General features: G+C 35.8%; 4 protein-coding genes and 1 non-coding gene across 8 annotated transcripts; 3 read left to right on the forward strand and 2 right to left on the reverse strand.

The window, feature by feature from the left end:
- Nucleotides 1-5,717: 5,717 nt before the first annotated feature.
- On the reverse strand, nt 5,718-6,960 carry LOC145017642 (calmodulin-like). The gene is made up of 4 exons (XM_078975632.1): nt 6,820-6,960; nt 6,552-6,712; nt 6,334-6,411; nt 5,718-6,221 (listed from the first exon to the last, which is right to left on the reverse strand). The coding sequence occupies exons 1-4, from the start codon at nt 6,893-6,895 to the stop codon at nt 6,084-6,086; spliced, it is 453 nt and encodes a 150-aa protein (XP_078831758.1). The 5' UTR covers nt 6,896-6,960; the 3' UTR covers nt 5,718-6,083.
- Nucleotides 6,961-32,973: 26,013 nt separating this feature from the next.
- LOC145014635 (peptidyl-prolyl cis-trans isomerase CYP63-like) lies at nt 32,974-36,957 on the forward strand. 3 transcript variants are annotated; one of them, XM_078973051.1, is made up of 14 exons: nt 32,974-33,099; nt 33,611-33,706; nt 33,801-33,855; nt 33,953-34,041; nt 34,117-34,141; nt 34,247-34,285; nt 34,378-34,495; nt 34,583-34,743; nt 34,823-35,156; nt 35,247-35,353; nt 35,629-35,809; nt 35,883-36,152; nt 36,260-36,340; nt 36,429-36,957. In XM_078973051.1, the coding sequence occupies exons 2-14, from the start codon at nt 33,629-33,631 to the stop codon at nt 36,697-36,699; spliced, it is 1,809 nt and encodes a 602-aa protein (XP_078829177.1). In that variant the 5' UTR covers nt 32,974-33,099; nt 33,611-33,628; the 3' UTR covers nt 36,700-36,957. The 3 variants fall into 3 exon arrangements, with proteins under 3 accessions (XP_078829177.1, XP_078829178.1, XP_078829179.1); XM_078973052.1 differs by lacking the exon at nt 32,974-33,099 and adding an exon at nt 33,129-33,290; XM_078973053.1 differs by lacking the exons at nt 32,974-33,099; nt 33,611-33,706; nt 33,801-33,855 and having other exon boundaries at nt 33,951-34,041; nt 34,214-34,285.
- Nucleotides 36,958-38,236: 1,279 nt separating this feature from the next.
- Nucleotides 38,237-42,385, forward strand: CARB (carbamoyl phosphate synthetase B). Its single transcript, XM_078976291.1, has 4 exons — nt 38,237-39,715; nt 39,814-40,506; nt 40,598-42,113; nt 42,189-42,385. Exons 1-4 carry the CDS (start codon nt 38,384-38,386, stop codon nt 42,221-42,223), a joined length of 3,576 nt encoding a protein of 1,191 aa, XP_078832417.1. The 5' UTR covers nt 38,237-38,383; the 3' UTR covers nt 42,224-42,385.
- Nucleotides 42,386-60,410: 18,025 nt separating this feature from the next.
- LOC145014951 (uncharacterized) lies at nt 60,411-63,828 on the forward strand. Of its 2 annotated transcripts, none has more exons than XM_078973401.1 (4): nt 60,411-60,776; nt 60,878-62,239; nt 62,319-62,529; nt 63,036-63,828. In XM_078973401.1, the coding sequence occupies exons 1-4, from the start codon at nt 60,630-60,632 to the stop codon at nt 63,611-63,613; spliced, it is 2,298 nt and encodes a 765-aa protein (XP_078829527.1). In that variant the 5' UTR covers nt 60,411-60,629; the 3' UTR covers nt 63,614-63,828. The 2 variants fall into 2 exon arrangements, with proteins under 2 accessions (XP_078829527.1, XP_078829526.1); XM_078973400.1 differs by having other exon boundaries at nt 60,414-60,776; nt 63,027-63,828.
- A 4,168-nt stretch (nt 63,829-67,996) lies between these two features.
- On the reverse strand, nt 67,997-68,103 carry LOC145019009 (small nucleolar RNA R71). Its single transcript, XR_013667329.1, has one exon. It is a non-coding gene; the product is annotated as a small nucleolar RNA R71 (small nucleolar RNA).
- Nucleotides 68,104-72,089: the final 3,986 nt, after the last annotated feature.

The following is a 72,089-nucleotide window of genomic DNA, read 5'->3' on the forward strand; positions in this document are numbered from 1 at the left end:
GATTTAAACTGTATATGTATTTTATATCTACAAATATGTTAGGTATGACATGGGTAGATTAAGAATGATAGATAAAAGATGATATGAGTGATTATTGGCAGCTATAGACTTAGTGTCTAATAAATAACATCGGCAGCTATGGACTTAGTGCCCATTGGATAAATATTGGTAGTTATGGACTTAGTACCTATTAGGTAAACACGGGTGGCTATCGACTTAGTACCTGTTAGAAATTGGTAGCTATGGACTTAATACCTATTAGATAAACACTGGTAGCTATGGATTTAGTAACCGATGAATAAACTATAGCAGCTATGGAATTAGTGTTTTACGAATGAGCATTGTCAATTATGGATTTAGTGTCAGTCATATAACCCTGGAAGCAAGGGACTTCGAAATGAACGAATGCAGGATAGACAACTCTTAGGTAATTAGGTTAATCATAATAATTAACTGTGTGATGGGTAATTGGGTTAATCATAATAATTAACTGTTTGATGGGTAAGAGTAAAGAAGAGAATGGGGATGGGTAATTGGGTTAACTGTTTGATGATTAATCATAATAATTATATTGTTGTGGGTTGAAAACCCTATGTACTCACCATGTTTCCCAACCTGACCTACTCAGTTTATTTATATCACAGGTGTTAATATGAAGTCACATTACACTGAGAGATTAAGGAGATATAAATCACTATTGATAATGAATGTAAGTTATGTTTATGCTTATGTTTCTGTATTGACAATGACATCCCAAATGTTTTAAAATGAGTAAAAAATACTTTTCTCTGAAAATGCTTTGATAACGTATTTATCATGTTTTACTGGGAACAAATTTCCGCACCTTTTTTATTAAAAGAGATACTTTGATTTTTAAAAAAGCATAAACAAAATCAGTCTTTTCTGGCCATGAAAATGGGGATGTTACAGGTCTCCGGGATTTGTGGTCGATGGGAACAACAGAGAAGGAAGAAAACGAGGGGAAAAGGGAGGACCTATATAGTTTGGCTAGACCGAATGAATAAGCAACAAATTTGCGGTGGCCTTCAGTGGGTGCAGATGGGAGTTGTAGGGCGGCAGTGGGTCGTCTAGGGTGGTGGCAGCCGACATTTCTGTCTGCTTTTTTGCGGTTTGTTTCTGTTTTTTTTTTTTTTTTTTTTTTTTTTTTTTTTGCATGTTTTAGACAGAAATCAATAGAGGGAAAAGATGGGTGTTTGAGTTTGTTGTTTTAACAAGGAAGAGAACATGAAAATGGGGTTGTTGACCATTGAAGCAGAAAGGGGAAGGGGGAGTTGCAGTGAAACAGGTGAGTAGGGGGCTATTTTTGCAACCCCTTCGTTCTTCATCTTTTTTTGTTTAATTTTTAATGGTAATGGAAGCAAGAAATCAGTGGCTTTTGCTTGTGGAATCGGTGATGAGCAAGGATGACCAAGAGAGGGTTGTTGCTCTTTTGATTACTGGGAATTTACCCATCTCTAGTGGTGTTCTTTGGTAGGAAAATAAAGGAGAAGAACAGGGAAGGCTTTGGTTGCTTCATATGACAGAAAAGATAAGGAAGAACAATGGTGATGATCTCTTCTTTGATTGGGTTTTATGATAGCTTCATTTTATTTACTTCTTTTTATAGTTTATTTTAGCATATTTCATTCATAATTTAGATAATTTCCATGCATATTTTCCTTTTTGTTATTTTATGACTCTTTCGGGTACTTTCGAATCTTGTGAGCATAATTGCAGGTTTTCGGGTCTAACGGAGCGGGAGTGTTCGGGACGTATAGGAGGCGATGAGATTTGGTAGACAAAAATGATGTTGGGCTTGATGGGTAGTGGAGATGATGTATGGAGTAATCTTGATGATTATTTGAAGGCTTGGAGAGAAATAAACTTTAAATTTGCAAGATGCGGGGGAATATCCAAGCGTACGTAAATTATTAATCGGGCGAGTTCACGAGCTTTGGAGGATTTGGAGAGGTCAAATTGGGCTTAAAATGAAGAAAAACTTGAAGAAAATGGGCTAGGAGGTGATTGGATTCGATCTGGGCCAAGTGGGCTAAGCTATGGAGGCCCAAAACCTCAAAGATGCTACATCCAGGGACCACCCGCGCAACCCACCCGCGCAAGAGCACGCGGGTCGCGCAACCTCCTGCAGGGGCAATTTCGGAAATTCTTCTTTTGAGCTATTTGAGGAAGGTTGGTGCCCATCTTTTGCATACTCTTGGACATCCGATTTTTGAAGATTCTCTCTGGAGTTTTGGAGACTTTTGAAGGCCAAGAACCCTTGAAGAACATCATATTTTTACCTCTTGATTCTTGCTTAATGTTTGGTACAAATTTCTCTAACTTTGTTTCTTTGGGTTTAGCCATGCTTGGCTAAGCTAATCTTGGTTGACTTTTGGTTAATCCTTTGAACTTTTGTTGAATGTTGAAGAATCCATGAACATGTTCTTGAATCTTTATGGAAATGTTTTATGTTTTACCATCTTATCATTACTTGTATGTTTTAGTTCATGAGTTTAAATGTGTTTGTGGTGATTAGTTGGCTAATTTCTTGATTAAGTAAAGGATCCTCAAATTAGCAAGCAACAAATGATTTTTGTGTTGTTTTTGCTTCACACAATCATAAAAACATTTCCTCCAACATGGTGGTGAAAGCATTTGACCCCTCTTGGATTTGGTGACTTTTTGGTTCTTAATGCTAGTTGACTTTCACTAATTACATGCTATTTGGAATTAGTGACTTTGACTAAGGAAATTGTTATGAGCTTCTCTAGCCATTTCAACAATTAAGAAAAGTCTAGGTAATCTCAAGCTCCTTGGATTACTATAGCCAAATTGAGGATTAAAAACAAGTATTGCACCATTGAATTCTAATGATATGTTCATCAAAAGTCAAAGTGAGAAAACTTTAAGTCAACCATCTTTCCCTTATTGATTTTACATCAAATTCCTATTTTTGTTGCAATTGTCTATTTAAATCATAGTTAATTCTAGTTTGTTTCAAGTATTTCAAAACATCAAAACCCCCATTTTTAATTTATTGTCATATTCCAAGTATTTTACAAAGAGATTTTTCATAGAGTTATCAAATTGAACCAGTCTCCGTGGATTCGATCCCTTTACCACTATACACTATTTTAGTGTGTAATATTTAGGGTTATTATTTGTGTTGGCCTCGACAACCACCAAATTTTTGGCGCCGTTGCCGGGGATTGGTTTATTTTTAATCAATTTGTTTCTCTATGCCCAGATCTCAGCGTATAGGTGACTTGATTTACAATCCAGAAATCGAAAAAGAAGCAAGGCGTTTGGCGAAGGAAAAGCGAATTGAACGTGGTCAAACTTCTAATCCTCATGGGGATCCGGAGGTCGAAACCGCTTCATTAAGCGACATAGAGCCCGATTCTAGTCCCGACCTTCGCCAAGAAATTCCCGAAACACCACCCCTACAACAAAATCCACCCATTATTGAACCAATTGAAATGGCGGACGGAGGAGAAGTTCCCGAAAGAACTTTGAGGCAAATGATGGAGACCGATGTTACACAAACTCCAACCGGTATCAATTACCCAGTTTTGGAAGGAGGCTCGGAGTTGAAGTCAAGTTTAGTCCATCACCTACCGACTTTCCATGGATTGGAGAATGAAGACCCTCATAAGCATTTGAAGATGTTCCACATTATTTGCACTAGCATGAAGCCACAAGGGTCAACCGATGACCAAATTAAGCTAAGGGCATTCCCCTTTTCATTGGCCGATAGAGCAAAAGATTGGTTATTCTATCTTCCACCGGGGTCGATCAACTCATGGACCGACATGGCAAGAGCTTTCCTTGACAAGTTTTATCCCGCCTCAAGAGTCTCAAGTCTTCGAAATGAGATTTGTGGAATCCGCCAAGGTCAAAATGAGACTTTCCATAATTATTGGGAGAGGTTCAACAACTTGTGCTATAGTTGCCCACAACATTTTACTAGTTAAATAGATAAAAAAAAAATCAATTCTTTCGATGATCTTATTGTATAGTTGTGAATTTTGATAGATATGGAGTACATTGTGATCTAAGGAAAAGAAAACATAAACGTGTGGTACAATTCTTGAGATTGACATGAAGAACATAAAAGAAATCAAAAATTCCATTTCTGTTGGAATGAAATCATGAATTCCAATTCTGTTGGAATGGAATCACGAATTCCAATTCTGTTGGAATCTAACCTACAATTTGGTTTTGATTTTACATAATTTGATGCTTGAAGAACGGTCCACAAAATTGAAAGTGATTCTAGACAACATTATTCTTTTAAAATGTATTAGTGTCGTTAGATTTTGATGTTTTCTTTCCCATTTTGAAAGTTTTTTTAGTTTTATTCTTTAACAATAAATGTAATTCTTAACTATTGTTACCCGTATTCTATATGAAATAATGTATTTTTTGTTTTTATTATTCAATTAATTGTTCAATAATTTGTTATTCTACAAGAAGTTTTTAAAGTCATGATCAAGAAAAAGGTTCCATGTGGTCGTGAAATGGTCCATGTGGTTGTGAAATGACGAAAGTGTCATTCAATTAACATACAAAACTTAACGAAGTTAGCAATAAAGATCAATCGTCATAAGTTTTGAGAGCACAAGGACCATCTATGATCTTTTTAAACCATGGGACTAAACTTTAGATATTGAGAAACCACACGGACCATTTATTATTATTATTATTATTATTATTATTATATATAAAGAAATAACTTTTTAAAAGAACGTAAATGCAATATTTAATAAAACATTTTTTTGTATATAAGTACGATTTTTCTGCATTAATACGTATAATATGAAGAAAAAAAATACTTACGGCAAAAAAATATAAACTTAAGGATAAAAAAGTAAAAATTTGTAAACTTAAGGGTTTTTTTTTTTTTTTGCAAAGTTAATATAATGGTAACTGCATGGAAAACTTGTTATAATCGGTAAAATGATAAAATCGAACATTTTTTTGGAAAGTATGAGGGTAAAAACAGACATAAAATCCAACTTCGGGCAAAAAAAAAAAAAAAAAAAAAAAAAAAAAAAAAAAACCTGAAGGGTTTTTATGGTAACCCAAAAGAAAATCGATGAATGTGGTTTTTTAGGACAAATATTTGAAATAAAGTTTTTTAAAAGTTTGTCATGGATTATTTATGTTGCATAATGACTAAAAGGTTTGTATTTGACATTATGCTTTAACAAAATGTCACCTTAAATCATATATGCATATAAAAATAAATAAAATTAGAAAAAAATATATAAAATTATCTATTATATATAAGAAGTCATCTTAAGTCATTACACATGATATGATTCGTCACGACTTGTAAAAACTTAAGATTTAATGTTGTCATCAAGTTACTATTTGGTCCCTACTATTTGTTCGTGTTACGTGTTTGGTTACATTAGATTATTATTTAAATAGAGAAAAATAGTAGGGTAGATTAGGTAAGGTGAATGGGTAGGGTTGAGAGTGGGTTTATTTAAATAAATTAAAAAATCAAAGGCAAAATAATTTTTTTAGGTAAGAAATTGACTAAACGCGTAACAAAAACAAATGCTAGAGACCTTCCAAGTTAAAAAATAAATTATGGTTGAAACACGTAAATTACCCTAAACCATAGAGACCATTTGTGTAATTTACTCTTCATCAAATAATATGCTTAAATAGTTAAATTTTCACGAAAACCATATATTTGACATGGGTATAAAATAGAGTTCTTTTTTTATTCATAAATACTTTATTCAAATACGTAATGAATAAAATACAAAAAGTACAAAATAACGTATTCCGTTTTTCCTTGTCATATTCAATCCGTACGAAACTAACGAGAAAAGATTAGATCCCACAAAAACCTTCTTCGTTCCCTTGTTTTTCTTTTCACAACATGTGAAAGTAAAAATTAAAACTTAAAAAAAAAAAACAAAAAAAAGGTAACTTAATATCGGAAAGTGAGAATATAAAATAAGAAAGAAAATAAAAAAATCCTCTCGTTTGAATGGTTTACGAGATTAAGTTAATTTAGTCTTATTATGAAAAGCACCAAGTAAAATTGTTTTTGTTTATCTTCTTCATGAAGAATTCATCATAACCCTAACGAATTCCTCGTAGCTAATAACACCATCACCATCAAGATCAGCTTCTCGTATCATTTGTTCCAACTCTTCATCTTTTAATCGCTCCCCCAAATTTATCATCACGTTTCTTAGCTGCATACCGTAATAGATTAATTATTTGTATCCTATATTATATATATAGTTTTGGGATAAATAAGCTTTCATTATATTTGTTATATAGTACAATATATATAGTAATAGTTACCTCATCTGGTGAAATATAGCCATCTTGGTCTCGATCAAATACTTTAAAAGCTTCTTTTAGCTCGTCGCTCACGCTATCCTGTTAATTCCCGTAAATCATTAGTATAGCAAATAGGCATTATAAACTTATAACAACATAATGGGACACTTACTTCGTGTTTAATTTATTTATTTACCTCGTTATTTGTGAGAAAGGAAAAAAAAAAAACAAGTACTTACTTTCATTCTTTTGGACATGATACTGAGAAACTCATCAAAATCAATAGTGCCTTGTTCATTTCCATTATCAACTTCGTTCATCATCTCTTGGACATCTTCGTTAGTAGCATTTTCATTCAACGTCTGAATCACACCAATCAAATCATCCGTACTTATCAACCCTATTAACATAACGACACAACAAGATTCGAAGACATTAAGCAACTTAATTAAACCAGTAACACATTTTCTTAAATAAATAAATAAAAGAAAGAGAACATAAACATACCATCGGAATCCTTATCGATCATGGAAAATGCTTGACGAAACTCGTTAATCTGATCATATGTGAGTCTTTCAGCCATCTCAGCCTACTTGTTATTAAAAAACGTTGATTAGACAAAGATATATAAACTGAGAGAGGAGAAGAGGTTTTTTGCTTTCAATTATGAAAAGAATGGTTGAATAAATAACAACCAATGGCGTAGAAAATGGGTAAAAAGTCATAAATGTCCAAAAGAGAATTCTTCATTCAATAAATTATAAAGCAAAAGAAGTCGCTTCTTTGAAATTTAAATCGCTGACTCACATATCCTTGTTCCCAAGAGTCAACCAAAGCCTTAAACTTTCAGCTTGGACGATCTTGACTTTGGAAGATTTGTAAATTTTCATATATACTTTAATAAAAATATTTTATTATAAATTATAAATAGTAAAGGTAACCAAGTCAACAATATCTATAAACGCGCATGCAACGATCTTTGTATTTTGTTTTCTTCTTTTCTGGCTTCTTATTGGTTTGTTAATGCATTTGCCCGTTCAAAAAAAAAACATTACCTATAATTATAAATGAGTTGATTGGCTTGGTGTTAATCGATCTGCCAATTGAAAATTTTTAATTAAAGAGATGGTTTGAATTATTTGAAAATTGTCCAGAATGAATTAAATGCACACGCTTTATAAATTGATTTATTAAAAAAAATATGGCCATATTAATAGATAGTTATAGTATTAAAATATATATAGATAAACGGTGTTGATGGGTCGACCAACTCGACTCAAAGCGTTTTAACATGTATCAGCATATTAACTAGTTATAAAATCATATAATATAGACCGAATAATAGATTTATATTGTGTAAATTAAACTGTAAAAGTCATTGATGCAAGCAATACTATAATATGAATAAATATATCTACACTAACAGAGTAACAGAAATATTATTATGCTTGCCAACAAATATTATTGTGTGATGGTTATAAATGTAACTTATAATATTTTATACATTTAAAACAAAATCAAAAAGAATATTCAACAAAATATATATTATAAAGTCATAGCTAAAGTACATTACCAGTCCAGTTAAACAATGTTACAGTCTTGCATGATTCATAGACTGATAAGTTCGTTTTACCAAACCCCAAATCAAAAGCATTGAACGAGTCATGGTCTAGTAGATCCAAGATGAAGTTACAATCTCTGCTGCTTATGGTACAACTTGTTACAGAATCAACGACAAGGTTTAAACTTTAAAGTACAATTGAAGACTTCATCTTGGTCAAAGGTTTGAAAATATGAAGTCAATGAAAAATACCATTATATGTGGAAACTCTTCGATGGTCTTTTAAGTTGAGTATAAATCGGAGCATGTGTGATACAAAAATTTACTAAGAATATTTACGCATTTGGGTTCTGTTTGTGGCTTCTATTAAGCCATGAGGTAGCTTAGAAGTTAGAAGTGTAGTATATAGGTTTGGATTTTTCATGAGCTATTTTAGGCGATGGTTGTGGGTTACAACAACGTCATATTATTCTTTGCTTCCTATTATTCTGCATTGTTATTTAGACCAATTAATTCAACCACAAAACATTATTAACACAAATAATGACTTTTTAACATCAAAATTTTACGTTTTAACCATATGCTAAAATTTTATAAAAAACATATTTTAATAATATTATAATAATTAATATTTTCCTTATCATTATATATTTATATTATGATTCTATTTAACTTAATTATTACTAATATTTAAAATTAAGGAGTCTAACACAATAACCTAATTTTTAAGGATTTTATCTAAATACTTAAACTTAGCTTATTGTTATGGGAATAAACAATAAGCATCATCTTTTTTTCCTATCCAAACACCCCCGTACAATAACTACAAGGTGTCCAGCACGTTACATGGATTGAATGTAATTCTGCATGACTCTTCATGTGAATGTTTGCTACCCTCTTCAGAGTAAGTTGATTTACTTTTACAACAGAAAGTGACTCTAATACTTTAGTTAAGGTAAACAAGAAGTTATTACTATATAAACTTGCAGGTTTGTTTTATTGAAGAAATATAACTTAAAAACTTCAATTGATCATAATTACAGGAACCTAAAAACTATCTTCTTATACTAAACGTATCTTCTTAACATTAAACTAGGATTCCTAAAAACTTTCCATATAAGCATTCCTTATAGCTCAAGGAAGACTTGCAAACCTTGGACAACACTCCAAGTCTTGGACGATCTGGGACAGAACACGTAAGCATACCATATATGTCTCAATAAATTCACCAACAATCACCCCCTGAATTTCTGAGTCGATGGTAATTCTTGCACACCAAGCAACACTCTCATCTCAGCGAACCTTGTTTGAGTTAAGGCCTTCGTAAGTGGATCTGCTCGTTGCTTGTCTCCTGAAACACGTTCAACAATCACTTGCTCGTTTTCCACACGCTCTCGAATAAAGTGGAATCGAGTGTGAATGTGTTTGATTCTTCCATGAAAGACATGATTCTTTAACAATGTTATTGTTGATTTGTTGTCTATGCGAATCAACACCATCTGTTTCTTTATTCCTATCAGCTCAGCCAATAACTCCCTTAACCATACTGCCTAACACGCAGCTGCAATAACTGCCTTGAACTGCGCTTCACATGATGACAAAGCTACGGTATCTTGTTTCCGGGAGCACTAACTGATAGGTGAATCACCAAGGTAGAAGACATGCCCTGTTATACTCCTGCCATCATCAATATCCACATTGTGACTGTTATCATTGTGACATATCAAGCTCATATTTTTACTTGGTTTATATACTATCCCAAAAGATAGAGTACCACGCAAGTAACAAAGAATTTGCTTAATACCGTGCGTATGAGATTCTCTTGGACTTTACATATAACAGCTAACTACTCCAACTGAATATGCTGAATTCGGACGAGTGTGTAAGACATATTGTAAACAACCTACTGTTTTTCGATAATAGGTAGCTTTAACTTTTGGTTCATCTTCAGCTTTTGACAACTTTAGTCCTGGCTCCATCGGACATTGAGTTGCATTACACTCTTGCATGCCTGCCTCTTTTAGAATCTTCATAGCATAACTCTCTTGCTTCACCTTTACACAACCATTTTCTTGCAATACTTCAATGCCTAAGTAACAAGTTAGTTCACCAAGGTCCGACATTTCAAATTGTAACGTCATTAGTCTCTTGAATTGGTTTATAAACTCTAAACTTGTTCCAGTCACGAACAAATCATCTACATAAACCACAACTATTATGTATTATCCATTTGCAACCTTTCTATAAACCGCATTTTCTTGCATGCATCGTTTAAAACCAATATTTCTCAATGTGTTATTAAGCTTTAAATTCCATGCACGTGGAGATTATCGAAGACCGTATAATGCTTTTGCTAATTTGTAGATTTTTGTTTCTTCACCTTACTTCATGAAACCTTCCGATTAGCACACGTACACTTCTTCTTTTAAATATCCATATAAAAATGTCGTTTTTACATCTAAATGATGAATCTTCCATCTATTTCCGGCTGCAAGAGCAATCAATATTCTTATTCTCTCGAGTCGAGTTACTGGCATGAATACTTCATCAAAGTCAATGCCTTGCTCTTGTACATAGCCTTTTGCTACTAGACGAGCTTTGTACCTTGTAATTGATCCATTCGTCTTTTAATTTTATGCAACCATCTTAACCCAATAGGTTTAGCATCTTTAGGTGGAGGAACTAATTTCCAAGTATTGTTCTTCTCAATGGAGTCAATTTCAGCCTTCATTACATCGAGCCAATTTTTGTTCGCTTTGGCTTCCTTAAAATTCTTTGGTTCTTCATTGAATGACAACATTAAATGATCAACATCGAACTCGTAGTCATTTAATCTTCTTGGCAACACTAAAGTTCGAGTGGACCGCCGAAGTGGGAAAAAACTTGCATCGTTATTTTGATCATCAACAGGTTACAATAGGTTGCTATCATCGTTATAAGTGTCATTAGTTTGGTCAGTTTGGGTCAGATCAGTGAATCGTTCAGTTTATGTTGTAGTTGGGATCTAACCACCATTATCTTGGGTTGCTTGACCATTACTCCATGTAACATCCTAAGTTCAAGGGTGCAAAGTTCAAGGTTTAAAGTGAAAATGTGAATGATCAACTCGACGAGTCCATGGGTAGACTTGGCGAGTAGGGTCGCGATTCTGGTCGCGTGTCTAGTGGCCAACTCAGCGAGTCGGTGGCTGGACTCGGCGAGTTGGTGTTGTGTGGAGAAAACCCTAATCCCGGGGATTTGGCCCTATATAAAGAACATAATACCCTCTCCCTAGCCTCTTTGCTCTTCCTTGAAGTCCAGAAACCCTAATATTCGTTGTGAGAGAATTAGAGAACATTTGGATCTTGAAGGAGTGTTTGTTAAAGAGATCTTTGAAGATTAAGAGGCTTGGAGCAAGGGGCTTTTCAAGGTTTTGACTTATTCTTTTGTTGAAGCCTTCTTTTGAGGTAATGATTCGTTGCTTGAGCTATTATCCATCTAGATCTATCATTTGTGGGATTTTTGGGTGTATATCTAGTGTTATCTTGAGTTTGGAGGTTAGATCTGAGGTTGCTACCTCAGATCTAGAATAGTGATGATCCAAAAGAGCATAAAGTCCCTGTTCAAGAGCTGTTGATGAAGTCTTTTAGCCCCCAAACCTTAGACCAAGAGTGTATTATGCTTAGATCTCCTTGGATTCACGTAAAGTTTGCCACTTTACGTGATGGATGGCTTGTATAAGAGTAGATCTATGGATCGGAGACCCTACATGGCTTGGAAAGCCTCTGTATGGTTTAAGAGCTAGTGGTACTCGGCGAGTCACATGGGTGTACTCGGCGAGTTGCATGAAGATAGGAAGAAACTTGGCGAGTTGGTTGAAGATAGCCTTGAACTCGGCGAGTCTGTTCTTGGACTCGACGAGTCTGGTCTTGAGGTCCTAATCTTTTCTGGTTAAGCTGAGAATCGGTGAGTCAAGGGATGACTCAGTGAGTTGAGTACGGTTTGACTCAGAGTTGTGGGACTCGGCGAGTCTTGGAGTGACTCGGTGAGTTTATTCGTGTTATGGGAGTTTCAGAGCATGGGGACTCGACGAGTCAGCGAGTTGACTCGGCGAGTAGTGTCAGTCAGGAGGGTTGGCTTTGACTGAGGACTTTGAATTTGACCAAGAGTTTACCAGTTGACTTCCAGGGGTATTTTGGGTTGTTATTGGTATTTATTGGTTTCGGTGATTCAGTGGTGGAGTTCGTGACGGTGGTCGGAGCAACGTGATCTTGTTCTTCATTCGGCAGTAGCAGGTGAGTCTTCTAACTATACTTTACCTAGAGTGGTAATAGAGTTATGTGATAGAGTTATTGTATGTTATCTATGCTATGTGTGGCACTGCATTATTTCTATGTGATTTATGCTATGTGTATATCAGAGTTAGGACCGGAAGGTCCACAGAGCTAGGACCAGAGGATCTACAGAGTTAGGTTTAGAGTTATGTGCCAGTGTAATTGTATGCTAATTATTTTCTAAGATTTATTGTGATATGTTATATGCATGATTCTGAGTTATCAGAGTTAGGACCTTTGGGTCCATAGAGTTAGGACCAGAGGGTCTACAGAGAGTTGGGACTGGAGGGTCCCACTGAGACACACAGACCAGAGGGTCAACAGAGTTATAGCCTTGAGTGGCTAATATGTGTTAGAGTGGTATTTTGGGGAACTCACTAAGCTTCGTGCTTACAGTGTTTGTGTTATGTGTTTCAGGTTTCTCAGGTTCACGGGACGGCACCGGCTCGATTGTACACATCGGGGGAAGCGTTTGTTTGAGGATCCTGATTTATTAATTGATTGAACAAAAGAGTTATGTATTGTAAATTAAACAAATGGGATTTTTATAAAAAGCGTTAAAGAGATAAACTATTTTAATTTTCAAAAATTTGTTTGAAAAATTACGGTGTTACAAGTTGGTATCAGAGCCGTGGTTTGAGGGATTCGGATGCACCTTCGGGTAAATATGGACTCAAGCTGAGGAAGTACGACAAGTTTTCAAAAGAAATGATTTTCTAAAAGTGAATAAGAGTTCAAAGAGGAAGCGATAAAAAGCAATGTGTACAATCACCCTGAGCCCGAACGGTGATTTCCCAAAATACCATTACTTTTGTGTTATGAGATATTTATGATATATTTATAAGATATTATGCATGCTAGAGATAGACTAGGTATTCCATATCTTAGGACTAGAGTGGCCTGATTTGTGATGCCTTAGTCTAGGAGTTGTTGTTATATGTGATGTGCTTTTGAGTATGAGTAAGAGTATTCAGTTGGAATCCTTTTAGGGGATTTGAGTAGAAGAGTAATCTAGAAGAGACGCCTAGATGAGTATTGTGGTGTTTATCGAAGAATAGTTAGAACCCGCGAGGGGCAGAGTTGCAGAGTTTGGTGGTACCTTGAGAATGATCAGAGCAAGTGGAGTAATTATCCAGAGTGAGCTCTATGTATTCTTCGATGTCCAAATGTTGTTTGCTTCGTGCTTCGTGGAACTCTCGATGATGGGAGTCAGCTACCAAGTAAATATGACGATATTCAGGAGGTAGATGACTGGCATCATTAGGAGCTCTTCAGCAGCTGATGGCGGAGAAGTGGGAGTGACCTTAGCCAAATGAGTACACTGGTAGAGTAGAGCATTTCACCGAGGAGCGAGCACACGTGGTAGAATTGGTGAACAAGAAGGTTGAGCAGCTACTTAGGAGCTATGGGATGGTCCGTGTGGAAAGTATGGGTAGATGTGGCAGGTTGTATGGGCCCGTACTACCAAAAGCATAGGATCCATACTCGATACAGGGAGTATTCTGAAGGTTCTAAGTAGCATATTGAGGAGTGATGTCATGGTTCGAGTACCATACATCGTAACAGATTGAGGAGTGATGTCATGGTTCGAGTAGAAACCCAAAAGTCAAATACTATTGAACAAGGGCCCAAATCAAATAAAAAACACATTTGTATTTTTTTCATTAAGGCAAAAGACGTCTTTTTCACCAATTTGTCGTAGGGTACGGTTAGTCTTCCTCACTTCGCGCGTAAATAACCTACAATCTCAAGATTATTCACGAGTTAAAAACGGCCGACGATTCTAAACAAGAGTGTTTTAATCGTTGATGTCTCTTCCTGTTATCACAATCTCAGAACATGTAACGATCTTCACAGAGATCACTTTCAGTCGTTGAGTTCTATTCTTGCACAGATTCTCCTCACGAGAATATTGAGTAGTTTTACTGCTTGATTTCTCCAAACAGATTATGGAATCGCACAGGAGGGAATACTTGTTGTCGCCAAAGGATGCTGAGCAGGTATCGATTTTCAGGAACAAATTTTATCTGTGAACTTGCCTTCTTCCTTTGCTATGATACTAATTAAGGTAAACAGGAAGCTATTACTTCATAAACTCGCATGTTTGTTTTATTGAAGAAATATAACTCAAAAACTTCAATCGATCATAATTACAGGATCATAATATCTGTTTTATACTAAACTTATCTTCTTTGTATTAAACTAAGATTCCTAAAAACTTTCCATATAAGCATTCCTTATGGCTCAAGGAAGACCTGTAAACCTTGGACAACACTCTAAGTCTTTGACGATCTGGGATAGAACATGTAAGCATACCATATCTGTCTCAGTAAATTTATCAACATTAGTGCTCTCCAAACCTTCTTCTTTTGCTATTATTACATCACCATGGAGGATATTAATATGAATGACTAATGACATGATGAATCAAAATGTTGTACTGAACTTACATGATAAGGTTCCACATCCCCTTTAACATCTAAATCTTTATAAATATCTTCTTCCAAAGTGTATGCCAGTGTCCTTTTATCTTCCACTACAAACTCATCAAAGCTATATATATCATCATTTGATCTTTGTGAATACTGATAATCTTCCACGTTAGTAGTTACTAACTAATTCATCTAGACAAATACAACACAGAAACATATATATATTGTTTCTGACCATAAGCTGTGATGAAAATGGTGGGCTACCCTCATGATGAATTCCTTGAAAAGAAATAGATGAAATATGGATATAAGGAATTAAGGGAACTTCAATACCAGCTGTGAGCCAATCTTTATACTGCAATGCCATATTCTGTGGGTCGTTAGATAAATATTCAACTTATTGGTTGTACCACTCTTCTAAATGTGAAAAATGAGGGTGAAATACGGTTTCCCATAACTTATGTACCAAACTAGTTCGAGCTGTAAATGGTGAATCAGAAGAAATATGCAAAAGATGTGTGGTTGTTATACGTTTTTTTTTTCTTTTTGTAATTGATATACCACACTTAAGTAGAAGTGACCACAACCTAATAGAATGGAATTAGGAATTTCGGAGATAAACTCGTCCTTTAGATCGTTTGCATTTAGACATATAACTACACGAAGTTGGAAAGAAATTTTTTTGACCGCTTTTTGTAATGACCGAAAAATACAACCAATTTAAATTTTTCAAAAACAACCTGATTTCATTAAATTGTTTACAAAAAGGTTTTCAATACAAATCATTTAGAGTATTCCCAGAATCACATTGCTACAAAATCATGAGGAGCGGTACGATCACGCCTTCGCCTTGCCACAGTCTTCTGAAGAACCTGAAAAACATTAAACCACAACTGTAAGCCCAAAAGCTTAGTGAGATACCCCTGCGTGGGGCCTACAACATATCCGGACCGCTCGCTGGGCCTTCGGAACAACCGGTCCGCCCTAAGTATCTTGGCCTACAACACAAAGCAGGACCGCCTCAACCCATCTCCAGTCCAAGCAACCATGTACACATAAACATATAATCATATAACAGTTCACATTCAAACAAGCCGATCTAGCAGATCACATAGCATAACATACTCTAAGCAGGATACCGACCTAACAGGTCATTAGCATAGCATCTCCCTATCTCTCAGCATATTGATCTCAATCAGGTCTCTAACATATACCGTCCTAACTCTCAGGATGCAAGCATATCACAACAACAAAATAATAACAACTACCCGGATCTCAATCCGATAAGGGTCGGCCTTGGTGCCTTAGACCCTGTTGATATAGTGAGGATAACTCACCTCGAAACTACCGGCTGAAAGGATAAGATCCCGCTGCTCCAACCCTGACACGAACTCCTCCACTGAACACCGAAACATTCAATTCAATAAATACCCTTAATTACCAAAATACCCCTGGAAGACAACTGGTCAACCTTGGACAAAGTCAAAGTCAACCCCTGACTGACCCTACTCGTCGAGTCAACCCGATGACTCGCCGAGTCCCTATGCTCAGAACTTCCCTCCATCAGCGACCCAACTCGCCGAGTCACCCCAAGACTCGCCGAGTCCAACAACTCTGAGTCCACTCGCACCCAACTCACCGAGTCATCCCTTGACTCACCGATTCTTGACTCAACCAGGAAATATTGGGACTCTTCGACAAGACTCGCCGAGTCCAAGAACAGACTCGCTGATTCCAAGGCTATCTTCAACCTACTCGCCGAGTTCCAGGCCATCTTCAAGCAACTCGTCGAGTCCACCCATGTGACTCGCCGAGTCAACCCGATCTGAATCAATTAAAAAGCACTCCAGGCCATGCAATTGATCCAAACACATAGATCCAACCTCCTACAATCCATCCATCACGTAAAGTGGCAAACTTTACGTGAATCTAAAGAGATCTAGGCCTTATTCACCTTAGAACTAGGGTTTGGGACATGATAGCTCCATTAACAACACAAGAACAGGGGCTTTAATGCTCTTAAGGTCTTCTCCACTCCAGATCTGAGGTAGCAACCTCATATCCATCCTTCAAACTCAAGATGTCACACAACTAAGCTTCCCACACAACCCCAAAATCAGAATCTAGGAAAACACAGCCCAAGAACGAAAGTATTACCTCCAAAGAATGCCTCAACAGCAATGAAACTCGAATCCAAGCAAAGCCCTTTGATCCAAGCCTCTTCTCCTTCAAGATTTCTTTAACCCACACCTCTCCAAGCTCCAATTTGCTCAACAATGGGGTTCCTCCATGGAATTAGGGTTTCTGGGACTCAAGGGGGGGGGGGTCAAGGAGGCTGTGGAGGAACATAATGATCTTTATATAGGGCTCATTCCCCGGATTTAGGGTTTTCTTCACCCAGCACCTACTCGCCGAGTCCATATTTGGACTCGCCGAGTAGGTCACTTGACACGCGACCAAAGTCGCGACTCTACTCGCTGAGTCCTTCCATGGACTCGCCGAGTCGCCCTTCAAGATTTACACTCTTAGCCCTTCAACACTACTCTTGCTATTCCGGGATGTTACACTTTTGTAGTGGCAGGATTATATGCAACTGTTTCAAATGTTACTATAGCTTGGTTGATTCGATATAACTTTGCTTTCAACAACTATTTCTTCTTGTAACTTAGAAATATTAATGGTTGCAAAACAATTGTGGTACATTGATGTCCTGAAATCTTGATCTTTGACAAAAAAATAAAAATAAAAAAATAATAATTTAACCACTCAAAATAGATATCATCGCTTTGATGGAAATGTCATCAAGAGCTACTTCAGGCACATATTCAATATTAACTAGACAGTGAACCTTAATGTATGATTAACGATCTCCCGATATTAAAATTTTAAAAAATTAAATTTCAAAATTTATATTTCTCGCAAAATATGAATAGATGATGTCATCTAAATTTAATTATCCATGAACTAAAACCCAAAAATTGCACCTTATGAAAAAAGAGATGCGAGGTGATTAAAGATCCAACATGCCCTTTCCGGTGTTACCATCATACATCTTCTCCACCACCAACTCCGTAGTAGTATCCTTCGGACCAACTCTCATTAAAATCACAATTTCAAATTCTAATATGCTAAACAAACACAAAGAAATGAGAGATTACTGTTTTTTATGCGTGGAGTAGCACAAATTTTTAAAATTTCTGGGCGAGGTATGATGTACCCACATGCTCCTATGCCTCTTGAAACTCTTACTTTACTTCCATCTTCTTCACACCTTATCCCAACCTTACATGGTTGCGTAAAAATTTAAAATACATATACATCATTTTCTTATATGTAACGTGTGCAATTTCGGGTTACACATTTAAGATATAGTAAATAATCTTAGCTAAATATGTAGTAGTCACGATGATAATTTTGTTGATAATAGTAACACTCAAATTTGACTTCGTATAGAGAAGTTATAATTGTTTGAAGTTTTGCGTTGAGTCCTATACAACAAAATACGTCATAAAATACAAAATCGGAGACAGGTGGCTTATTAGCGTAAAGAATCTAAATAAAAGTCATAGAAATCATAAAAGTGAGAGTATGCATATAAAGAACACCCAAATATAACTTCATATGAAGAAGTTATGATTTTTCAAAATTTCGGCATAGTAGTATGGACACAAAAATCGAAATTCAAATCGGTTGAGTGTTAGCTGAAACAATCTAAATGAGATTTGAAGATCTCATAAATAGGATTATGTTGATATAAAGACAGTCGAGAACGAATATCGTATAAAAGAGTTATAATTTTTATACGGACTTTAACAGTCTAAGCCCTTTAAAAATATAACTTTAAAAATAAATTTACAATTAGCTAACGAAGTCTAAATGAAAGTTGTAGTACTCATCGATTACGCATGGATATAAAAAATGTCGAAAACGAATTTCGTATCAGAAATATACAATTTTTAGAAATTAATTAATAATTTGCATGCATAGGAAAGTCGCAGTCATACACCTTCTAAAAGGACAACGAGGACCGCCACCTTTGCGGCACGTGGCAACAACCTGAAGGAGCAGCGTAGCACGAGTGTGCGGTGTGTACTTGTATAGGCACGGTGTACATGGTCAAAAATCGGCAGTAAATAGAAGCTCAACCCTCATTCATTCCTTAACACCTTCATAACTCTTTCTTTGGAATTTCTACCCCTTGAGTCCAAAAATTCTTAGTAATTAGGATATTTTTGCGAAGCTCTGAGGTATATGAGAACCCGACAAATAAAAGTATTCTAGTCAAAGTTTTGTCAGTGCAATTTTCGGAATTTTTGTTAGAAATCTTTGTAATTTAAGCTACATTTATTATGCTTTAGGTGTAACTTATATTTATATTCATAATCGTTGTTATGAATTTATAAATAAGATTTATCAGTGAATCTGAGTCATAATATTGATTGTTCTACTTACGAGATTGATGACAATGCTAGATTTAGTAAGGTAGTTAAAGCGAGATTTCCAAACAATATACTATGTATACCAAACAGAGCCTACCTTTGATATGATATTACCCGGTTATTCCTTATTTGATAGATATTGATGTATACATTGGGCTTATTGAGGAATCGAGACTATCACTAGTCACGAGGAATATAAAACTAAGACTTAGTGATAATCATACCTAGGTCACATCAAAGGAAAAACTAAGGTGTTAGGCGAAGCTCTGCCCAAATTACCAGTCATCCACTCTATCAAATGAGTGCATAGTTACTTTCATCTCACACAAAGATATAAAGTATCTAGATGATTAAATGTTATATGTGTTTATTACATGTGATTAAGATATTATGTGTTAGATGAAACAATATGAGATGATTTTTATTCAACCGTATATGTATTTTTCATACTTATAATATATTGGGTAGCGATGGGTGATGAGTGATGAAAAATAATGATGAGGGGATATGAATTTATTGGCAATGTTGTGATGTAGTAATCTAACAGAGTATAGATGATGACCACAAACTATTCTAGACAGTCCAGTGGAACATTGGCGGGTTTGCAACCTGAAGGTGATGAATTACATGTTTATGTGATGTACTCTATTTCCCCATGGTTGTCTTATTGCTATGGACTCCGATGATCCTTAGGATAGGACCCTTGAGATAAATATTGTAGATGATAGGGATGGGTAACCATTTTAGTTTTTTTAATGCGAAGTATACAACTAAAACAAAAGAATTATATTATTGTGGGTTGAAAACCATATGTACTCACCAGACCTCCCAGTCCGACCCACACAGTTTATTGTATCACTTATGGTACAAAGGTACATGGATAATGATGTTTTGAGAGATACAAGGATATTTAGGCTATTAGTATAATAAGATGTTGTAAGGCCTGTTAAGACAAGTTTATGCTTATGTTTTGTATCGGTTATGACATCCCAAGTTTATATATATTAATGAAAACCATTTCTTCAGAAATGATTTATTATATCACATTACAAATGTTTTGGGAAAAATTCTGCAATAAAAGGATACTATAAATTTAAGTAGGAACAAAGAAAAAGTTTTTTTTTTTTTTTTTTTGGGGGGGGGGGGGGGGGGTGAAAATAGGGATGTCACATTTGGTATCAAAGCATTAGTTTAAGCAAACTATGAATTTCGAGTATTTCTAGACTTAAACTTAGAATTAAGCGATAATCGTGAGATGTGTGTCTATTTTTATTTAGGGTGTATGCCTAAATTGACACAAGCACTAGAATACTTTAGGGTATGTACCTAAATTGTTATTATATGCTAAATGATTTGTATGATAACATGCTTTAGGTTGCCTACCCAGATTCATATTACTTGAATAGATTTAAGGTCTATTGGCGGCCTCTATCACCTACAAACCCTAATCTCGAAACCCTAATCATTCTTAAGTGATATTGAGTTATTTCTTGCCATTTTTGTGATTTAAAGTTAGAAGAAGGAAGAAAGGACTTGGAGTTGCGGGGGGAGGCTGAAGATATAGAGCTAAGGACTCATTTCTGTTTTGATAGAGGTATAAAGCCTATACCTTGGCTTCTAATCACTTAGATCTTATTTTGAGCTTGTATATTGTCACTTTTAGGCCATTTCCAAGGCTATTTCCGAGATTTGAACTCTTGGGGATGTAAGGACTTCAGATCTGGGCACTCTTGAGCTTTAGGAGCTCAAAGCTGCCACCTTTATTCAGCCATGGCCCTATTCTATGACTTAGACCTCCATTGTAGCTTATGGTGGTGTTTTAACTTCATAACACCATGCATACACGTAAAGGTAGCAACTTTACGTGTAATTCTAGTCTAAGGAGTCCAGATCTATGAGTTGGAAGCATTGGAATTGATTAGAATCGATTGTATGGTTTTGGCTTTGGGGGACTCGACGAGTTGTTCTTGCGAATCGGCGAGTCAGGTCGTGGACCCCTAACCCTTTCTGGTTTTGAGTGAAACCATTGAGTATAGGATATGACTCAGTGAGTTGGGTAATATTAGGACTCAGAAACTGAATAACTCGACGAGTCCAAGGAGGGAGTCGACGAGTTAAAGTCGTTGTGTCTTGATTTTATGACAGGACGAACTCAACAATTCTAGGAAGGAACTCGATGATTTGACTCGGTTGACCACGAGTCTGAGTAGTACATGAACTTGCTAAGTTGGGAGATAACTCGACGAGTTGGGGTTGACTGAGGGGTTGACCTTGACTTTGACTTTGACCAGGATGTCGACTTTGACCAAGGGTAAAATGGTCGTTTTACCTTGAGAAGGATTATCAGATTTTTGACTAAGTATTATTGTGATATTGATAGTCGGGGAGTCGTTGGAGCAACTATCAGATATTCCTCACCGCAAGATTTTGCAGACAGCCTTGCAAGGTGAGTTTTCTCCTGTAGGAATGGGTCTATGGCACCAAGGTTGGCCCGTTTAGACAGTAGTAGTTCCGGACCACGGTCCGATGCTAGGCGGGGCCCGAAGTAGGTTTATATGTTTTTCGGATTTCGATCCGATGTCGGGCGGTCCCGGGGAATGTCTAGTTAATATGTTATGATAGTATTTTCCGGAGTCCGGTCCGATGTCGGGGCGGGTCCTGACGAATGTTAGTATATTTCCGGATCACGGTCTGATGTCGGCAGGGGCCCGAGGAATGTTTACATGTTAGTATTATGTGTTCATGTTATATATTGATATGTTTACATGTATCCCGAGATCTGCTCGATGTCGGGCGGGGCCCGATGCCTGGCAGGGACCGATGACTAGTAGGGTTCGATGCCGGGCGGGGCCTGATGCCGGAAAATCTGATGTCGAGCTTGACTCGATGTAGCAAGGGCGGGGCCAAATATATGTTATGTGATATTTGTATATGGTATGTGGTAGTTGGGGAGACTCACTAAGCTTTGTGCTTACAATTTTTAGTTTTGGTTTCAGGTATTTCCACTAGCAAGGGGAAGGCCTCGGGATGATCGCATGACACACACCACAGTTTTAGCCTGGGATTGTTTAGACTTTGATATTTTTCTCACATGATCTTGATACAGTACTTGACATGATGTTTTTGAGGGATATGATTTGTGATTTATTATGATATTAATGGATTATGGTTTTTACTAAATGGTTTCAAAAAGGAATTTTTGGTGTGTATTTTTGGGATGTTTCAATCTTTTGTTAAATCTTGATTACCTTGGTTTTATGGAAATGATACGTATTAACGATTTATTAATGTAAAAACGAAAATTTTATGTCATTATTTTTGGAAAGTTACAAGACGTACGCCCCGAGTACGTGTCTGAAACCCCGTCTAACCCTTGCATGAGTACGCTAAGTGTACCATGTGGTATGCCCCACGTACTCGCTTCGTAGCTTGTATGACAAGCGTACCATGTGGTACGCCCCGCGTACAAAATAAGGACCAAAATGCAATTATCAATACACAAATGGGCAATAATGAACATACTAGGATTCCAAGTGTTACATGAGAAGTTTTGAGGGTGACATGGGGTGGTCAAACATACCACAAGGCAAAGCAACGATGGAAGAAGAAGGCATATACGATAAAAAAAATAGGTTACATGAGGAATCGGTTTAGGTTTCTTTGTTTCATACAATTGTTACGTAAGTAGGTGAAACGACAACCCCCAAGCTAAGTTCCATTAAACACGTATATGCAATGAACTTATTGAAATCCAAAGCCATACAAAGGTTGAAAATAATTAGTTTTTTTAGTTGTTTAAGTTTTTATCAAAAACTAAATAACAATAAATCCAAGAGAAAAACTATCTCATAAACTAACTTATATAGTCGTCAACTATAACCTCAATTATAAACAACTATGAACCATTTTCAAGAAGTTAAGATTAAGGAGTGTGTTTGGGATGCCATTTGGATATTCAAGATGACTTTTAGGTAAAATGACTTATTGACTTATGGTAATGAGAAAAACAGTTTTTTTAAAAGTGTATGAATTAACTTTTGAGGTGGAAAAAGGACACTAAGTCAATAAGTTGTTTTTCTAAAAAGTGTTTGTGCAACATCCCAAAATTCAAGTCCAAAAATTTCATTTTTGATATAACGATTCATAGATCAATTTATAGAAAACATCATCGGGTTATTTCATTTCATAAAAACCATAGATCATATGTCTCAAAAGTATATCATAAGATATTAACAATATCAAAGTACAAATCACAAAAATCTCATATGCGGAAAATCGTGTGTGTGTGTGATGCGCTGCTACCGTACCAGATCCTTTCCCTTCGAAGAAAAAGGACCTGAAACAAAAACTGAAACTATAAGCAAAAAGCTTAGTGAGTTCCTCCATCATACCACATACCATATAATAAACATATTGTCAGGCATATCTGGGTACTCGACTTACCCTGCTGAGCATATCTGGGTGCTCAACCTACCCTCGTTAGGCATATTGGGGTGCCCGACTGTGACATCCCCAATTTCACGGCCAAAAAAGACCGATTTGTTTATGCTTTGTTTTATAAATCAGAGTATTCGTTTAAAGAAAACGGTTGCGGAATTTGTTCCAAAAACAAAATATGATAAGAATTTATCAAAACATTTCTTTAAAGAAATGTATTTTCATTAAATAACAAAATCTCGGGATGTCATGTTCCGATACAGACCAAAAGCATAAACAATATAAAATAGACCTTACAACAGTTATTTATAACTTGATCTATAATCCAAAATCTATCGTCAAGTCCACCAACTTATACTCTTGTGCCATTACCTGTAATGCAAAGAAAACTAAGTGGGTCAGGTTTGGAAACCTGGTGAGCATATAGGGTTTTTACCTACAATATTATATATATATATATATATATATATATATATATATATATATATATATATATATATATATATTCAATCATCAAACGATCATTCCGATTACCCATCCTATTATCTTCCTTACTCTTAAGGGCCTACCCTAAGAGTCATCTATTTGTTCACTTTGTATTAGGCACTAAGACAATAGCTGCCAGGATTCTTTATTAGGCACTAAGACAATAGTTGCCAAGGTTCTTTCGTAAAACATTAATTCCATAGCTACTATGGTTCATTCATCGGGTACTAAATCCATAGCTACCAGTGTAGGTACTAAGTTTATAGCTACCAACGTTTATTTAACAGGCACTAAGTCCATAGCTATCATCATCTATTTAACAATAATAAATCCATAGCTACCAACATTCGTCTATTCGGTACTAAATTCATAGCTACCAAGGTTCAACTATATACAATAATAAATCCATAACTACCGAGGCTTATCTTTACAGTACTAAATCCATAGCTACCGAGGTTTATCTTTCGTCTCATCCTCAAACTCATCCTTCATCACACACCAACTATTTCGTCTACCCATGTTCTACCCAACATATTTGTAGAGATAAAATGCATATACAATTTAAATCACTTAAAACCTATATAAAACTTCAATTCCATGCCCATATCAAATAGACAAATAATATATAAACACATAGCACGTATTTCATAGCAAATACTTCGTATTTATGTGTTAGAAGAAAGTAACTACACACTCACCCAAACATATACTTAATACATTCAAACAATACTTGTATTATACTCGTGTTTATGAAAGGGACTATACACCCACACATATAAACAACTTTATACTATACACATAGCACGTATTTCATAGCAAATACTTAATATTTATGTGTTAGAAGAAAGTGACCACACACTCACTTGATCATAAGATGATCGGACAACACTACGGCTTGTAGAAGTAGTATTCTTTGGTAGATCTGGAAGATCTTCACAAAAACTGGGCTTCTCACGGGCAGAGATTCGGCTCGGGAATCTCACTTCTCGGGATCTTTGGGCTTTGGGACTTGATTCGGGTCTCGGGATGAAACCGGGGCTTCGGGGGGTACTTCGGGATGACTATAGAGGGTATCGGGAGTGAGAGAGAGGAGCTGGAGCAACCCAAACTCGGTTGGCCCTTCAAATATATTTATAGGAAAAAAATTACCCTTGGCACGTCATGGTGGTTGGGTCATCACTGCATGCGTCATTGCAAGTGGGTCTGACAGACTCCATAGCTCCTGCCACGTCGTGGTGGCTGACTGTTTTGGGGTTTCGCGCCCCGAACTTCAGAAATTCATAATTTTCGCATACGAACTGTGTTTTTGACGTTCTTTATATCGACGCATAGGTGAGAATATGCTCTACAACTATTGTTTAGACTCTGTTGGCTAATTTTGACTTTATTTTTAATATATTATAAATATATTACTTTTATATTATTTTTAGCAGGCCGGGACAGGAAAACTCCGTTATAAATTCATAACTTCTTCATCTGACGTCCGTTTTCGCCTATCTTTTTATCGTTTCACTACTATCGATGATTTCTTCGATTCTCATTTAGATTATTTCGGCTAAAAATCACCCGATCTCAAATCGAGGATTCGGGCTGCATACTGCTAATTCGAAACTTCAGAAAAATCATAACTTCCTCATTCGAAGTCAGATTTGGGCGTTATTTTTATGCACACTTTCGGTTTAACGTATTCTACGACTTTTTTTTAGATTTCCAAGGCTAAATATTGCTTTAACGTAAATTCACCTTTTACATCCTTTAGCATCGTGTTGGTTCTGTCGCAAAAGTTCGACGGGTCATAACTTCTTCGTTATAACTTGGATTTCGGCGTTTTTATGTGCACGAAATCCTTGTAACATATACTAAAACTTAGTTAAGATTACTCATTCTAAATAATCTTCCATCAAAAAGTCATTTTTGACGATTATCGTCTCTAAATTGACTAGCACGGACCTACGGGCGTTACAATTATCTCCCCCTTAGGATGATTACATCCTGGAATCATCAACAAAATAGGGATTGTATAATGATTCCATACGTTATCTCTTCATCCTAGGTAATAACTGTAACTTCTATGTTTCCTTGAAAGAGTATCTAACTCTAGGGCTTCTCGACCGCATACGATGCTCAATCATGTATCTGCTTTTCATACTATGTTGGACTTTCAATCATAACCTTCGAGTTATCAAATAAGTCCTTATTGATGACTCCTCTTCTTCTTAGGATAAGTACTTTCCTTTGTCTATTGTAACAGACCGATGGGTCGTGTTCTAATGACCTCTCATCGTGTGATGCAACGCTTAGACTCAAGTCTCTTAGAGTCAAATTCCATAATGGAATATACCTTCCTTCATATTCTAATGTGATATAATCACGTTTCAGCATGTAGCATTTCTATCTGCAAACTTCTTTTAACAACGAGCACGATACCAATGATCGCATTAACTTCAATCTTCTGAATTACGTCAGATGTTACATCGAACTTGGTTCTCTGAACCCCGTAACATACTCACTGTAGTCGGACCCTAATTGGACATGACCACTAGGGTCGGAATAACAACCATCTTACTAGTTATTACCGAAACAATGGTAATGACATACCAGGATAAAACGGAATCAATTATTAGCTTCTTGGTAACCTTGTAACTTTCCCCGATCCAAGTGTGAGTCATGTGTTTCCGGTAGTATATGCATCTACTACCTTTCACACCTACTCATACTCGTCCCAAGTATTGTCCCGCAGTCGACCAAGTCACCATATAAGAAAATCAAACAATCATACAACACATCAGATAGCAAAACTAGGGTTTATATTATTTATTAAAACGATTACACAAAGGTTCAAGTTCACCCTTTACTACGCCTCTAATAGGCTACACTTCCTGATACAAACTTTATATAGGTATATGAAGTCTTCATTCGTGGATCCTCGCGTTGTTTTCTGCTTCATAAAGGATCATGTGGAATGCCCTTGGCTTTGGCGGTGCTTCTAGCCTTGCTACTTCATTTTTCTTTGGGCAGTCTCTAGACATGTGCCCTTTGCCTCCGCATCCATAGCACATCTTATCATTGTGTGTACAGTTCTTGGAATAGTGGCCGATCCTTCCACATTTGTAACAGGTTACTTCTTCGTTGCATGTTCCAAAGTACTTCTTCTTGCACTTTTCACACCACTTGGGTCCATACCTTTGGTCATCTAGGTTAGACTTTGCGAATTTTCCCTTATTATCAGGTCCGGAGGATCCTTCAAACTTCCTATTTTCTCCAACTTCAACCTTCTCTAGACCCTTCTCTCTTATTTGAGTCCCGACATTCTTAGCAGCTCTAATGGCTGCCTTCAATGTACTTGCCATTTTGACCGTTGGGCCAAAGTCTGATGGCAATCCATTAGCAAATTTTTTGATCTTGGCGAGCTCAGTCGGCACCAAGTATGGAAACAATTTCATCTTTTCGATAAACGTAGTAGCATAATCACCAATGCTCATTTCCCCTTTTTTTCAAGTTCCGGAACTCATTGTTCAGATCAATCAGATCTATCTCTGAGCAGTACTGCATCTTTAACTGCTCCAGGAATGATTCCCAAGACATCCTCAGGGCTTCCCCTCGAGGCATCATATCTGCCAGTAACTTCCACCAGCTAAAGACTCCAGTCTTCAGTTGTCTAACTGCAAAGGCAGTCTTTTGTTTGTTGCTATAGTCGCAACTCTTAAACACCATCTCCATTTCGTAGATCCAGTCCATAATCTCAATAGGATTTAGGATTCCAGAAAGACTTGGCGGTTTGCCACACAAGAAATTCTTATACATACGCCCATCCCTGTTTATTTCCTTTTCCGGGTCATTCCTTTCTGCCACTGGGGGTTCTGTTTGTCCAACATTCCCAGTGTATTTGCCTCCCTCCGAATGCCCTCCATTCACTTCAGGCTCTTCCACTTAAAGTGACAGTTCCTCATAATTTTGTTGGAGTAATCGCCTTGTCTATTCCATTTGGCGAGACAACATCATCTGCATCATCGCTTGCACCCCAACCATCATCATTGGCTCTGGTGTTGCTGCTACAACAGGTGCTTACTCAATCACAAGTGGTTGATTCCTATCTTCGTTCACGTTTCTAACTCCACTTCTGGTTCTTACCATTTTTTATCTACACACCGAATATGGTGAATTCAGATCCTCAATCACGATAGATAATTAAATCATCCTTATCACTCCGAAACGTTTACATGCTAGTTCTAATATCGTAGTCGTACGCTTAGAATCCTAAACACATAAGGTTTCCAGATCCGGTCGGCAACAGACCATAGATCCGAACAAATAATAGCATCAATATAGTTATCACATAAAACATTTAGCACATAAAAGCATTTTAGGCATCATTCTTAAAATAAACAAGTGCTTGTGTCAATTTAGGTGTACTACCTAACATATTTTAGACACACTCCTCACAATCATTACTTAGCATTATAAGTTTAAGTCTAGAATTTTCTTACAAATTCCTAGTTCGCTTAAACTAATGCTCTGATACCAACTGTGACATCCCCAATTTAACGGTCGGAAAAGATTGATTTTTTTATTCTTTGTTTTATAAATCAGAGTATTCGTTTAAAGAAAACGGTTGCGGAATTTGTTCCCAATACAAAATATGATAAGAATTTATCAAAGCATTTCTTTAAAGAAATGTGTTTTCATTAAATAACAAAATCTCGGGATGTTATGTTCCGATACAGACCAAAAGCATAAACAATATAAAATAGACCTTACAACAGTTATTTATAATTACTGATCTATAATCCAAAATCTCTCGTCAAGTCCACCAACTTATACTCTTGTGCCATTACCTGTAATGCAAAGAAAATTGAGTGGGTCAGGCTTGGGAGCCTGGTGAGCATATAGGGTTTTTAACCCACAATATTATATATATATATATATATATATATATATATATATATATATATATATATATATATTCAATCATCAAATGATCATTCCGATTACCCCATCCTATTATCTTCCTTACTCTTAAGGGCCTACCCTAAGAGTCATTTATTTGTTCACTATGTATTAGGCACTAAGACAATAGCTGCCAGGATTCTTTATTAGGCACTAAGACAATAGTTGCCAAGGTTCTTTCGTAAAACACTAATTCCATAGCTACTATGGTTCATTCATCGGGTACTAAATCCATAGCTACCAGTGTAGGTACTAAGTTTATAGCTACCAACGTTTATCTAACAGGTACTAAGTCCATAGCTATCATCATCTATTTAACAATAATAAATCCATAGCTACCAACGTTCGTCTATTCGGTACTAAATCCATAGCTACCAAGGTTCAACTATATACAATACTAAATCCATAACTACCGAGGCTTATCTTTACAGTACTAAATCCATAGCTACCGAGGTTTATCTTTCGTCTCATCCTCAAACTCATCCTTCATCACACACCAACTATTTCGTCTACCCATGTTCTACCCAACATATTTGTAGAGATAAAATGCATATACAGTTTAAATCACTTAAAACCTATATAAAACTTCAATTCCATGCCCATCTCAAATACACAAATAATATATAAACACATAGCACGTATTTCATAGCAAATACTTCGTATTTATGTGTTAGAAGAAAGTAACTATAAACTCACCCAAACATATACTTAATACATTCAAACAATACTTGTATTATACTCGTGTTTATGAAATGGACTATACACCCACACATATAAACAACTTTATACTATACACATAGCACGTATTTCATAGCAAATACTTAATATTTATGTGTTAGAAGAAAGTGACCACACACTCACTTGATCAGAAGATGATCGGACAACACTACGGCTTGTAGAAGTAGTATTCTTTGGTAGATCTGGAAGATCTTCACAAAAACTGGGCTTCTCACGGGCAGAGATTCGGCTCGGGAATCTCACTTCTCGGGATCTTTGGGCTTTGGGACTTGATTCCGGTCTCGGGATGAAATCGGGGCTTTGGGGGGTACTTCGGGATGACTATAGAGGGTATCGGGAGTGAGAGAGAGGAGCTGGAGCAACCCAAAATCGGCTGGCCCTTCAAATATATTTATAGGAAAAAATTTACCCTTGGCACGTCGTGGTACGGTTTACCACGTCGTGGTGGTTGGGTCATCACTGCATGCGTCATTGCAAGTGGGTCTGACAGACTCCATAGCTCCTGCCACGTCGTGGCACTTTTAGCACGTCGTGGTGGCTGACAGTTTTGGGGTTTCACGCCCCGAACTTCATAAATTCATAACTTTCGCATACGAACTCTGTTTTCGACGTTCTTTATATTGAAACGTAGGTGAGAATATGCTCTACAACTCTCGTTTATACTCCCTTGGCTAATTTTGACTTTATTTTTAATATATTATAAATATATTACTTTTATATTATTTTTGGTAGGCCGGGACAGGAAAACATCGTTATAAATTTATAACTTCTTCATCTGATGTCCGTTTTCGCCTATCTTTTTATCGTTTCGCTACTATCGATGAGATCTTCGATTCTCATTTGGATTGTCTCGGCTAAAAATCACTCGATCTCAAATCGAGGATTCGAGTTGCATACTGCTAAGTCGAAACTTCGGAAAAATCACAACTTCCTCATACGAAGTCAGATTTAAGCGTTCTTTTTATGCACACTTTTGGTTTAGCGTATTCTATGACTTTTGTTTAGATCACTAAGGATAAATATTACTCTAACGTAAATTCACCTTTTACGTCCTTCAGCGTCGTGCCGCGAAACTTCGACGGGTCATAACTTCTTCGTTATAACTCGGATTTCGTCGTTCTTTATATGCAAGAAATCCTTGTAACATATACTACAACTTAGTTAAGATTACTCATTCTAGATAATCTTCCATCAAAAATTCATTTTGATGCTTATCGTCTCTAAATTGACTAGCCCGGATCTACGGACGTTACACCGACCTACCTATTGTCAAGCATATTTAGGTGCTCGACCTACCCTATCAGGCATATCTGGGTGCCCGACCTACCCTCCGTTTATTCCAACCGGCTACGGAGACTATTTCACCTCTACCACTACCACATAAAAATATAGCATAGTATACTGTCAGACGTGGATGCCCAACCTACCATGTCGGTATATCTTAACCGGGTCCTAGTCCCCTTCATACCACTATCTCATAATATCATAACATACTAGCACAAATAGCATAACCGATAGTGGTATACCAGTCAATTATCACAGAGACAACCATCTATACTATAATCAACTACTAGTGGGCCGATATTGGTGCCTTTGATCCACTCCTACTAGAAGGTAACTCACCTCAATGTCGCATAGTAACTGAATTGTCCTCGGTGCTGATATCAACTCCTCTTAAACTCCTATACATAACAAACTCCTTTAATTACCATTTCATACTCATAACCCCTTTAAGGGTCAACTCTGGTCATTGGTCAATGTCAAAGTCAACATCCTGGTCGACTCAACTCGCCGAGTTGGTCCATCAACTCGTCGAGTTGCATAATCCATAAAACCCTGAAATTTCGATCCTACTCGTCGAGTTCTTTCATGAACTCGTCTAGTTCTATGGTTCATAAAACTCTGGAAACCTCGATCCTACTCGTCGAGTTCTTTCATGAACTCATCGAGTTCTTCCTCATAACATAGCCGTGATCTTTCACTCACAACTTGCCGAGTTCCTCCTTGAACTCACCGAGTTCCTCAATCTTCATAACCCAAAACCATGGCCAAATCGATGAGCCATCTCATAGACTCAGCGAGTTTACTCAGTATTAGAAAAGGTTGGGGGACCACGACCCAACTCGCCGAGCCGTATGAACAACTCGTCGAGTTCCCCCATAATATATATCTATTAAGACACTTTCTGTTGGGCTTAATGCATCCAAATCATAAATCTGGTTTCCTAGGGTCGATATATCACGTAAAGCTTCTAACTTTACGTCCATGCATGTGTTATTTAGCTAAAAAAGCCCTAAAAAGTGGTTCACAAGTTGCATGGGACTCCCATGACCATAAAGTTGGCACCTTTATGCCATGAAGTCCCTCATTGACTCTAGATCCGAAGTCATCACTCCAAAACATGCTTGCATCCATGAATGGTCCCAAAATAGGCTCCTTAAAGCCCTAAACTACCCCATGAAGAGATCTAGTAAATGAATAGTCAAAGTATGGACTTTATACCTCAATAAGGCTACTTTGACAATGAAATTTATGGATCCAAGGTTTTTTCATTCAACCAAGCACTTCTAGCTTCCACTCCTTCAAGGAAATACCAAATAATCACTATATTTTCACTCACAAGCACTTAAAAGGCTAAAGATCACGAATTAGGGTTTTGCTGGACTGAGGGAGGCGATGAGGGATGCTACAATGAAGTGTTAAGGTGCTTAAATAGGGTGCAAACCCTAACACTTAGGGTTTCACTTTGGCAACCCTACTCGTCGAGTTGAGACTTCTCGACTCGTCAAGTAGACTTCAAGTCCCGCGTCTAAAAATTTGTTTCTACTCGACGAGTTTGGGGCCTCTAACTCGTCGAGTCCCTTTGCAAAAATGAATGACTTAATTTAAAGTACATACCAGGATTTGGGCATTAATGGTGATGAGAAAAATAGTTTTTTAAAAAGTGTATGAATTAACTTTTGAGGTGGAATATGATATAAATCAACAAATTATTTTTTAAAAAGTGTTTGTGCTTATATGTGTTTTAGTATTTGTTTTTTACAACCAAAAAAATTATAAAAAGTTTTATAAATTAGAAATCTTAACTTATTAAAATCTATTTTTAAAAAGGTTAATAAAAAGTTATTTTAAAAGTCATTATTATATTGCATTTTTTTGACTTACTAATTTTTTAAAAAAGCAATAAATTATTCCGTTGTAAAAAAAAATCAAATAAATCAATAAATCGTTTTAAATAAAATTCCAAACACCCTAAAAGCAAATTAATAGCAGGCAAAAGTTTTAAAAACTATTTTGCTATAAGTCATTTTATATTTTAATCCCAACCACACCCAAGTCACCGATTGCTAGTTTTCGGGTGGAGCAGTGACCATAGGCGAAAACAAGAGGAAAAATCACCAAGAATCTCTCCTGCTCGCCACCGCCGTCCGCCGGTGGGTTCTGTCTCTCTTAAAGTTCATCAGATTTTCGACCCACTCTTTACTCTCAGACTCTTGCTATTGCGTTCAATCTCAAATCGACGCATGCACTATTTACGGATGTCACCTCAAAGTTCTAATTAACCGATCGTATTTTCGTGTTCTATTTCACATTTGTAGTTTGTTCCTGAAATTTACATCTTAATGTGAGTTTTAGTAAACAAAATAATTTTTAAAAATTAGTGAGACTGCTTATTTGTTGATCTGGGGCTGCTAGGGTTTAGGGTTTTATCCATTAGTTAAAAGCATTTCTAATAGCATGGTAAATTGAAAGTTTCTTCGTGTAAACATGTGCATTTATGTAGCTGTAATCATTTTCCCATGTGTATTTTTTTAAATGATACGTCACTAGAGTATACGATCATATTATACCTTTTTGTAAATTCGAGGAGAGCGAGTTTAGACCTTCTCTCATTTACTTAATCTGAAGCTATATGCTCATGCTAATGGTACTTGTTCGTTTTAGGATCTGCTTTGAGAAGAGATGAGTAAGAAGAAAAACCCTAGTGTGTTCTTGGACTTATCAATAGAAGGAAGTCCTGCTGAAAGAATTGTCATCGAGGTATTTATGTAACTCTATATGTATTCATGTAACTTTATATCTCTACATTATGGAGTTAAGATACTAATGGAAAGTAACGACTTGAAATTTGCAGCTTTTTGCCGATATTGTCCCTAGAACAGCTGAGAATTTTCGAGCACTATGCACAGGTACTTGTAAACTCAAGGGCTTAATGAACCTTAGGCATCTGAAATACATACATACATACATATGCATTGTTTGTTACACTGTGAGTTAACTGTGTAGGGGAGAAGGGCATTGGAAGCGTTACTGGAAAACCATTGCACTACAAGGGAATTATATTCCATCGCATTATTAAAGGCTTCATGGCTCAAGTATGTTAATTGTTTATCTCTTATAAATTATAATAGCAACATAACTTTTGCATTTATTTTTTTCAATGTGTGTAGGGAGGCGATTTCTCAAAACAAAATGGTATGCATTTTCTTTAAATCATGTTCTTGACAGAGTGGAGAAGCTCTTTTTAACTTCCATCTGCATGCCCAGAGTTGTAAGGGGTGACGTTTTGATGGTTTGCAGGCACTGGTGGGGAAAGCATCTATGGAGGAAAGTTTGCAGGTATAAATTATAGTAATTGAAAACATGTTTCCTTATATGCAAGATTTATGACTTATCATTTAATGCTCTTTCTAATTCTTCTCTTTGTGCAGATGAGAACTTTAAGCTGGATCATAGCGGAGCTGGAATACTCTCAATGGCAAACGGTGGCCCAAATACAAATGGATCTCAGTTCTTTATACTCTTCAAGCGCCAACCCCATCTTGATGGGTAATTCATTGGCTTCTTGTTACAAGTTATATCTTATTTTATAATCCATTTTATTAACCCTAGCTTTGTTCACTGGTTATATGGCAGGAAACATGTTGTTTTTGGTAAGGTAACAAAGGGAATGGAGACAATTAAGAAGATTGAGCTGTTGGGAACAAGTGATGGAAAACCTTCTGGTGTGGTAAAAATTGTGGATTGTGGTGAAGTTATTGAAGATAAGAAGAACAATGTGGTGGAATCCGTAAAAGGTATTGCTATTTGCTATTGTTATTTATTAACCATTTATTTTATTTTATTATATAATTTATTGTTGCATTTTCTTTATAGGTAAAAAGAAAAAAACCGTGAAGAAAGATACTTCTTCTGATGACAGTTCTGATGGGCGAGTCAAAAAACGCCGTGGATCAACTATCAGGGAGAAATCGAGGAGACGAAGGAAGTACTCACCATCTGATTCTGATTCTGACTCCGAGTCTTATTCTTCGGAGAGTGATTCCGACTCCGATTCGGAGTCGGAAGCTGATTCCGATTCTTCAAGTTCATCTGCTGGTGGTAAAAGGAGGAAGAAGAGGTCAACAAAAAAAGAAGTCAAAGTCAAACAGCGTAAGAACAAACGGAAAGAAAAGAGACGGTTGCCTGGCAAAAGATCATCAAAGAGAAGGTCCAAATAGTTAGTTGCTTTTGATATACATACATACAACTTAATATAATATGATTGTCTTTGTAACTTGTAAAAGTGGACTTACTTTAGGAGCTCTGGGAGTTCAAGTGAAACAGAGAGTGGAAGTAGCAGTTCTGATGATGGAAAAGCAAATCGACGTGTTGCAAAGGCCAAAAACAGACCTCCAAGTACTTCTGGTATCCTTTTTTTTTTTTTCCCTTCTTTTTAATATAGGCATTGTAGTGTATTTTTACCTATAGTAACATTTAGTTACCAATAATAGCAATATGTCACTCGTGGTAGCAACGAACTTATATTTTCTTTACAGATAGTATTTGGTATTATTGGTAAAGAGATGTATGTAAGTAGGTTGCTGCTATGGGTAAAAAATAAAGCACAAAGCACATTTCAGTTTTCCGTAGTCAACTGTTAGTGAGATAGATGCTTACACATCTTGTTATGTAATATGTAGTGAGGAAAAGCTCACCAGATCTGTCACGAAAGGTGGAAATTAAGGATCAAAATTCAAAGAAAGCCTTGGAAGAGCGAGAGCTTGTTAAAAATGGAGCTGTGAAGGAGAAGGAGAAAGAAACTGTATCTAATAAGCCACCTGGCAAGCAAAGTCAAGATTCAGACGACTCGAGCAGATCCAGGTTTGAAGACACACACACTGACATACATTGATATTGTGTTGTGTGTGTGTTTATTGATGATTATTTTGTTTAGGAGCGGGCGAAGTGCTGCTGTAAGGAGAAGTGGAAGCCCAATCTCAAAAAGTCCTTCAGAAAATGAAAAAGGGTCTGGAGCTTGTGACAAGCATGAAAGAAGGCGTGAGGTATCGAGAAGCAGATCACCAAATGGAAATGGGACCCCAAAAAGAGTTAGAAAAGGACGCGGTTTCACCAAGGAATATTCCTTTGCACGAAGATACCGCACCCCCAGCCCCGACCGCTCCCCCCGCTACCCTCAGCCTCAAGGAAGGTATCATGATAATAGGTAATAAATCAACATTTTAATTATTTACCAAATATGACCCCTCCCCCCCTTTTTTTTTTTTTTTTCTAAAAAAAAATCTTGCTAATGATACCCATGAATTGTATCAGATATCCAAATTATAGAAGATATTCTGAGCGGTCCCCACCACGAAGAAACAGAAGTCCACCGAGAGGCAGGAGCCCTCCCAGGTTCTCTCTCTCTCTCTCTCTCTCTATCTATCTGTTAAAGTATTTTGTTTGATTTTAAAATGGAATTTACTAATTTGCCCTTTTGTAGGTATAGGAGAAGGAGTAGGAGCCAAAGCCCAGTTGAAAGGCGAGCAGATATAAGCGAAAAATTAAAGTCGCGGCTTGGACCTCGGGTGACATCACCCTCACCATCACACAAAGCCAAAAGGTCGGCTTCTCCGTCTCCAGGTAAGCATCAGCCTAAGAAAATGGTGTCTGTGGTTTCAAGCAGGTCAAGGTCAAGGTCAAGGTCAAGGTCAATCCCACCTGGTGCTGGTGCTCAAAGGGGTCTTGTTTCCTATGGTGATATTAGCCCCTAAAACTCATATGCTTTCACTATGTTATGTTGTCTAGTGTCTACAACTACCTTTTCTGTTCTTGGCCTTTTTGTTTTTTTTATTGTGATGGATTTTGCTGGAATCTCAACTTTCAAAACTAGGTGAATATGCTAATTTATGGTACAAGTCATTCTGTTACAAACTGATTCTTGATTTCGGAAAATGTATTTGTTGAAGTTGAACCGTTGTATGATTTATATGCATAATATATGCATGGTAACTTGGTAAGTTATGTTCTTATCTCATTCAGTGCAGTCTGGAATCTGGATCAATGATTCTAAACAGTTTTGTAATCACCACACTCTAGTAATGGTCATGAATTTTCTTTTATTTGTCATTTATATAAAATTGAGGTTTTTGTGTAGTACATTGATAATGATACGATGCTTTAAATAAAAAAGAATTCAAGTAAGGGTTAGAGTTGAATTTTGAATTTAGGCATTGAACTATTATAGTTGTGTTCGTTTAATTGTTTAGTCACTAATTTTGTTTATAATTTAAAAGATCCTCGAGCTTGTTTTTTTAGTCATTTAAGGTTTACACGTATTTTTTTTCTTTTACTATTTAATGGCATTGTATTTTTTTTTTCGCCAAAGTTTCTTAGATTTTTTTTGTTACAAATTGTTTTGACAACTTTACCTTTATTTATTTATTTTTTTGTTTTTTCACTTATGTTAGTTTAGAATAATATATTTAAGAATTGGAAGAGGACAAAAAGTATAACCTTTTGTGTGGCTTTTTGAAAGTGAGGAATTTAGTCAAGTAAATTTCTTACTCCAAAAAATTTACAGTATGTTAGTTTTTTTACGTGTTTTTTCAAATTGTGTTAGTTTTTTACATGTGTTTGCATAATTTTCGTAATTCATATTTTTTCTAAAACACACATCCATTCCCATCCACACCTCAGCCAACACCAACACTCATTGGTATATACTTTGAAATTTATTCTTATTTACACCGGGATTTTGAAGAAAAACCTCCCTCGTTGGGCTTTCAAAAAGTTACTTCACTGGATTCTACAATCAGATAACTTCTCAACCAGCATCATTTGAGCCTTGGATTGGACATGTGCACATTTGAACAATAGATTATACAAACATAACAATTATGAAATTCTACAATTAGCTCAAAATTTTGAAAAAGTACTCCGAAGTATACATTCTTACCTGAAATATATATATATATATATATATATATATATATATATATATATATATATATATATATATATATATATTTTCCGGAAATTTCTATGGTATATTTTTTTGTCAGAATAGTTTATTCCGAAAATAATACCTTTTGACAAAAAAATTATATGGGAATCACTTTTTGTGTGAAATAATCTATTTTAATACTTTTTGTTCGAAATTTTCGAATGACATAAATCTATAATAGACTTAAATACGATGTTTTTTTATATATATCTTAAGAAATAAAAAAACTTATTGTCATCTTATTACCTCCTTAAAATAGGTAATCATATTCCCCATTATCACTAGGATTTTTTTTGCGACAAACCCTAGTAAATATATGCGAAAGGGACGAGCACAACAGCAAATTGTGGGTAACGGAGAAAACGCCGTAAGGAAGAGGAGGCGTGACACATTTGGGCTAAAACCTATCTTCTTTGTCCCTTGCGCCGCTCTCGTCTTCCGTCGTTACCGATATGGCGGTTTGCTTCAACCCCTGCGAAAATATGCTCATTTCATCCACTAATACCGCCGCCGCCGCCGCCACTGCCACCACCTCCACCTCCGCTTTCATCTCCTCCAAACCAAAGTCTTTCCCTTTCTCCTTATTCTCACTAAAGAAGTCCAAAATCACCCACAATTTATCAGCACCTTCAACCCGCACACAAAACGCTTGTTCCATTGTCTGCAGCTCTACTAAGAGCAACCAACCAACTGAAACTCAAAAACCAAATGTCGGTAAGCGAACTGATATCAAAAAGATTATGATTCTTGGTGCTGGGCCTATTGTTATCGGCCAAGCTTGTGAATTTGATTATTCTGGTACCCAAGCTTGTAAAGCTTTAAGAGAGAATGGTTATGAAGTTGTTCTTATCAATTCAAACCCGGCTACTATCATGACCGACCCGGATATGGCTGACAGGACATACATTGAGCCGATGACTCCGGAGTTAGTCGAGCAGGTTATTGCAAAAGAACGACCAGACGCGATTTTGCCCACCATGGGTGGCCAAACCGCGCTTAATCTGGCGGTGGCGTTGGCTGAAAGCGGTGTGCTTGATAAGTACAATGTGGAGTTAATCGGAGCTAAACTTGAAGCTATCAAGAAAGCTGAAGATAGGGAATTGTTCAAGGAAGCCATGAAGAACATCGGCCTCAAAACTCCCCCATCTGGAATTGGTACTACCCTTCAAGAGTGTCTGCAAATCGCCAACACAATTGGTGAGTTCCCTTTGATTATTAGACCGGCTTTTACTTTAGGTGGTTCTGGTGGTGGAATTGCTTACAATAAACAAGAATTCGAGACGATTTGTAAGTCAGGACTTGCAGCCAGTGTCACATCACAAGTTCTTGTTGAGAAATCGTTGTTAGGATGGAAAGAATACGAGCTTGAGGTTATGAGGGATTTGGCAGATAACGTCGTTATTATATGTTCTATTGAAAACATCGATCCAATGGGTGTTCATACCGGGGATTCAATCACAGTTGCCCCTGCACAGACTCTGACAGATAAGGAGTACCAACGCCTTCGTGATTACTCCATCGCAATTATAAGGGAAATTGGAGTTGAATGTGGTGGTTCTAACGTCCAATTTGCTGTGAATCCTGAAGATGGCGAGGTTATGGTTATTGAAATGAACCCTAGAGTTTCAAGATCTTCTGCTTTAGCATCAAAAGCTACTGGTTTTCCTATTGCAAAGATGGCTGCTAAGTTATCTGTTGGTTATTCTTTAGATCAGATTCCAAATGATATCACAATGAAGACACCTGCTAGTTTTGAACCTTCAATCGATTATGTTGTCACAAAGGCAAGTCTTAGTTTATCCATTTTCAAACCGTCATCTTCTTTTCTTTCGTTTATTCATCACATAATCATTCTAACAGTATAAGTCATTGAATATAACAGATTCCGAGGTTTGCATTTGAGAAATTCCCAGGATCTCAACCGGTGTTGACAACACAGATGAAATCCGTAGGTGAATCAATGGCTGTAGGAAGAACATTCCAAGAATCTTTCCAGAAGGCAGTGAGATCACTTGAAACTGGATATTCGGGTTGGGGTTGTGCACCAATCAAAGAGCTGGATTGGGATTGGGACAAACTGAAATACAGTCTTCGTGTTCCAAATCCTGATCGAATCCATGCTGTATATGCTGCAATGAAACGAGGCATGAAAGTGGACGCCATTCATGAATTAAGTTTCATCGACAAATGGTTCCTCACACAACTTAAAGAATTGGTGGATGTCGAGCAATACATCATGTCAAAAACTTTATCGCAGCTTGACAAAGACGAGTTTTATGAAATCAAAAAAAGAGGGTTTAGCGATAAGCAGATATCATTTGCAACAAAATCAACAGAAAAAGAAGTTCGTGTGACACGTTTGTCTTTGGGAGTTGCTCCTGCTTACAAACGTGTTGACACCTGTGCTGCAGAGTTCGAGGCAGATACTCCTTATATGTATTCATCTTATGATTATGAATGTGAATCATCTCCAACTAAAAGAAAAAAAGTTTTAATCTTGGGTGGTGGACCCAATCGAATCGGTCAAGGGATTGAATTCGATTATTGCTGCTGTCATGCTTCATTCGCCCTTCAGGTTCGTAAATCGAAACATCCATTCATCACTATTTTATATATTTTTTTTATACTTTTAAATTTTTTAATCTTATCTTTGTTTGTAATTGTAGGAGGCTGGCTATGAAACGATCATGATGAATTCAAATCCCGAGACTGTATCAACCGATTATGATACGAGTGATCGGCTTTACTTTGAGCCACTCACGGTTGAAGATGTTCTTAATGTAATCGACATGGAACGTCCCGATGGAATCATAGTCCAATTCGGAGGTCAAACTCCATTGAAACTCGCTCTTCCAATTCAAAACTACCTGGATGAACACAAGCTTCCATCTTCTTCCAATTCCGGGTTCGTTCAAATCTGGGGGACATCACCCGATTCCATCGATGCAGCTGAGGATCGAGAGCGGTTCAATCTGATTCTAAACGAACTAAAAATCGAACAACCGAAAGGCGGAATCGCGAAAAGCGAAGCCGATGCTCTCGCAATCGCGTCGGAAATCGGGTATCCGGTTGTTGTCAGACCTTCATATGTGTTAGGAGGTCGAGCAATGGAGATCGTTTACAGTGACGAAAAGCTAATCAAGTACCTCGAAACCGCGGTTGAAGTGGATCCGGATCGACCCGTTTTGGTGGACCGGTACTTATCGGACGCGATCGAGATCGATATCGATTCCCTCGCGGATCTACACGGGAATGTCGTGATCGGTGGAATCATGGAACACATCGAGCAAGCCGGAGTCCATTCCGGTGATTCCGCTTGTATGATTCCGACCAAAACCGTTTCCGCTGCGAGTCTGGAAACAATCAGAACATGGACTACAAAATTAGCTAAACGGTTGAACGTTTGCGGGCTTATGAACTGTCAATACGCAATCACGAATTCCGGCGATGTTTTCTTGCTCGAAGCGAATCCACGGGCTTCCCGAACAGTCCCTTTCGTGTCAAAAGCGATCGGGAGGCCGTTAGCTAAATACGCTTCACTTGTAATGTCGGGGATTTCACTTCCTGATTTGGGTTTCACAAAAGAGGTTATACCAAAACATGTATCAGTGAAAGAAGCTGTTCTTCCGTTTGAGAAGTTTCAAGGGTGTGATGTGTTTTTAGGGCCTGAGATGCGTAGTACGGGTGAAGTGATGGGGATTGATACGGATTTTTCAATTGCTTTTGCTAAATCTCAGATAGCTGCGGGACAGAAGCTACCGGTTTCAGGGGCTGTGTTTTTGAGTTTGAATGATATGACGAAGCCTCATTTGGGGAAGATTGCTAGGGCTTTTTTGGGGATTGGGTTTACGATTGTTTCAACTTCTGGAACTGCTCATGTTCTTGAGATGGATGGGATTCCAGTTGAGAGGGTGTTGAAGTTGCATGAAGGGCGTCCACATGCAGGTGATATGGTTGCTAATGGACAGATTCAGTTGATGGTGATCACCAGTTCCAATGATGATCTTGATCAGATTGATGGGCGTCAGTTGAGGAGGATGGCTTTGGCTTACAAGATTCCGATCATAACCACCGTTTCTGGGGCTTTGGCTACTTGTGAGGCCATCAGAAGCATGAAAACCAAGAAGTTTAAAATGGTGGCTCTTCAGGATTATTTTGCTAAAGAGGAGGAACAACCCATTGGTAATATATAAATTATATATTATTACTTGATTTTTATTTTTTGGGATCTTTGTTTGATGTCATTATATGTTTCAGGTAAGAGTGCTGCAGCAATCTCGAGGGAGTTGTAGGTTTTTGCTGCCACTGATTTTGTTCTTTTAGTGTTTTCGTTGGTTTTATGTTTGTTTTTGATGATGATGTTATTTATGATCGGGATCTGTTAAATTTTCACCTTTTTTGTGTTGCTTGTTTTAATAAAACGAGACGTAATAAAGGTGGTGTTCTTATGTTAATGTGACACACGCTAACATGTACACTGCACAAAGATGGTTATGTCATATGTGTCTAGTTGATGTAGGCTTTAGAAGGAAATGTTAATTGCCAAAAATATTTGCATTTTGCATAATTTAGGGATGTCAACGGGCCGGAAGTAGCCTCTTCCGTTTCCCAGCTCCCCTAATTCCTTCATCACCCTGTTTTGTGGGCTTAAAATGCTCTTTTTTGGCTACAACAGAGTGGCTATTTTGCTTAATTTTAAAAGATTAATACGTAAAAGTAAAATAGACTTTTAGCAATTTAAAAATTTAAGTTTTTTTGGCAGAATTTTGCAGGCTCAAAATCATATGATATTAGTTGCTAGAAATCATGTTTTTGGCAGCTCGAAAACATTACAAATATAGAACACAACAAATTCAACTTTACAAAAAAAAAAGTACGATATGTTGAGAAGTACATAATCAGTTCACTACGTTATCAACATCTATTCTTCAACATTTGAGTGTCATACTGTCATATCCATAAACAATAATAATAAAATAAATACATGTCGATACTAGTTTAGGAGATACAAAATTTAGAAAGATATTATATTTTGTTACTCTATTTCTCCCTTTCTCTATTATTAGGCATATCATCATTATCAATAACACAACCTATAGAAAAAAAGTAAATAATGATGATATACAAAATATGTTAAAATGAACAAAACAAATAACAAGTAAAGTCATACATTAGCTTCAATTGTTTCCAAAAGAAGTTTGTTTGCGGACTCGTGATTCTACCATTTGTAGAAATAGAAGACCATGAAGCAACAATGTAGATAAGAATGGATAATATGTCTCTTGTAATCACACACAATGTAGGATATATAATCTCATTTAACTTCAGCCAATCTAACACATCAAATTCATGATTTCGGGTAAAGTGTTCTCCACTAAGTACCATTCTAATTCATTTTTTCAATAAAACAACGCTAGTAGAAGAATTTCATGAAAAGAAAGCATGCAATGACTTCATGTCAACTCCATGAGTTGCATTTTGACTAGAAGTGAGCATACTACTAATATATCATTCCTTGCTTGGCTCACAACTCTTGACCATACTACTAATATCATCATTCCTTGCTTGGCTCACAACTCTTGACTCATATTGTTGATGTATATCTTCACAAATATGACGTACATTTTGAAATTCATCTTTTGTTTCCTCTATTCCATAGATAAGAGGAAAGAAATATTCTAGGACAATCGATCCAATATTTATCAATTTTTTTTTTTTCAATTAAACTAGATTTATCCTATTTTTATACCTAACTATTTGTCACATATTTTAGGGAAAAACATGTTGGTCATTAGATATTTTGTTCACAAAAACAATTAGAGTTCTATGTTTGGGGTAATTTGCATGTTTGGTCCCTAATTTATTTATTTTACGTGGAAAGTCTCTACTGTTTGTTTTTGTTATGCGCTTGGTCACTGCTGTTTGTTTTTGTTACAAGCTCGGTCCACGTTTTACCTAAAAATACTATTATTTAAATAGCAAAAAATGGTGGGGTAGATAAGGTAAGGTTAGGAAGTGGGGTTGGGGTGTGTATTTAAATAAATTAAATAATCAAGGGCACAATAATCTTTTTAGATAAGACAGGGACTAAACGCATAACAAACACTAACATTAGGGAGCTTCAGAGTAAAAAAAAATTAGGGACCAAACACAAAAATTACCCAAAACAATAGGGACCATTTGTATAATTTACTCACATAATTATATGACAATATAGAAGATTTGTTTGTTAGAATGCTCATTTACCAAACCCACTCACTAGATTAGTTACTAACTAACAAGCGGTAAATACTTAGAATACAAGTGTGTTTTTACTTTCAAATGTTACTTTTTTTCCATAACCAATTTTCAAATGTTGTACAAAGTGTTCAAATGTCTTAAGTTTATTGAGTGTCATCATCTAAAAACCAACAATGCTACAAATTTATTAAATCCTCAACTAAAAGAACCCAACCCAATACTTAAGGATTTTCTCAACCTCATAACTTAAAGAATCCAACACATGAGGGCGCAAAATCAATGTCAATTTAGCACAAATTGGAGCACCACCTATCACTGCCGTTCCCACCATAACTTTCTAATTAGAAACAACGAAATTTATAGAGAAACAGAGAAATTATTAATGAATTTCCTGTTGGTTGATGTTGTGGATATTCCTTAAGTCGTTGCCACGTCGTTGCCATTTAGGCTTCTTTGAAGGTCGCCACTGGCGGCACCTGCAACTTCAACTTGATTTTTCTATTTCATTTTTACCTTTTAGGTGGCAACAATTTAGGACATAATGGGTGAGAGAAATCATGATGATGACGGAGGAGATGAGATGAAGTGAAGGAGTGGGTGGGTGGGGTTCAATCCTATATCTTTTGGTTTGCCAATTTCTATGGATAATGTCCAAAAAAAAGTTTATTAGCAAAAAATGTCATTATTTGATGGTTTAGTTGTGATTTTAGTCTAAAATTCGTTAACTTTAACATTTGATCCTTAACTTTTTTAAAAGACAAAACTGCACAAATGGTCCATGTGGTTAGCTTAAAATTGCCACTTTGGTCCAAAAAAGTTTGGACTAGCACCACAGGTCCAAACTAGTCCAAACTTTTCATTTTGTTGCGAATTTGGTCCAATTTCCTTTAAACTTTTTTATACTGATGATTTTGCCCTTATTTTTTATTTTTCAGTTTTATTTATTTAAATATTTTTATATGCTTAAAAGAAAAACAAGACAAAAATGAAAAATTGGTCCCTGTGGTATTTAAAAAACTTTGGATAGGGTCCAAAAAGTTTTCAACTTGCATGGATGGTCCAAAATCAAGAATTTCCTTTGGTTTTGGTCCTGAAATAGTTAAAAGGACTATTTTGCCCTTATTACTATTACTTTTTATATTTTTTATTTGTTTTAGTATTTAAATAATTATAAAAAAATGAAAAATAAATTAAACCCTCTCTCTCTCTCTCTCTCTCTCTCTCTCTCTCGACGGTCCTTCCACCATTGATGGTGACCCTCACCCCCAATTTGCCATCCATAGTAGAGATGGATCTTCAGCTGATATCGTGGATATGGGTCGAAGGTGGTGAAGGAAGGCATGACAGCTAACGATCAACCCTGATCCATACGAAGCATTCATAACCCTAACTCCTTCTCCGTTTACACAATCACCGATCACTCTCTGAACCACCCTAATTGTTGCGGCAACACTAACGTGTGACCTCCCTAAAAGTCCAAGAAATGCACCCATTGTTGTCTCTGCCCCATAAGTGCTTACTACATGTAAGTGTGACTTCATTGTTGATACCCAAACACCCTCCTGGGATCCCCTTATTTACCACCATGTCCTTTAGCTCCTTTTCTGCTTCTTTGTATCTTCCTAACCCTAGCTAAGCCTTCATCGCTAAAGTGGTGAAGGTAGGTATGGAGGCTAATGATTAGATCCACACGAAGCATTTCTAAGTTCTACCACCATTAAATTCCTACCTGGGCCTTATTTATCGACGATTCTTGCAACCATAACCAACGAAGCCGATTCAGAGGCCGCTTAACCCTAGCAAAAAGTTCCTCTGCCGTCGATTGAAGTACTTTAACATCGATTGAAGCTCTGGTAAACTCTAGATCATTGGTCATCCGTTTATTTGATCTACACCCTTCTCCTTACTGCGTTTCATTCATGTTTCAATTTCATTTTCCCCACTTAGGATTTGTTCAGAAACTGATGATTCCTCCCTAGAATCACCTATTACTGTGTTATCTTGAGTTGAAAACATTGATAGTCTGTTGATGTTTTTGTTTTCTTCTGTGATTCCAGTGAATTGTGATCTTGCTGCTCTTTCAATAAATCCAAGATTTGTAAGGAATGGAGCAGGTCTTAATTGGTGATTCCTGAGAACTAGTAAAGTCCCGTGAATTTAAAGATCTATTATTGAGAGATTAAACTTTGGTGGTGAATTTAAAGGGGTGTTATAGGAAGAATTGTTGGTAAACCCATATTTGTCTTTGAAATGGACAGGAGGTCATAATCAGTGGTGGTTGTGGTGTTGCCGGAAAAATGGAGGTGCGATGAATGGAGATGATGACGAATGGGATTGGGACCAAATCCGATTGGGGGTGTAGAGAGAGAGAGAGAGAGAGAGAGAGAGAGAGAGAGAGAGAGAGAATATAAAAATAAATATGGAAAAATACAAAAAAAAGAAATTAGAAGGGCAAAATGGTTATTACAAGTGCTTCAAGGACCAAATTCACAGGAAATTCATAATTTTGGGACCAAATTCACCGAAAATTCTTGATTTTGGACCATCCATGCAAGTTGAAAACTTTTTGGACCCTAACCAAAATTTTTTGAATACCACAGGACCAATTTTGCAGTTTTGTCGAAAAACAAATTACCCTTCTCTCTCTCTCTCTCTCTATATATATATATATATATATATATATATATATATATATATATATATATATATATATATATATATATATATATATATATCTCCACACTGCATCATCTTCTTCCTTTGTATACCTAGAACTCAAAAAAAAATCACACATACTTTCCATACACACGTGCAACTAAAAAATAAACAAAAAACTCACATGTATTTCCCTGTGTGCCATCTACTTCTTTGTTTTCTCGCATATTTTTTGAAGCTTTCCCTCACTAAAAGTATGATTTTTGAATTTTTGGGGGAAATAAATGAAACTCGTATTTCTTGAAGTGGAATCTGATATGAAGAAGTGAAATTTGATATGAAGAAGGTACCCTAGCCGTCGTGAAGCTCGAGGTCGCCGGAACTACATCAAACCCTAGGGTCACCGTCGGGAATCACCACCATTCTCCAATTAAGTAAACTGAATTTTAGAAGTGAAAGGAAAAAAACCCACCTTCCTTTACCTTTGATTTCCATCATGTTTTACTTAAACAAAACCATCTTCGACATCAATTCCCAAATCTACAACACCCTTAATCTCAGTCTTTTGTCGAATCTATACTTCCTCATAGACTAATTTTTCATTAGGGTTTTCAGGTGTCACACCCCAAAACCAGGAACGGCGGAAACGTTCTGGGGCGGAGGACGTCATGTATAATATCAACAACAATGTAAAGTAGTAAACAAGCAACAACATCATCCATTGCATTAATAATATAATTATTATACAAAGTCTTCGGAATACGCAAAAACACTCCATCCCATTATCAAAAATAGTCGGTACCACTGCTAATCACCTTCATCGGAGGTCCGATGGAAATACTACCAACATGTTTTACACAATGTCGCTATCCAGTAGCCACAATCATTCATTTTTTATTACAATGGATTTATGTTTTTCAACTTTTATAGAAAAATATTTTTATTTTTATGTCATTTTTGGACCATTATGGTTAACCGATATTAACCGTTGACCATAACCATTAATCGACAAAAATCGTTATCCAAAACCAATATTAACCGTTACCCAATGGTTATTGAAATACATTAACCAACTGTAATGGTGATGGTTCGGTTTTGACCAATAACCGAACCAAACCATCCCATATACACCCTATTAATATTATTGTTTCAAACAATTGTTAGATTTTAAACATTATTATCTTATATATTATATATTTCATATTTAATATGTTTGTTTATTTTTTTGGTTAGATATTAATAATTTTTTTTTTTTGAAATTCCTGAATTGTTCACCGGATATCGGATTTGTTCTTGAAATTTCTTTTTTTAACTCCAAAATTTTAGTCCGAACTCTATAATATTGGTTCGGAACTTTGAAATGTTAGTCTAATATGTTTTTTTTGTCAAGAAAATATTTGTTTTTTCTTAATCATCCGGTGTCCTCCATTCTGGACTTGGTATTTATTTTTCCAAAAAATAAAATTTTTAATTATTTTCATTAAATATACATTATATTACATTATAGTTAGACTATTCGATTTCCCTATTTAAATTTGCGCAACAGTAGTACATATACAGCTCCTTATTTTTAATACTTTATATCTTAAATAGATTATAAGTGGTGTGATATATATATATATATATATATATATATATATATATATATATATATATATATATATATATATATATATATATATATATATATATATATATATATATATACACTGTAATAAGGAATAAAAAGTGATGCATACAAGAGTTTCTAGTACAATGGTATATGGTGTTTCCTTTTTCTTTGAGATTGATAGTTAAAGTCCGGTCATAAGTATATATGGATTTAAGGAGCAAGTAGATTTAAGAAAAAACCGATGCGTATAATAATAAATTTCATGCAGAAATACCAAATACTTAAGTAACGGGTCCGAATTAAAACTAATGGCTTTGGGCCGGCCAGCAAATACATATTTGTCCATATTTAAAATCCTTTTTTTATAGACAATTAATATATGTCGAATATAATTAAATCGAACTATTGTAATAATAATCTAAATTTTCTGAAATAAAATACTCTTGGAGATTAGTTGTATTAGAAATACATTTTGCATGTTTTTTTGGCCGTTTGACCGTTTGATCAGTCTTGTATCTTTTCAACTCAAAAATTGATTTATTAACTAAATCGTGAACGATACAAATTATATATATATATATATATATATATATATATATATATATATATATATATATATATATATATATATATATATATATATATATATATATAGGGTTAAGTTCATTTAAGACCACCTATATTTTGTGAGACCGTGAAAAGCATTTTTTTATTTATTTTTATTTATTTTAGTTAATTTATGTTCCGAAAATAATATTTAAATTTTTTTTTTATTTTTCCATTTATTTTGCATTTTAAAATTATTTTTAGAATATGTACAGTGTAATATTCTATTTAGAATATTTCACGTATTTTTCAAAAAAAATAAAATTTTTTTTTTAGTTAATTCAAGTTCCGAAAATAATATTTAAAAAAAGAATTTTTAGATTTTTCCATTTATTTTGCATTTTAAAATTATTTTTTAGAATATGTCAGTGTAATATTCTATTTAGAATATTTCACGTATTTTTCAAAAAAAAAAAACGAAATTTTTTTTTATTTTTTTTAGTTAATTCAAGTTCCGCAAATAATATTTAAAAAAAGAATTTTTGGATTTTTCCATTTATTTTGCATTTTAAAATTATTTTTAGATTTGGTCCCACGGTCTCACAAAATTAGAATGGTCTCAAATGAACCTGAACCTATATATATATATATATATATATATATATATATATATATATATATATATATACATACATACATATATATACATATATATATATACATATATATATATATATATATATATATATATATATATTAAAGTTATGAAAAAATTTAACAATACTTTGTTTTGATTGGTTGAAATTTCTTTTTTCAATTAATCTTACAACATTTACCCTTCAATTTTATGTTTTTGTTCACAAACAACCTTTTCACTTTCATTTGAATTTTTCATAACCCCCGTCTTTTATTACATATTATTAGTATTTAATCATATTAATATTTTTTTGGTAGGAATGATCCCTCAACTATATTTAGGTCATTTTTAAAGTTGCTTCCTTTTTGTCTTTTTTTTTGTCCCTATACTTCCGTTGGTTATTTGTGTCATTATAGGTTCCTATGTTTTCGTTTAATTGTTACTTTATTAGTTTTGGTTACAGATTCATTGATGTTTTTTATTTTTTATTTATTTATTTGTTTATAGATCAGTAAAAGAGGGAATGAATGAGCTACTCAAACTATAAACATTTTCAAAAAACAAACAACTGAAAACATTGAAGCATCCAACCCCCGCAATGCGGGGGTTCCCCATCTAGTTAATATCAATCGCTATAACATACCTAAAATATCACTTATGTATTTTTTTTTCAAGTAGTAGGGACTGAGTTTGTGATTTTGGGTACACCATAGGGACCATTTATGTATTTTTTTTCTATATTTTATGTTTATGAGTTTGTGACTTTTCCACCCATTTACTTTTTAAAATATCACTTTGAACCCTTCACTTTGAACTTTGAAAAATGTTACTTTCACCCCTCTATTTTCTAAATTTTTCAAAGTTCAAAGTGAAGGGTTCAAAGTGATATTTTAAAAAGTAAATGGGTGGAAAAGTCACAAAGTCATAAACATAAAATATAGAAAAAAAAAATACATAAATGGTCCCTATGGTTTACCCATAGTCACAAACCCAGTCCCTGCTACTTGAAAAGACCAAAATACCCTTACACTAACGGATGAACAGTAACGACGTCAGCAAAAAGGGCCATTGATGCAAGTTTTGGAAACCACAGGGACCACGTTCGTCAAAAAAAAATTAGCAGGGACTGACTTTGTGACTTTTAGCAAACCATAGGGACCATTTTTGTAATTTTGTCATATATATATATATATATATATATATATATATATATATATATATATATATATATATATATACACAAAACTGCAAAAATGGTCCCTGTGGTATGCATTTTTTGGGTGTTTTAGTCCAAACCTCAACTTTTTTGGATTGGTGGTCTTTTGAGCTAGTTTTTTTTTTTTTTTTTTTTTTTTTTTTGTGTGTGTTTTTGGTCCCTCAGTAAACTAAAAAGACTATTATGCCTTTTTGATATTTTTTATGCTTTTTCTATTTAATTTAAATAAAAAATTAATTAATTAATTAATTTGGGACCCACATCTCTCTCTCTCTCTCAATAAAGCACACAACTCATTTTTTTTCTTCCGATCTCAACTTCAACGAATACGAAGGGCTGCCACCTCTGACGATCTTGAGGTAGCCACCACACCACCTTCCATCGCCCTCCTCTAGTCCGGTATTGTACCCCACCACCATAGCTCCGCCACTCCTTCCCCGTCTCACCCACGAACGTCGCCGGTAACAAAGAAATGAGAGCAGGACCGATAATTTGTGTTTCATGTTGTGTTATAGGTTCGGTTTCAATTTTTGTTTCTACAGTTTTTGTTATAGGTCTGGTTTCAATGATTTGTGTTTCATGTTTTGGTTTTGTTTGATCTGGGTTTTGTTTGATTTGGTTTTGCTATGAAGATGACAAACTTGTTCAGGAATAACCGAGAGAAGCCCAAAAGCATATTCAAGATTAGAAGCCTCTACATCAGAAAGCTTAGCTGAGAAGCCATGAAATCGATTTTTGGTTTAATTTGAAATTGATTTTGGGTTTAATTGTAGGACTTGAAGGTATTACAAATTTGGGGTATATACATTTGATTCTTCTATGAGTCTTAATTATCATCTAATCTTTTACAAAAAATTAGAGAGAGGGGTGACCGAAGAGGTGAGGGTGGGGGAGATGTATTGGGTTTTGATGAACAAGATGAATATATGAATGGAGTTTTGATGAACATGATACTATCAAATATGCATTTGTATTTCTCACTCCCCTTTCATGACTTGTTGCAGGAGCAGGGGGAAGAAAAATCAAACCTACTTCTAGTTTTGGAAAACCACAAAAATTCCCAAGCAGGATTAATGACGAAGTAAGAAGAATCTAAGAAACTTTTCCCCTTAAATCGATATCACAACAAGAACACTTCAAACAACCCATCATCTTCTCTATCAATCTGAACCTAAATAACCTGTTTCACCTTCAAAAACATAAAGAACACTACCCTCGAAAATCACCACTACCTGATGTTGTAATATTTATACATAAACAATCTCTTGAATGTATAAGTACTGATTCTAGAAGAAGAGTTATGGTGTTGATTTGGGGATGTATGAAGAATACGAAGAAAATGAAATTCTTAAGAAGAGAGAGAGAGAGAGAGAGAGAGAGAGAGAGAGAATGTGGTCCCCTTGTTATTTTTTAAATTATTAAAATAAATAAATTAGTATTAGATTTAAAAGAAATGAAAGAAAAATGGAAAATAAATACTCTAAGGGTATTACAGTCATTTCACTATTCATAGGGACAAAAAACGCAGTGAAACTAGCTCAAAAGGACCACGAATCCAAAAAAGTCGGGGTTTGGACTAAAACCCCAAAAAATGCATACCACTGGGACCATTTTTGCAATTTTGTCATATATATATATATATATATATATATATATATATATATATATATATATATATATATATATATATATATAGGTTCAAATGTGGATTCACATTTATTGTGTAGATATAGGGATCGATATGGACCAAGATATTAAAAAACAAGAGATAAATATATATTTGTAATTTTTTTTTTCATTTATGGTAAAATTTTAAATTAACTAATAACCCTTAAATAGAAATTCATTTTTAATTAACACCTAATCTATGTTCATCTTCCAACAACTAAAATGATCAACATTCATTGTCATCTTTGTAATTAAAATTCATCTTCATCTTCATTCTTAAAATTTCACTATTTTAAAATATAACCACATAAATCAACATTCTTTAACTTGTTCGTTCTAATAGAAATTTCATTCTTACAGAATTATTAATACAAGTTTTGCAACAGAAGAACATTCTTTAAGATTTTTGCAACAAAATTTCATTCTTACAAAATTATAAATCCATGTTTTCACATTAACAACATTCTCTAAGAACAAAAAATATGAATACCTTCATCAATTATCCGATTCTATTTTATTAGAATCATACATTCTTCATATAACACCATTCATAAATCATGATTGTTCCTACAATATTATGTTTGATTTTGTAAGATAAAAAGCAAATTTAAATTCCGATGTGGAAGGTTTGATCGTGTGCTAAAATTGGGGGATATTTATCTTAAAATATGCAACATTCCTTATCTGCGTATGAATGAATATGCTTTTGTCTTGTACACGTCACTAAGGTCTACAACTAATTGATATAGTATTTATTTGAATTTTAATGTATAGTGGGGTGTTGCCAAATTTGTATGTGATGTAATTTAAGATTATTACTCTTCTTAATACCTTTCATTTAATAAAAATGACATTTTTCTATATTTTATTTTAATTAAAAATATAACTTTTTTTTAAATAACTTAAACTCTTGATTCATATTCATCCCTACATCCACACAATATATATCATCCATATTATAACGTAACTCTCTCTCTCTCTCTCTCTCTCTCTCTCTCTATATATATATATATATATATATATATATATATATATATATACGCACACACACACATTATATTCCCATCTAAGTTTAGATACTAAACTTCTAAAATATGTCGTTTTAACTTAATAAACTTACCTGATTTGGTTTTCACTTGATAAATATACCATCCTCGATAACATTTGTTTCCTCCATTATCGTTTTAATATCCATGTTTTATTTTATCAATTATCGTTTATTACTTCATTCTAGTAAACATTACTTTTTTTCTTGTGTTATGAAGGTCGAAGATATTCAATATTCTTGCTTCCTTATCAAAACTATTTCGTCTCTCTTGAATCTACATAATCAAGTGTTAGGTGTTGTTTGTTTTTCAGAAAAAACCTCTTCAGACCTCTTATTGCTTCGCGTCGAAGCACACACGCAACACTTTTCATCTCGCACTTGTTTGTTTTTTAGAAGTCTTGAGAGTCAAAAACCTCTGTGCGTGCTCTGTTTGGCGCAACACTTGTACTGCATCTTCCAACCTATTCTCCTTCTTCTTTTTTTCTTGCTGAAATTTTTATTATATATTGTTGAAATTTTATTTCACATTTTTTTTGTTTATTCTTGTTGATTTTTTTTTTCGTTTTTTATATTGAATAATAAAAATATCTTGATGAAATATCATTATTTTTACTAAATATCTTTATTTTTTTTGTTGAAATATCATTATTTATTTACTGAAATATCATTAATTATTTCTGAAATGTTATATATTATTAAATTTTTGGTTTTAAAAAACTATGTTTGATTTATAAAATTAGTTTATTTTAATTTTTTAATATCTGCATCAGTATGCAGATGTTAAAAAAACAAATATATTTTTTTATTACAGTCTGCAGCCGTTTGGTCAATCTCTTATACTGTAGAGGGTTGCAGAGGTGATCCGCAGACTTAATGAATTTTTGCTTCAGAAAATCAAATAGTACCTTAATCATGAATCCTTGAACCGCAATCTTTATATAGTAAAACATTGTATTTTCATGAGGTATATTACCTAAGCTTAGTTGGGATTGTAATATATATATATATATATATATATATATATATATATATAGGGAGAGAGAGAGAGAGAGAGAGAGAGAGATGTAGGTTCCGTTGAGATTAAAAATAAAATAGAGATCTCGAGATTCAACATTAGCCACGTATTTCACATCTGCCGCTCTAACCCTTCGGCATACCGGCGCGGCAGGTCTGGTGTAATCATAAATGATTACACAGTGCCAGCCGTTCCTTTCTCCTCCGCCACCATCCCCACCACCGTAAGCGTCACCGCCACCACCACTACCACCACCTCTGACACCAGTCGACCCCACCATTGTCACCTCCATTACTTATACCACCGCCACCTCTATCACCACCACCTCTTCTACGACTAACTGTAACAATCATTTATGATTACTCAATCTGTGAACATACATATATGTATAATCATTTATAATTATGCATATACGTATAAACATGTATAATCATATATGATTATACCTATCTGTCATATAATCATTTATGATTAGGCATACGCCGTTGCTGCTGGTACGCTGGATCATTAAAGCGACAATGCGAGATATGTGGCTGAGGTTTAATCTCAATATCTCTACTTTTTTTTTTTAATCTCAAGTGAACCGTCCCATATATATATATATATATATATATATATATATATATATATATATATATATACTATCTTATAAAAGAAATCTTACTATTTCTAAAAATAGATTGAATATAATAATATTATTTTTTTAAGACGTTCAAATCATTAAGCTAATAGTACAAGTAGTCATCAATAAAATAATATTAAATTTTAACATGTGTTTTGAATCCTTATATTTTTCAACAAATTCTATATCCTTCCCTGAATTTCGGATAATTCAAAATTTGAAATCATCAGAAAATACATGTTGATTCAAATATCCCTCCTACAGATGGCTATTTCTTAACAGATTTTTATTTTAATCCTTACTTGTAATTGATTTCATCATTTTTAACTTTTTGTATTTTTATCTTATAAATATATTGAGTGAAGGTTTTATTATATCAGATTTGTTCATAAAAAGGTTTTTACTATGTTTGTTTAATGTGTTGGCTTTGCAAATTCAAAGAACTCAACCAAGAGGGCGAGTTAGAGCATTGTATTATCATTAGTTTGTATATTTTGGCATCTTACTTTTGCCATAAAGAACGGTTAAACACAAGATTTGACATGATTAAGGTAGTTTGTATATTTTTCATCTTGTTTAGTCTAAAAATGAAACCTTTTTCATCATTGGTCCTTATAATATCAAGTTTCATCACATGGACTTCCTGATTACGGTGATTATTGTCCTTATTATAAGGTTATATATATATATATATATATATATATATATATATATATATATATATATATATATATATATATATATTGTTCAATATTTTAAGGTTTCGAGAACCTAAATCAATATGAATCCTTGAATTACATATCATCGTTGAAAATGTTTTAATTTGTGACAAATTTTGGTTTAAAATCACAATGAACAAGTTGACACCTGAGTATTTTGGCATTCTCAAAGGCCTATTTATCGACTTTTGAATCACAACACCTGATTTTCTAAAGGTTTATTTTTATAAACTATTATTTATATATTTTAGCATTTTACTTAGTAGGACATTAAATTAATAAAGGAATTAAGGAAAACGAAAAAAAAAAAGAGGACGATAAACAATACAAGTGGTTTGGGTATGTATAAATGGAGGTAATAACCATTTAGGGGGAGTTTGGCAAAAAGGTTTATTGCTTATTAGCTTATAAGTTAATAAGTAAGTGTATGGTAACTTATGAAAAAATAGCGTATTAGAGGTTCCCCACCGGAATACGTTATTTTAATCCAAACACTTTTTTAACTTATAGTGAAGTGGAACAATAAGCTGTTTTAAAAAAACTTAGCCAAACACCCCCTTAATATGATATAATAACGCTCTTGAAAAATAGATGTCATTTAATATTCATTTCTCGAAGTGAATGCAAAATGGTTTTAACTCTAAAGAGATCAAATTATTCGCCGTCCGCCACATTATATATATATATATATATATATATATATATATATATATATATATATATATATATATGGTAAAGTGAATATACCTAACAACCTTATATAAGCTTAGGTACCTAACCTCATCAAACTAGGTCATTTTGCATTAAATTTTCATTGCAATCATCCAAGGTTCTTAAACTTCATCCCTAAACTTGATTTACTTCAAAAATTTTTGGAAATTCATCATTATATTTCTCCTACATCATTTCATTTGTAGCGGTAGGATATGAAGTCTATCAGGCGGTATTCAATAGAAAAATGTGATGTAAAAGAAAAATATTGGTGAAAATCCAAAGATTTTGGAAGTAATAAAGTTATGGGGTTGAAGTTTAAGAACCTTAGACAATTACAATGTAAATATGATACAAACCGATGTAGTATTATGGAGTTAGGTATCTAAGCTTATATAAGGTTGTTAGGTATATTCACTTTACCCATATATATATATATATATATATATATATATATATATATATATATATATATATATATATATATATATATATATATATATATTGTGTTTGTGTGTTAATCTGATTAATATATTTTAAGACCGTAATGAATGTAGGCCATATTTTCAGGGATGTGCTAAATTGACCTATGTTTTCTCAACAAAAAAAAGCTTAAAAAGTGCTTCAATATGAACGAAACAAGGGGACAAAAGGCTCAAAAATATATGATCTTGACAAAAGCGTCCGGACTATTTGATTGCTGAATACCAAGTAATTCAGTGAATATGAGTTCTATAGTCTCAAAGTCTCAATTACAACATAGAAGAAACTCATTTCTTTCTTTCTTTATTATTATTATTATTATTATTATTATTATTATTATTTTATTACAAAAATAATTCAAATTTCAAGAGTCATTCAATTATATTAGCATTTTACTGCTCTGAGGTCAAAATTATCTTACAATTTTTTTAGACAACAAAATATTATTAAAACAAAACTTGCAAGAAGTTAGAAATTAAAAAGAAATAGCTAGAATTGGGTTTTTAAGCCAATCAACCCAATTAGTTTTAGTTTTAAAATTTGTAGAACTAATCCAATTATAAGTAAAATTAACTATATCTTTAAAAATCCGGTTTTTAATCGGATTAGAATCTCCAAAAATGATACCATAATGATATCTCCAAATCACCCATAATGTCGTTTGAATGTTAGTCTCCAAAACCGTCTTTTTATAACCCGAGATCGAAACCGTATCCAACCAAAAAAAATAGATCATGTAGAATACCTACATCCGGAAGTACCAAATCCACCCATGTAAACACCTTTGCCACATAATATAAAGTTCTTCACGTAAAAAGAGAACATGATCTGCATTTTCCACCTGTTTATCACATAATGGACAAAGCAACAAAGGGATATCCAAATCTTTGATGCTAAGATTCCACCTAGGTAAACGATCAATCAACAATCTTCAAATAAATATGTTTACCTTTTTAGGAATAAAACGATTCCACTTGATAATTAGTTTTAAAAATTAAATATAATGATTTTAGTAAAAAGAAAATTGTAGTCTAATTACGAAATAATAAGAAAATAATTGTGAGACTCATGTATTACATGGATTAATTTTTTTAAAAAAAATGTTAAATATGAAGGTCAAAATATTTGAGAACTTTGAATTTATAAAAAAATAAGAAAAATAATGAATTATGATAACATAAATGTTTTTAATCTTTTAAATTTAAACAAATAATTTAAATAATTAAAAGAAACTAATAAACTTTAATTTTGAGAATTTTGAAATTAAAAGATAAGTTTATTAATGAAATTAATATCCATTTATTGTAATTATTATATTAAAATATTATGTTGAATTTAATAAAATAGAAAAACTTATAAAATAACATGTGAAAAAAAATTATTTCAAAATAACTATAAAATGATATTTGACAAATTGAATGAAAAAGATTAGTGACAAAAAAAATATTCATTTATTAGAAATGATTAAATTTGTTTTGTTGTTTATTTCAATCTAATCAAGTTTCTAATCAATCATCATGTGTCGTGTAGGTATCAATTTCTTGTTATTGAGTTTCTCCCCGAAAAGGGTATGAACCCTAATAATTTAAATCATGCTAGACAATAAATTCCTAAATATTAGGCAAAAAAATATCATACGCGTTTTTGGCCTTGGAAAGATGTTAGGCTTAAGAAAGCACCACACGTTCAAATTAATTTGGCTCTGCGAGTTTTCATGATTAATTGACTTGATTAATCGACTTGTTGCAAGGTTATATGGTTGGATTTGTGTGACATTCTTAATATACATTGATTATCAAATACATATTAGCAGTTTGTCATAATACATTGATTAGTTATTATATGCAAATTATTTTATTACAAAATTGCTTTCAAGTTTTCTAGATTATTCTTATTTTCTTTGGTCTTTTGGGGTTGCATTTAGATTTTTTATGCTCTTGGAAGGAACCTTTATCGATGGTGGGAATGAAGGAACCTTCATTTTGGTCCTAAAACCATGAACAAATGAAATCAAGAAATTTATAAATACAAAATCGTTCCAATTAAATATATAAACGGCCCACAAAATACTTTAACGGCATAAATACCACAAAACCTGCTAAACCTTTTATAGCCGGTCAAAGTTATATAAATAACACAAAAAACTGTTTTGAAGACCCTAAGGTGTACCAAAATTATTTTTATGATGATTATGGAATAAATGGTTAACGAATATTAACCGACTCCATTGTTTTAGTTACTATTTATGGGGTAAATCGTGCACTTGCTACTACCAACCTTGGCCTTGGGTGTATAATGCATTCTTTCATTTAATTTGATTATGAGGTATTACCTCCGGTAAAAGCTTGAGGTTTAATATTGAATATGTATTTCTTTTTCAAAATAAAATTTGACTGAAATGAAATGTGTTCAAGTTGGTAATTATAAAACTATCAGACATGATAATGTATGAAACAAAAAACAATATAAAAGTACACAAGAGAAAAAGGAAATACAAAATGAAAAACACGAACTTAAAGAGTTACACTTTTGTATGATATAGGAGTAATACTATTTACTATTGAGAGCGGTTTTTTAAGAAGACAAATGGCCTGGGTGAGCACTGAAACAAGTCCATGACAGTGAAGGACGGCGGCTTATGCCCATGGCTGCCACCACTACCTTACAAAACACTTGACTCCAACCAGACTAAACCATAACCACCTAGTATTTATTATTTTTGTTTTTTAAATCAAATTTGTCAAAATAGATAACTTTGACCATCTTTTGATCTTATTTGTCCTGTGACACTTTATTTGATTTTTTGGGGCTAAATTAGTAGTCACGAGATGGTGTGAGATTAAGACTTTACCTCGTCAAAGATCGTATTACGTGGGTTGATTAGTTGATCATGTAAGGCAATGCTACTCAATGTAACATGTTTCGATGTTGTCCTTGTTGACTTTAAAACCATATTATTTTTGTTTCCGTTTTCTAATGTGCCTTTTTGTATAGCATTTTGCTACCTATGAAAAGTTATGTCGTAAAAAAAATTAATTACCTATGTTATTTCTTATTTAAACTAACTAACTATTTTTGTCACAAAATTAGTATATTTTCAAAAAAAGAAAACACACTAGCAAATATTTTTATAAATGTGTCAATAAATTACATAAAGAAAAAATTAAAATATTGTCGACAAAGTTAAAATGATGAGCTCAATGTATATCGTACATCATATTTATTTTACGGATTTTTTAATGCGTTTAACTCGGATTGTGAAATTAGTGAGAAACATATAACAGATCCGTCGGAGAAGGCTACCCCACCTCCGTCTCTCCTCACAACCACTTGGTTCACCCTCCAAAGTAATAGCATAAAGCGAGAGCGAGTTGCAGATAAAAGCTCAAAAAGTCATGGAGAAAACCGTGAGACTCAAAACTGTCAATGTATTGTGAAGCATTAACCTATTCTTACCTACTCTGCATGTTTGTGTGTGACTGAGAGACAGCCGGAGATAATACCGGACGGTGGTCGACGGAGAAGAATGGCCGGGTTGGTTCAAGATCGGAATGGAGAAAAACGGATGGACAAGCAGATTGGTTGCATGTCCGGTTTCCTTCAGATCTTTGACCGCCAACAGATTTTGGCCGGCAAACGCATCCACTCCACCAAGCGCCTCCCTCCTTCCTCCGTAAGCTCTTTGTTTTCTTTTTGTTTTCTCACTACTAATTACTGTCGCGAAAATGTAGCTGAATACAATAATTAACGGAGCTGTTAAGCTGATTCCTACAGGGAGTCCCTGCATCATCGGAGACGGCGAGTTCCGTTAAGTCGTCGGAGTTTTCTGGAGAGGTAGGAAAGACAGAGCCACAGAAACATGCGGTGGTGGTACCAGCAAGTCCAAACAGTTCTCAATCATCCGCAGCGGAGAATGCAAATGTCCGCCCGATAGCAATGCCGGAGAAATCACACCTGTTGGTTCCGAGAGAGGTCCGTATCAACAATGCAGTTGCATCAGTCAATGGTGCCAATTGTAATAGCAAGGTTGCTGAAGGCGATGACAAGCAACGGCGATCCCCCAGCGTCATTGCGAGACTCATGGGACTCGAGCCATTGTCATCTTCCGATCAGAAAAGTACACAGCCCGTTACAAAACCGACGCTACGGAGATCTGCTTCGGAATCTACGGATTCAAGAGATCTGGCTCGCTCAAAATACATCGACGGCAACAATTTCCAGGTGAAACTGCCGAATCATTCCCAAAAGAGAACTGTAGAAACTATTGTTAGAGATGAAGGGAGAAATGTAGGTAATAGAGACTCTTCAAATGGTAGTGCCATGAAATCAATGCGAAATCCATCGGGAAATCCGAAGTCTGAATCTCCTAGAACGTCTCCATGGAGGTCGTCTCAGCAAAAGAGAAGCTTCTTTGATTCAGCGGATTTTTTCCCGGAGCGAAATCAGATGACGGTGTCTATGCATGGAGATTTCGAGAGGAAATTGAAGATGAGAGGGATGGATGAACAGTCCAATGATCTAGGCACATTGAAACAAATTCTTGAAGTTTTGCAACTTAAAGGTCTTTTGCGTTCTACCAGACCTCCAATTAGAGACCACCAGCAAAATTTCGTCTACGATCGGAATCTACCTTCCGGCGAATCCAGCATAATCCTCATGAAACCTTCACGTTCGGCAGCCTCAAAAGTTGATAATCAGAGATCTGCAAATGATTATCGAGGACCGCGTAGATATGCTACCGAAATTTCTCCGTCGATTAGTCCAAAGCGGGAAGGCGGAGCTGTAGATCGGACCGGGAGGAGTCCGGTGAGAGCTAGAAACTCTTCACCCACTCGAATCGAGAGTAACTTAAAGAGTTGTAATTCAATTGTGAAAAGGAGACCATTAAGCATTGAAATCCAAAAAAGAGCAAATGATTCCTCCGATTCACTTCGAACTACGCCAATTAATTCTCCCAAACTTACACCTAAAAGAAACCATTCCCCAACTAATAGGTCTCCGATACACCAGAAACCGATGGAATCATCCTCGTTTAATTCTCCAAAGCAACGGATCATCAAAAACGTAGTTACAGACGACGAATCATCCTCCATTTCTGAAAGCACCTTCAGTACACCTTCAACAACCGATACAGAGGTATATAAATGTCAATTACTACTTTCACCTGGAGTCCTCATTTATTCGTTTTATTCCTTCTAATTTCGCCTAATTACAGAGATCCAAATGGGAGGGACTCAGAGAAGGAAGAAGTTCGTTACATAAATATAATAAATATGACAAGTTGCTACATAGCGTAGGTAAGATGAACAGTACCACTGAGTCACCGCCGATTTCAACCACAGTTCTACCGAGTCCGGTGTCGGTCCTTGACTCGGGATTTGACAAGGACGAGTCGTCGTCTCCTTCACACAGCATTGATTACAAAGGTACCCCAAAAACAAACGTTGATTGCGTTCACATGACACTTACATGTTTGACTTATTATTATTACACTCTTGTTGTTTCAACCAATTGACGTGGCATAACAAATTCTTATATATTTTTTATTTTTTTAACGGATCAAAAATATATTTAACCTTTACCAAACGTACTTTAATACTGTAAAGTGTAAACGCTACACGTTATTAAAGTTCAATATTTCTCAATTTTTTATGTTTTGAATATGAGGTCAAACTGAAAGTACACAGTTACTGCCTTCTTTAAGATGGAGTATTCTAGTAGTAAATTTAATAGCATTCAAGTGATGTACTACTGGAAATCCTGAAGATAATAGAACTACTGTAACCAATGTCGGTGTTTAATGCCCCCCTATTTTTACATGATCGCTGATAGATCTATAAAACAAATATATTCGTGCAATGTGTCTTTTCAGCATTAATTAGGTATGGAAATTGGGATTGATTTTTTGCTTGTTTTCTTAAAGCAACTCCAGCCGTTGATTTTGAAGAGGATAGTTGGAGCTCATCAATATTGGAGACGAAATCAACAGAACACGAAGAATTCATATCGGACGACTCTGATTTCATTTACATTTCTGAGATACTTGGAGCATCGCATTCGCAACACCTTCAGGAAGATCCCAATGTCTTCTTCTCGATCGAGAAACAGTTATACAATACCAAAGACACATCAAAGGTCTCTAAACGACAACGAAAGCTCGTGTTCGACGTAATCGTCGAAATCCTTGAGAAAAGTAGACAGTTTCCGCCATGGAAGAAGGTGGTTTCCTATACAGATTCCGGTATGTCTCTAAAACAGATATGGTCTGAATTTCAGAAAATCCGAGAGATAAAAACCGGCGATGGCCTATTGGAATTGATTACCGGTGTTTTAAGGAAAGATATCGTCGGAATCAATGATTGGGAAGATTATCCAATCGAGACGTCGGAAGCGATACTGGACATCGAACGGATGATCTTCAAGGATTTGGTGAACGAAGCAATCGGAGATCTATCTGAATTTTCTGGCAGATCTATGTTTTTGAGACCTCAAAGGAAACTAGTTTTTTAAAGCTTCAGAAATTAGTTTAATCTAATAATTTCCATGCTCTTTCTCCTTTAAGATATAAATTTTTTCCTTAATTTTGTTTTTTTGGTTAGTTTTGTTAAATCACCTACCTTTGTAACTAGTGCTGTATTTGAAGTTTACTTTTGTTTATTAGTGTAACTATAGAATTCTTGAGAGAAACATTATACTTCGAAATATCAACATGTTCGCTTCCTGTCTCTACTGGCCCTATTAAAAATAGAACAGATACGATTATATTTGTATAAGGTTTGTTTATAAACATTATACTTAATTTGATGATTATAAAGGGTTTTGGGTTTAGGGTCTTTTGCTCGAACTCGCGGCTACCTGAACCTCATACGGCTTCCTCTTCCGGATCTGCTCCAAATCAATTTTCCACTTCTTGGCTCGAGAAATCATATCTTTCAGCGTCTTACAACCGGACCTGCTCACGAACTCCCTGATGTCATCCCTCAGCATCTCGTGATATCGGGCATTCTTCATCTCCTCATCCGCAACATACTGCGGAACAAGAAGGGTCATCTCCCTGAACTTGGCGGTGATCTCCGCCACAGTCTCAGCGGTCTGCGTCAAATCCTGAAACTTCCGGGCCAACTGCTGCACCTCAATAATTGGCGAAAACTGCGCCCTAAACCTAGCTGAGAAATCGCTCCAAGTCATCGCGTCCAACGCGGCATCATCACCCAAAGCATGACCAATCTCTTCCCACCAATCTCTCGCTCTGTCCTTCAGAAGACAGGAAGCGAGTCTGACCTTGTCCTCCTCAGGACACCGGCTCGTACGGAACGTGTTGGCAACATCAGCCAACCATCTGCTGCTAGCGATGGGGTCCCTAGCCCCATGATAATCTAGTGCCCCGCAAGCCCTGAACTCTCGAAATGTCAAGGTACGCGCTCCCATCAATGCTATCATCTCAGTACGGAAGGCTCCCAGCCTCTTATCCAAAATCTCCAATATACCCTCCTTGACCGTGCTAAAGATCACAGGAGTCTGAGCTAGAATACTGCGCGTAACCTCAGCTGATATCAACTCTCTCGTCCGCTCCTCGAGCTGCTCGGCCCCTGAACTCGAGCCCGATCCCTCTCCGGCGCCTGATCCGCTCGCTGGTCTCTCTCGCAACATCACCATACTGAAACATATAACATAACCACTATCAGAATACTCCTCACTGCTGCGAGACCAAACATACTCACTACCAGGTTCCGGGTCTTGTCTCGGGCTTTCCCGAATCGAGTACGGATCCTCTGCTTTCAGTAGTACGGGCCCATACTACCTTCCACATCTATCCGTACTTTCCTCAAGAACTGCTTCGACTCCACCAGGTCCCTTTTCTACTACTACTGCTCCCAGCACTACCTCATCCTAGGCTTACCCTAGGGAAACTTCTGACTCAACTCAAACATGTCCTCAGCTGCTGAAGGTCTCCTTGTGATGCCAATTAGCCACCACCTGGATACCATCACATGTGACGAGGCTCAGATAATCCTTCAAGTAAAAGACTCGTCCCTACAACGATTGGACTCAGACAAGAGCTGCGTAATAGGACCAAATCCAACACTCTGAGATTATTCAACCCTGATCACATGTGACGTGCCGTATCCATCTAATGGCTAACTCCCATCACTCAGAATCCCACAATGCACAAAGCAAGCAGCATTCAGACCAAGGGAAAAATCTAACGATAACATACTCAAGCAATCATAATATCATACCAAGAATCTGAACTAGCATGCAACACAACTCATAAACTCAGGCATAACCTAAACATGCTATCCTACTACTGTCTAATCGGCACTATCATGCAGATCAAAAGTACATATCACAGGCACATAAGGCATCCTCTCTAGATCCTTAGTCCTAATCTAGCATGCTGTTCTATTAACTGATAATCAAAACATAGACTTGTATGAGTATTTTGGGGTACTTACTTGAGCTCGGTTGATTGCATGCACCACACCTCTTTTCTCTATTCAAAGTTCTTTTCTTTCTGAATTCTTTTTGCTTTTCTAAAACTGTTTTCTTTCTCAAAACTCTCTTTTTACAAAACTGTCTTTTCATTTTGAAAACTTCTATACCAATTCCTCAGTTTGAGTTCAGACACACCCGAGAGCATATCCGAATCCCTCAAACCAAGGCTCTGATACCAACTTGTAACGACCCAAAAATTCAAGACCAAAAATTTCTTTTAATAAAACATTACTTTAAGCAAAGTCATCATTCCAAAACATAATCAGAGTATAAGGTTTCAAAACACATGTTCATTATTAGAGTAAACATTCCCAGATTGTCTATTCAATGGTGTGTGCCATGCGATCACCCCGAGCTCTTCCCTCCACTACCGGAAGTACCTGAAACCAAAACTGAAAATCGTAAGCACGAAGCTTAGTGAGTTCCCCTCCCTACCACATACCAAGCATAATCACATACTGCACATACTGGGCCACACCCGCTATCTTCGGCCTCGCCCCCTGCCTCGAGCCTCGCCCGCTACAACGACCCCGCCGCTCCAGGCCCTGCCTGGCTTCGAGCCCCGCTCGGATACAGATATGTTTCACTTAGGCCTCGCCTGTCACAGGGCATCGCCCGCCAACGAATAATAACACATAAACATATCACAACACATAAACTAAACACATACAACTGCATCTGTCTTAAGGCCTCGCCTATCTTGGGCCTCACCCTTGTCCTGCTACTGATGAGCCATGGAACCCCATCCACGCTCCTACTGGTAGTGAGATACTGGCCCATCCCACTCTCACTCTTTCCCTAACTTGGGCCTCGCCCCTGTTCTGCTACTAATGAGATATGGAACCCCATCCACACTCTGCTATTGGTGAGATACGGGACCTCGCCCACACTCACCTTCCTACCAGGCACATACATGTATCACACAGACAACAAGTATAAACTATCATATAAACAAATCCTTGGGCACCCGCCCGCTATTAATGGACCTCGTCCTGAATATCATACTAGCATACTGTGCCTAGGGCTAACCCCCGGGTCTTCTACTCATAACTACATGGGCCGACATTGTGGCCTTAGACCCATTCACACAAAGGGAAACTCACCTGCACTGGCTGAACTTGCTGATGATCTCACTAGCTGCTGCCCTACAACTCATTGAACTCCTGCTCCCCTTGCTCCCCGAACTACCAATATCAATGCAACACTGAGTCTAACTGACCCCCGAAAGACAACCAAGTCAACCCTGGTCCAAGTCAAAGTCCTGGTCAAGGTCAACCTTCCAGGTCAACCCTACTCGCCGAGTCACCCTACTGACTCGCCGAGTCCATATATTCAGAATCCTTCCCTTCGCGTCTCGACTCGTCGAGGCAGTCCATGACTCACCGAGTCTATCGATTTCTGAGTCCTGACTTGTCCAACTCACCGAGTCTCCACCCGACTCACTGATTCGAGTCTCAACTTGAAGGGTTTGGGGTTTCACAACCTGACTCGCCGAGTCCAAGAACAGACTCGCCGAGTACAAGGCAATCTTCATCTGACTCGACGAGCTGTTCATCCCACTCGTCGAGTTGCCCCTCACCTTCATGCTACTCGTCGAGTCCATTCAAATCCCCTTACATGCAGAGGGATTTTGAGTCATGCATGGACTCCAAACTGTAGATCTACCCTTCCCAAGCCTATTCCTGATGTAAATTTGCAAACTTTACGTGTAGAGAAGGAGATCTAAGCAAAATACACCATAAACTAGGGTTTAAGGCAAAGAGGCTCCATAAACAACTCAAGGGCTGATACTTTATGCTTCTCAAGACCATAAAATGCTTAGATTTGAAGTAGCAACTTCAGATCTGGCTTCTAACTCAAATGAATGACATTATGGCTAAAAATCCCCAACAACCACACATAGATCTAGGTGCAAAAAGGGTCCAAGAACTAGTTTATTACCTCCAAATGCTCAGAAATGAACTCGCAATCCCAGATCTGTAGTCCTTTCTTCCTCCTCCAAGTTCCTTCTTCCTTCTCCAAGCTTTAATGCACCTTCCAAGGCAACAAATGGCTCAATCAATGGATATGGCGGCTAGGGTTTGATGTTCTGGGTGAAAGAGGCAGTAAAGGAACCCTAGGGGAGAGAATGAGGCGTTTAAATAGGCTCCAAGTCCCGATTTTAGGGTTTTCCTCGCACAAACCAGACTCGCCGAGTCCCCCTTGGTCGACTCGCCGAGTCGGTCACTTACTCCTCGACCCGGATCCCGCTCGGACTCGCCGAGTTCATCCTTGGACTCGCCGAGTCGCCCTTTAAAATTAGGGTTTTCTTTCCTTTCTTGGCCTTCCAAACTTTAGGTATTACACCAAATGTGCGAACAATTTTTAGATCAATTTTGCCCACCTTCCAAGATAGCTAAACTCAAAAAGGCAATGGCAAATTTTGAACAAAATCCGGGTGAGTCACTTTATGAGGCATGGGAGCGCTATAAGGGATTGTTGAGAAATTATCCTCAAAATGACCTCAATATACAACAAGAAGTGTCGATCTTCTATGATGGTGTTAATGTCATGACGAGACAACTCCTTGATTCTCAAGGACCACTTACCAAGAAAAATTCGGGGGAAGTTAAGGAGTTAGTGGAAGAATTTGCAAAGCATTCTCGTGGTATCAAAATCCAAGAAGTGAGGGAATAAAAGGAATCGGGGGTGGAAATTCTACAGACATGGCTGTTGTGATGCCTATGCTTGATACAATGGATAGGGGGATGAAAAAATGGACCAATCAATATATGCTATAAGAGTTGGATGCGAAAGATGTAATGGTCCACACTTGACTAAGGATTGCAGCTTAGATGATAACGGGTATAAAAAGGCTCAAGTTTGTTATTTGAGTGGGGATAAGTATGATGAGGATTGGAGAAAACCAAAGAAGGAATGGCTTCCATATGATGAATACAAGAAGCAAAAGGAAGAGAAATATAAGAAGACAGGCTGAGGCTTCTACCAAAAAGAGCAACCACAAGCTGAGAAGAAAGTAGATTTGGAAAACATTTTGACCCGATTTATGGAAGCTTCCGAGAAAATTCATGATGATATTGATGCAGTGCTAAAGGAACACATGAATATGATGAAAGAACAACACACAATGATGATTGACCAACAAGCCTCATTAAGAAATCATCAAGCATCAATCCTTAATAATATAAAAGTTCAAGTTGGTCAACTAACTACTTTGGTGAGCAACAAATTATCCTCACAACTTCCCGAAAAGAATGCTCAATCCCATGTTATGATGATCGAGACTGAAGAAGACGAAATCTCTGAGTTCTTAGAAGCACTTGAAGTGGAACCGAAGCAATCTGATCCAAAGCCAAAGAAGCCAAAGCTTGAAAATGAAAATGTTACTGAAATACTGAAGTCCCGTCGTGAATCTCTTTAGTTCACGTTGTGTGCCAAGTCTGAACAAGAAACTTCAGAAAACATTCCGGCTTATCGTCCGCCTTTAACATTCCCGTATCGAGCTAATCTTAGTCCACTAGAGAGGGAGCATTTTGAATTCATAAATCACATCAAGGGTATTCCTATAAATACTCCTTTTGTTGAGACGTTAGCTAAAATTCCCGAGTATGAAAAGTTCTTACAAGATTTAATGGAATCTCGTCAACAATTGAAGAAGAATTCCAAGGTGGTTTTAAGTGAGCAAAGTTCAAGGGTAGTGTCGGGAGAGTTACCAAAGAAGATGGGAGATCCTGGACGCCTCACTCTTCCATGTGAGTTTGGGAACAATCTGATGACTTATGCTTTGACCGATTCTGGGGATAGCATAAATTTAATGACTTTCTCATTTTACGAAAAACTTAATATTCAAAAGATGAAGGCTACCAAAATGACCATTCACATGGAAAACCGTTCAGTGACACAACCAAGGGGCATTGTAGAAGACATATTAGTAAAAATTAGGAAATTTGTTTTCCCAATTGATTTTGTGATTATGGATATGAAAGAAGATCCCGATGTCCCTATTATTTTTGTTCGCCCATTACTTAATACTACTGGTGCCTTGGTTGATATTTGCGAGTCCAAGCTCACTTTGAGGATAGGCGATGAAAAGGAAACTTTTGGTATAGAAGATGGTTTCCAAGGAAGAGATGTTCGAGGAGAGGTTTTCAATATAGATGAAGAGAATGAACTTGAAGAATTAGAGAAGCTCATGGAGGAAGACATATTAGTAAAAATTAGGAAATTTGTTTTCCCAATTGATTTTGTGATTATGGATATGAAAGAAGATCCCGATGTCCTTATTATTTTTGTTCGCCCATTACTTAATACTACTGGTGCCTTGGTTGATATTTGCGAGTCCAAGCTCACTTTGAGGATAGGCGATGAAAAGGAAACTTTTGGTATAGAAGATGGTTTCCAAGGAAGAGATGTTCGAGGAGAGGTTTTCAATATAGATGAAGAGAATGAACTTGAAGAATTAGAGAAGCTCATGGAGGAAGAAATCAAAACAATTAAACAAGTTAAACGAACAAAACCAATAGCATCCGTCCCGTTTTTAGTTGAAGTCATTACCTTCTCCAATCCAACTTCTTGGGTAAGCAAAGAAAGTCATGAAATATCGAGTGATGATGATGAAGATGGGGTAACTTCCAAGGAGACAAGTCCAATGGTGAAGGAAGAGAAGATTCCTATGGAGCTGAAGAATGAGGAGAAAGTAGAGACTAAAGGGATCAAAAGAAAGCTTAGTGAAGACGAGAAAAAGGCTAAAAAAGAGAATTAAAAAAAAGGCGTATATTAGACGAGTTCAAGCATACAAGAGGAGATGGAAGGAGCAAAAGATGTTGGGTTTTGAGCATTCTAACACTCCTAAGTGTACATGCAACCCTAAATACCTTGGATCTATGTTTTCTCTATTATACATGCAAATATGAACATTCAAGGTATTATCCTAATCTAGCATACAAAACAATGAATATAAGAAGATAGAAGACATACCTTTTTGGTGTAGAATGTTCTCAAGAAGCTTGAGTGCCTAGTGCCCCAAGTGTGACACCTTAAATGGTTCACACAACACCAAATGCACTTGGAATAACTTGAGAGAAACTTGAACACTACTAAAATCGGCTAGCCCTTCTCTTCCTAACTTAGTTGCCGGTTTTGTCAAAGAATATGATCTTATATAGTTATTACAATTAGGGTAAACCCTAATTGTCATGGCTTTCCATTTCCTTGGATCCATGGGTTCAAATACACCATGGAGCATCCATGGAGAATCTTATGGGTTTTAGCCCAACTTGACAATCCATGGAGCATTAGCCCACTATACAAGTATGGATGATTTACACAACCAACCCATATATTTAATTAGTCTTCTTTTGATCACTTAATTAATTCTAGATTAATTCTTGATCAATAATAATTAAATAATCTTATTAATATATTATAACTTATAATATATTAACAAACCTTAAGTGTTATTTCTCTCATTATAGTCTATCCAAATGCATGATGCCATGCAACCCAAATGGACCATGCCGGGTCGGGTCAGGTCTTACCAATTATAGTTATGGACTTAGACATTAATCCAACTGTCTCCCACTTGGATAAGTCTAAAACTATTATTACGTATGACTTCAAGAACCGACTGGCAATCGTAGCTCTCAAAAGCTTTCGTCGAACTCTGACCTTGCCGATGATCTCTGACCTTTGTCAATGACTTTTCCATTAGATAAGGGATCATATATTCCTCCATTCTAGGACTAAGACATGGATTGTAAATCATTCTCTCTGTCCATCTGTTGTTTCTTGATTTCCGATTTATGACTACTGACTGATTGAACAAATCAAATCAGTCCTGGTTTGGCCAAGCACTCAAATGTGTCATCGTTAAATCATCGAGGGGCCCACATATATTGCTTTTGTCCTGAAGGTAAAAGGAATGGATAAACTTTGACTCATATGGCTTGTTCTTCTACTTATTGAATCATACACAAAGACACGTTTTATAACATCGAGTTACCAATGCGGTTTCGTGCAATCAATGTATAACCAACTCATAGTAACAAATCATATCTCTAGGTTTGAAGAATATAAGATATTATCATCTCATGATTACTCGTGATAAAATCCATAAAGTGATTCAAATGAGCGCGGGTTGAATCCAATACTCAGAACTTATGAGCACTCATGAGTGTTGTAGCACAACTTTGTCCACCAACTTGGACCTCTACAAGCCAACCCATGACAGTCTTGATTCATATCTACTTCCAACATATGACCGACTGTGGATGGTTTAAATAACTTAGTCATTCCGGAAGAATAATCTAGTTATTATGGAAGTCAAAACATGCAAAGTGAAACACAAGAATAAATGACTCAAATATTGTATCAAACCTTATGAATATAAATAGACCACTTCTATTTACCACCATACTGATTTCTCATAATTCATTGTTTCGGTTTTATCAACTTTATACTTGAATTAAAACACTAGGTATCCCATGCTCCA

The sequence above is a fragment of the Lactuca saligna genome, chromosome 9, assembly GCF_052625555.1.
Source record: "Lactuca saligna cultivar CGN05327 chromosome 9, ASM5262555v1, whole genome shotgun sequence".
In the NCBI taxonomy this organism is placed as follows: domain Eukaryota; kingdom Viridiplantae; phylum Streptophyta; class Magnoliopsida; order Asterales; family Asteraceae; genus Lactuca; species Lactuca saligna.

Excerpts from the sequence above, each read along its gene's own strand:
- CARB (XM_078976291.1), top strand. The coding sequence starts at position 38,384 with ATGGCGGTTTGCTTCAACCCCTGCGAAAATATGCTCATTTCATCCACT. Across the intron at positions 39,716-39,813 it reads TCGATTATGTTGTCACAAAG|ATTCCGAGGTTTGCATTTGA; the intron begins GCAAGTCTTAGT and ends TGAATATAACAG. Across the intron at positions 40,507-40,597 it reads ATGCTTCATTCGCCCTTCAG|GAGGCTGGCTATGAAACGAT; the intron begins GTTCGTAAATCG and ends TTGTAATTGTAG.
- LOC145014951 (XM_078973400.1), top strand. The coding sequence starts at position 60,630 with ATGGCCGGGTTGGTTCAAGATCGGAATGGAGAAAAACGGATGGACAAG. Across the intron at positions 60,777-60,877 it reads AGCGCCTCCCTCCTTCCTCC|GGAGTCCCTGCATCATCGGA; the intron begins GTAAGCTCTTTG and ends TGATTCCTACAG. Across the intron at positions 62,530-63,026 it reads ACACAGCATTGATTACAAAG|CAACTCCAGCCGTTGATTTT; the intron begins GTACCCCAAAAA and ends GTTTTCTTAAAG.
- LOC145017642 (XM_078975632.1), bottom strand. The coding sequence starts at position 6,895 with ATGGCTGAAAGACTCACATATGATCAGATTAACGAGTTTCGTCAAGCA. Across the intron at positions 6,713-6,819 it reads GATCGATAAGGATTCCGATG|GGTTGATAAGTACGGATGAT; the intron begins GTATGTTTATGT and ends TTATGTTAATAG. Across the intron at positions 6,412-6,551 it reads TCATGTCCAAAAGAATGAAA|GATAGCGTGAGCGACGAGCT; the intron begins GTAAGTACTTGT and ends GGGAATTAACAG.
- LOC145014635 (XM_078973051.1), top strand. The coding sequence starts at position 33,629 with ATGAGTAAGAAGAAAAACCCTAGTGTGTTCTTGGACTTATCAATAGAA. Across the intron at positions 34,286-34,377 it reads CTATGGAGGAAAGTTTGCAG|ATGAGAACTTTAAGCTGGAT; the intron begins GTATAAATTATA and ends CTCTTTGTGCAG. Across the intron at positions 35,810-35,882 it reads GACGACTCGAGCAGATCCAG|GAGCGGGCGAAGTGCTGCTG; the intron begins GTTTGAAGACAC and ends TATTTTGTTTAG.